At 37.6% G+C, this 72,089-nt stretch overlaps 2 protein-coding genes across 2 annotated transcripts; both read right to left on the reverse strand.

Moving 5' to 3' along the window:
- Nucleotides 1-1,941: 1,941 nt before the first annotated feature.
- On the reverse strand, nt 1,942-39,832 carry LOC306843311 (atos homolog protein A). The gene is made up of 12 exons (XM_079374705.1): nt 39,140-39,832; nt 10,873-11,057; nt 10,306-10,508; nt 10,095-10,220; nt 8,125-9,703; nt 7,852-7,971; nt 6,652-6,740; nt 6,358-6,454; nt 5,937-6,095; nt 5,666-5,734; nt 4,871-5,070; nt 1,942-3,891 (listed from the first exon to the last, which is right to left on the reverse strand). Exons 1-12 carry the CDS (start codon nt 39,249-39,251, stop codon nt 3,738-3,740), a joined length of 3,093 nt encoding a protein of 1,030 aa, XP_079230831.1. The 5' UTR covers nt 39,252-39,832; the 3' UTR covers nt 1,942-3,737.
- Nucleotides 39,833-47,023: 7,191 nt separating this feature from the next.
- LOC306842603 (hepatocyte nuclear factor 6-like) lies at nt 47,024-54,963 on the reverse strand. The gene is made up of 2 exons (XM_079373558.1): nt 53,690-54,963; nt 47,024-49,929 (listed from the first exon to the last, which is right to left on the reverse strand). The coding sequence occupies exons 1-2, from the start codon at nt 54,759-54,761 to the stop codon at nt 49,637-49,639; spliced, it is 1,365 nt and encodes a 454-aa protein (XP_079229684.1). The 5' UTR covers nt 54,762-54,963; the 3' UTR covers nt 47,024-49,636.
- Between the last annotated feature and the right edge of the window lie 17,126 nt (nt 54,964-72,089).

Genomic DNA, 72,089 nt, shown 5'->3' on the forward strand with positions numbered 1-72,089 from the left:
CGTGTTCTGAGTTAACACAATCAGAGCGTAAAACTTATTTTATCACCACCAGAGGCGGGTGGTGATGGCGCAGTGGATAAGACACATGCCTTTGGTGTGAGAGACCCGGGTTCGAATCCACTGTGAGACACCAATGTGTCCCTGAACAAGACACTTAACCCCCTAGTTGCTCCAGAGGCGTGCGACCTCTGACATAGCAATTGTAAGTCGCTTTGGATAAAAGCGTCAGCTAAATGAATAAATGTAAATGTAAATGTAAAAATACGGGATATTTTACGGGAAAATACTAAAATGGGAAGACAGCGGGAAAAGAGCTAAAATACGTGAGAAACCCGGAAAAAACGGGAGGGTTGACAGCTATGAACCAGGCTGACAGAATTTTCATTTTTGGGTGAACTATCTAACCTTTTAAGTACTCCAAGATAAAACAACCTCCAAATGGAGGCAGGAACTAACAACTGAAATTTTCAATGATCAAGGCCTAGAGAGAGTTTACACCTTTTGGGGACAGATGGTAATTTGCATGAAAGACAATGGGAAAGGACAGACCCTCAATCACTTCACTTTTTATAAGAATGAGACCATTGGACCAGTTGCACTGAGACATTTCAAATGATACCAAACATGACTATGAATATCAAATGCATTCATGTATTGTAGAACATGATATCTTGCAATTGACCATTCTGAGTAAACTGGGTGAAGGGGATTATGGGTAAAGGGAAGTAAGTGGGACAAATGTGAAGGAAGCATAATTGAGAAAGAAGCATTCCCGCATATTCTTATAGTGAGATGTGGAAACAGATGTCTGAGTGTTAATACACTGTATTGTATTGTCCATATCTCAGGACATCAAAGTGTCAGAGGTTCTTCCAGCCTTACAGAAGACCTGATCCATCATATCCTGGCAAATAAAAATCAAACAACATGGGTAAGAAATGTAAACTATAATAGGATAACATCAATATACATGCTAGTGAGTATATTTTATTTGTTTATAATGTGGTGACATTTAATAGTAAAAATTCTTATTCTGTTTCAGCGGCAAAGAAAGCAGCAGCAGAAGAACCAAGGGCAACTCTACAGTCACCACTGACATTAACAATTATGATTGTAACAGTTGTAGTAGTAGTTTATGTATTTATGTCAGGAGTAGGTGAAGGAGTAGTAGGAGCAGCAGCTGGAGCAGCAGCTGCAGTAGGCGTTTTATATTCACAGTGGGAAGCAGAAGAAAGAACAGAACTAATAACAGTAGCAGTAACCGGAGTAACAGGAGGCATAGCAGGAATAGCAGCAGCAACGTTGCGATCAATGGTAGGACAACGTTCACTAACAGGAGCAGCAATAGTTGGAGCGATAGCAGGAGCTGCAATAGTTGCAATAGCAAAACCACAATTACAATCGGTTGTAAAAGAAATAAAGCATTTCCTAGGTTCATTGAAACTGTTTGTAGGAGTAACTGTAGTAGTGATAGTAGGAACTCTATTAAAATCGGCAATAAATACAATAACATGGTTAAAAGATCAAATAAAGTGGGCAGTATCCCAAGTAAAAAAAGCAGCACAATGGATTATAGAAGCAGCAAAAAAAGCATTCAATGCATTAGCATCATTTGGAGCATCAGGATTAGCATCAACAGCAGCAGGAGTAATAGCATCAGGATTAGTAGCAGTAGCAGGATTAGCATCAACAACAGCAGGAGTAATAGCATCAGTAGCAGCAGGATTAGCAGCAGTATCAGGATTAGCAGCAGTAGCAGGACTAGTATCTGGATTATTTGGAGGAGTATTGGGACTTGGGTTAGTACTAGCGGCAGGAGCAGCAATTTTTGGATTAATCTGGAGAGGACAATCAAACCAGCCGCAGACACAAGGTGGAGATGTGATGTTACCAGTAGCTGCTCTTTTGCTTTTTCTTTTATTTTGTTTTCTTGTTGCCTCTGTAGGTGTGTTTCGATGTTGCTGTTTATTGTTGTTTCTCTTCCTGTTTCTTCTGTGCTACCGCTCTGAAAGGCACTAATCCTGTTTGTTAACGAGGAGAAGGTGCCCAGAATAAAAGCCTTATTTCTTTTATCCATCTATAATTGTACTCCTTGTAAAGTCATTGTTCTGCAACTAATGTCAGTTCTGTGTAAGTGTTTGAGGAAACCAGAGGTGCATCCCATTTTGTTTGGGTTTGTTTATATAATTGCAAAATATGAACTGTGTTATTGCTCAGCTCTCTCTATAAAGTTGTATATACATTATATCCAACTTTATTCACATACACACTGACATAAAAAGGTATTTAAAAAGAAACGCCCTCTCAATTTCAACTGCTTTTATCTCCAGCAAATTTCTTAACGTGTAACTATATGTTTTAACATAGAAAGTTAAATAACTGAGACAAACTGCAGTATTTAGTAACCACTATGCAAGAGAAGACATGGATGGATACTGTTACTTGCTTGCCTATACTTTGGATTTTGTCAAATTTGGTTTTGCTTCCAATTAGCACCGACACAAAACACAAGTGTGGGTATTGGGCTTGTGTTTTGTAGGGAAGTTAAAGGTCTAAAGGTTTCAGCAACAAATTCTAAAACAATTGAATTTCTGATGAAAACTTTAAAATTAAGAGATTAATAAATCAAATGCAACCAGATAGAAAAGGCAGATACTTAACCAAGCATAAAAAAGTTCTGTCTGCCATATTTTTATTATGTGGATTTTAACTCCAAGTCTTAACATGATAAAACGGGAGATTTGACCTCCATTTCCATTATGTACGCAGTCACTGAAATCTTTCTTCTCAGATTTACTTTATAAACCCATGTTCATGATGTAAGATAATCTATGCATTACCACCAGTGTATTCAAGGCATCCTGGGATATGTCTATTTGGTTGATGGTTTTATAGATTTACATGTAGCCTACACTTGTGGGGACATTCCATATAGACATAATGGTTTTTCTACAAACTGTATTTTCTATTCCCTTTACACCTAAACCTACCCCTCACACAAAACTTTCTGCTATTTTGTGTAAGTAGTCAAAAACAGAGCACAAATATATGCATGTTTAAAGGTAATTTTATAGATATAATATATAATTCTTTTAAGATCTGAATTTGAAAGACAAAAATACATGGTATGATTGAAACATATCTTGCACTACATCATAATGTTTTGCACAACAGGCATCGCATGTGCAGTAAATGAAAGTTCAATTTAAATATTAAATAACTGATGACAAAAAAGTAAATATGTAAACACTAAGCTAGTAAGATATTTGTTTTTCTATTGCAACACTTCCGATTAAAGTGGTTTGGTAACAGTACAAAGAAAAAAAGTCATTGAACAAAACTCATTTTCTTCCAGTTGTGGTGGAAAAACACAGTGCTCTTCAAACATCCTTGCAGTTATTCAGTTACTTGACTTTTGTTTTTAAGAAATGGTCCGTTGATTTTGTTTTTCCTGCATCATATCTGCTCACACCATGCCGGACGTCTAGAAATAAGCCTAAATGAAAACTCCCAACCATCTGTTGTTTTAAACCTAACAATGTTGAAGCACTGAAGAATCATTTGTGTGTATTTTAGGAAAGGGGACATTAATGTGAACAGTCCTTCTGTGCATGTGTATGTGCGCTTTAGTGGGCTTCTCTATTTCTAATTCCCATACAAGCAGATGACAGATTTTGATTTAGTAAGGCCCCTATGCTGGATTAAAATCACAACAGACTTGACTAGACTAGATTAAATTAGCATCTGGGAGAGAAAGGGGGGTCGGCAGGTGACTCTGTGAATGATTTGAGCTCATAGGCAGCACCACTGTCCACTTCCATGGATTTACGAGAGAAAAGGAGCCGGATGTCCCGATGGAGGTAGATCTTTCCAGATTTGGAGCTCTGGAACCTGAGAGACAGATGGAAGAGAGAGACAAAAGGCAAAAAGTTATTAAGGTTCACTAATGCATACAAAACAACTCAGACATATTTTGCTAACACAGATCGCTAATGACAGTTTCCTGGTCTTCCTCAAGGGGGCGTTGGATATTTCATAGGGCATAGGATAGTATTGTGCATGTGCATTGTTGGTGGTTTTTTTTTTTTTGTCTTGTGGGACAGATTATACTATAATGTACATTATACTATATAGTATGATAACATTTGAATGTGTTTATTAAAATAGTGGGTGCCTGGCATTCAATTGGAACTCTTAAAATTCTTATCTAGTAATCACAAAGGATTGTCCATCTTGATCAGAAAGTATTTTATGCTATTTATGCAGCAGTGGTCTAAATAATTATTTAATTCATATTCATTATAAATATTTTTAATTATAATAAAAAATTGAAGACAACATCCAGGCTGCCCTTTCCAGGGACCTTTTCCACACTAATCAAGGAACTTTGCTGCCGTACCATGGGTGCAGCAGGTGCAAATGATATTACGCAGCGCCTGAAAGTAGTTCCCAGCTATATCATAACTAGTTACGTAGCTGGGGACTATTTTCAGGCGCTGCTGCACCCATAGTACGGCAGCAAAGTTCCTTGATTATTAGGCCGGAATGAGAGTATAGTTCCTAGCCATATCGGCCTAGAAAAAATTTTCAGCAACTTTTCATTTTCCGTCAGTCTTAGTACACGATGTAACTACAGAAGAGACAAGTTTTAAATAGGAAAAATATCGAAACTCTCTGGTCATTTTTGAGCGAGATGCTAATGGTCTAAACAGATTCCATGATCTATGCTAAGCTACGCTAACAGTGCAATCGCCAGACCCGGAGATCGGCTGAATGGATTCGAAAACGGTAAAACTCTTGGGGAGTTAGAAAATGAGCCTATTTTCAAAAATACTCAAGTGAGGATTCAGCTTCACGTCATGGTACCGACCTCAGATGGACGAGGTAGCGGAGGGTTCGTCTTTGACTCAGTGGGGACGGCTTTTTGTTGTTCTGTCCGTTGAACTCGCGTTTGACTGGGACTGAGAAGGTTCTCTGCCGCAGGAATGTCTGATGGCTGGCAGGCATTTCTCTCAGATCATACATCACCACAAACATCTTCACCACTGTCTTATTGGGGTTAAATAAGGTCTGACAGACAGAGACAGAAGACAAAACATCCGCTGAGTGTCCAAGCAGAAAACGGAAAACACAAGCACAAATCCAAATTCAGTTAATGTTACAGTCAGTGGGCATTTAATCAGAAACAGATGTTAATTATCTGAGTGGGTGGAACACCATTAAAACAGTTTTATTTTAATATCATCCAAAATCATTCATTAAAAACACTGCATCAGAGTGATTTGTTCATGACTAATGCAAATTGAAGACTTTAAAGGAAGCACAGGTACTGACAACATTTATAACGTCAATTACCATGAAAAAGTCTCTTTTTTTAAGATTTACACAGGCTATGAAAAGCCTACACTCGAAAGGTTAGTAAGTGATTCATTTTTCTTTCTAATCTTGTTTATATGTATAATGTAATTCCTACACATTCACCAGTAGAGGACACATCTGTAAACAATTTTAATGGTTGACATTTTCCTTTGCTCTTGCCATGCAGTCTTGGTTATTACACATACTTGAGAGTAGTTAGTATTCATTTGAAAAAGTGTGTCATGACTATGACACACAATTTGTAAGCAGATGGTTGTGTGCGTTTTTAAAATAATTTGATGCTTACCACTTGAATGGTTCCTGAAGGAGGTACTCGATATCCCCTCTTACCGAGAGACTCCAAGTTTATGACACCCTAAAGAGGAGAATTCAATCAAGATAAAGTATGAGCCTTTTAAATAACATAAAAATTGCTAATAACATTATTGACTCCTTCACAGGTGTTACGTTTCTTTATTTACACAATTGTACTAACCAATGAAAAATGATAGAAACTTCATGAATGTAACATACCCACGACAAGTACACAAAATATCTAACTCAGCTTGGGTCATTACCATGTAGGGGGAAGGTGCGTTATCATCAGAGACGCTGTAGAATGACACGTCAACAGGTAAGGTCATGTGACTGGGGCAGAAAGTTCCGCTGGCGCCAACCTCTGCTGTGAAACCCTCGACTGTGCCCAATGGCTCCAAACGATAATTCAGAACACACTCCTACACACATAACCACAAAAAACATCTATCTATCCATCTATTAATCCTACCAGATTGAAATTATGACTGTCTATGAACAAGTCTAGTTTTAACATTCATTACTGACATGGAAATTTTATAAATTTTTGAGGCATATGTAAATGTATGAGCAGGGTTAAAAAACAACCATTAGACCAATTAAAGAAAGAGGGTGTTGGCTAATTGTTGGCAAAGGATTGTTCACTAATTGTGTGTGCGTGAGTGAAATTATTTGTTCATCTACCTCAAAGTTTCCCAAAAGGCTGAGGCTGGCGGGTGGAGCGCTGGCACTGAGGATCTGATGCTGAGACTCATCACAGTCGTGTGATCTTTTCAAAACCCTGCACACACACACACAAAATTTAGTCAGCCATTTTAGGTAGTCTGAGCTTTAGGGATACCTCTAGTTTATGTGTGCACACAGCAGATGGCAGTGTATGTAGGAAAGCCTCAGTAAAAGAAATGGCACAGTGAAATATGGAACAATGGGACTACAGCAGGTCAGAGGAAATACTAAAGTGAGGAAAGAAAGCCATACCTCTTATTGGCAGCCCATGGCACACCTCTGCAATGAATCAGAGACGTGTCTAAATCAAAATATCCTGTCTGGCTTTTTCTTTGAGGAACCTGAGGGGAAAAAGGAGGAAGCAGATGAACACATTTACATCTTTGTTTTGCAAGCTTGTGACCAAATGCACAATTGCACGTTTTATAAATATCTGTTTATACTGACACAACATACTGTACCCAATTTGCAATTGCATTTAAGTTTCTTTCAATCATTATTTACACTTAATTTACTCTACCTTATCTCTACCTTATTTAACCTCTTTATTTTTTAAATGTATATGCAAGTACTTAAAGCTCCTGTAATCAAGAAAATACTGTGTGTGTGTGTGCGCGCGCAATAATATGGTATCAGATGGTAACACTGTGGCTACTATAAAACAAACAAACAAACAGACCAAGGATCTATTTGTTCTCATATCTATCAAAGACAGATTTAAAAGCCACAAATATTCTCAAATATTTTATGTCAGCTTGGAAATAATCGATATGCTTTAATTTTTACCTATCCTTATCTCTAACCCTAATCATTAACTGCCCGTAAACTCCGTGGGAAATGATTAAAAAAAAGTCGATAAAGTTTTTAATTTCTTTAACCGAAAAAAACTAACCTAATCTGGCTGGATACAGGAATTTTGTACATAAAAAAGCAGTACATAGTACCTTTTTTTTTTTAGACTGGTCATGTCTTGCAGAAAATGCTGATCAAAACAGTTTAGTTGTTTGTAACATTTAATGAAAACCAATAGAAATAGTGAGAATTACATTCGAGTGGATCTCTAGAGAACAAGAGCACCACTCATCTGGAGTAACAGCGCCAAACTCCCACACAGGAGAAGTGCCTGAGTCATACGGTACAAATCAGAATCTTCTGCCATTGGTATGATTTGAAAACACTCATTACTTACTAAGCGCATTACTAAGAGTATTAATGGAAAGTATTAATAAAGAGTTAGAAGAAGTTATTATTGTAAGTCTATGGCCCATAAGACTTCTTTAGCATGTCATTTAGGAGGCATAGAAATTCTGTGGACAGCATTTGAGACAAACACAAAGTGATTCAGATGTGAGGGTAGATGAGTCACAGACACAAAAACTCTGGGGCCCTTTCAGTAAGATGCTGTGCTATAATCTCTGTGTTGGAGAGTGACAGAGAGATCTATAGTCTTACCGGGCTGGAGAGGAGAGGTAGGCCTGTGCAGGGGTGGAAGGCTTTTGTTGCAGTTCCATCTATGGAGTGGCGATTATGTCGCTTTTTCCAGTTACTACATGACTTCAATGGGGAGGGTCTCTGTTAATACAAAGACAGAGAGGAGAAATTCAGCAGTGGGTTTCAAATAAAGGTTTTAAAACACAACAGAAAACAAATGTATTTGTATAAACCCACTTGACCTTACTGCATTTACACATAAAAAACGCATAAGAGAGAGACATATCAACTCACAGTATGATTGCTCTGGGCAGGGGCAGGACTGGAGGTGTTGCAAGTAAGGTTGGCTGGTGTGCTAGAGGGAGAAGCCCAGGACTCCTGGTTCTCATCCTTCGTAGGACAAGTGGACCCATTCCAGACATCCTTTTCTGCTCCTTTCTCATGGTTTGCCTCTTGGGTCTTGAAGGGCTGGAGGTATCCAGTCCGGGTCAGGCCATTCTCCTGAGGAGAGCTTGCATGGCTAGAGTTGCTTTTCAAGGAGGTCCAGGACTCTTTACTGGCATAATGTTGCTTATTAGTTGCCATTAAAGGCTGTGATTTTGTGACGCTGTGGTCTTCAAGTTTTAAACCGGCCACATTTTGTGGTCTAGGGGAACAGTCCCGCTTACTGTGACGAGAGTCAGGAGATCTGCAACATTTTGTTGCTTGAGAAATACGAGGATCTGTGCTTGCCTCACCATTGGGTGCGCTTGAAGGCTTCTCATTGCTTGATGATACAAAGCCATTTGTCTGCGCTCCGTGATTTGTCTCAACCTGTTCAGTTTGAGAGGTCTTCAATTTATAGGTGCCATTCAGGAGACTGTAGGAATGTTGCAGTCGCTCCTGAATCAACCTCGAGATGTCCTGAACTGCATCTGCAATCAGAGAACCCTCAGAAGACTGGTCACTGAGTACCAGGCGCCTACAAGTCGAGAGTTTTGGGGAAGTTTTTGATTCGCGGTCGACTCTGTCCGGCCGTGTTCTGCTTCTAGGGCTCAAGGGGGTGTCAAAGAGAGAAGACCGGCTCCTCTCAGGGATTTCTGGACTGGTTCCATTGTGGTTTTGAGGCTGGGGGACTGGGAAGAGGGGCTCTTTGGATTTCTTCAAGCGCTCCTTATCCTGCGATGAGTTCCAGGTTGTTTTGTGTCCTGGCGGTTCTTGAGAAGTGAAGAGAGCATCAGGGAGATGGGGAGCTGTAGGGTCACATAAATTCAGTCGCTGAGCAATGCGAGCAATGACTTCCTGTCTCTCCTGAAGCAGGGAGCCAATGAGGGGGTTGGTTTCACCTGAGATGGAGCTGGGACTTGGGCTGGGGGTAACTAAAGGGTCGGTAATGGAGAGTGATTTAAAACCACGAATTGGCGACTCCACACTTGAGGTCTTTGGGCTCTCCGCCCCATCAGTACACGAGTTATACACCTCTGTAGGGGGGGTGTCCACACCGCCGTTCAGCCGAGAGTACAGCCACTTGACGGCTTTGCCTGGTGGGAGAGGGGACTCAGGGCGAGGGTGGCATTTATGGGTGTTAAGAGGGCTGTGGGGAGGTGGAGAAGGGCGTAGAGGCCTGGAGAAGAGTGGAGATCCTGGCAGACGGAGGGAACTGCGATTCTCTCCAGGATGGTTCCTACCCTCTCCACGCTCCAGGTTTCTCTTGCCCAAAAAAGCTATACCTGAGTGGATGCTACATTTGAGTACGGGGTATTTGGGCTGGCGAGGCAAAGACTGAACCCGCACTTTAAGAGCGACACTATGGGACACGTTCGGGATAGGGAAAGCATGTTCAGAGGGTGTTTGTGAGAAGTTCCATATCAGTTCTTCATCAGCTGCACTTATTCTGCAAAATACAGCAAAAGGCGTTGTTAAAAAAATCCATTCTTGTGTAAACTGTTGCATTGAATCGAATGGTACAATGTATGTAAGGTATGACTTTCTGTCTTTCTTCCTTTCTCTCTTGACTCCCCTGACTTCCTGTCTCTTCTGAAACATTCCTACAGTCTCCTGAAAGGCACATATAAAATCTTCTGGAAGGTTTTTACAAACTATTTACATGCATTATTGTTCTGTTTACGTTTCGTTAACAAATCTCATGGAATCCCCAACATACAAATTGCTGTGTTCTAAAACACACCTAGTGAGAATCCTACCAAAATGTAATGTAGCTTCACCTTCATAAATGTCATAATTTCTTCCTACCCTTGAAAGTGTTTGTGTCTAGAGTATGTTACCTGTATAGGATGTTTCTCGGTACAAGTCCGTGAGAGGCGCTGAGCCACGCGCTGAGCTGCGAGAAAAACACATAGGAACGCACAGCCAAAAGCAAGGTTTTCTCCTCAACAAATCGATCTCCACTCCTGCAACAAACACCAAGTTTGTTAAAACTCTCTAGACCTGTGTGAAAGAATGTGTATTGGAAGTACTGTGAAGAGCAAATCTTACTGTCTGGGCACTGGCTGTAAAGTCCATCTCTCTAGTAAAAGCGCATCTTGCTTTATTGCTGGATCATTTAGGTCTGTGCAGTCTGTGGTTGGGCCTTCATCGCTATAGCAACAGTCAGGAAGCAGCATCACCTCAATCATAATGGGGATGTGATTGCGCCATAGTAACATGACCTCTGACCTTGCTCTTCTTGCCTGATGACACTGCATTGGGGAAAAAGTTTTGTTGTTTACTACATTACAATGTCTGAACTGTAACTAGTTTTGACAGAGTGCTAGTGACTTTAAAATGCAAAATAGCATAAACAATGCACAAAAACCTGTAAGTCATTAACCTAAATGTGAAATGTACAATTTTTTTGTCATGAGCAAACATTCTGACTGTTTTCAAACAGGTTTCCCTGTCTGTCACTAATAATAAAGAACAGCAAGTTGAAAGGATAATGTTTTCTTAGAGGTATACAGCTGTTGATGACAACATAAGGACATATTTTACATCATTTAACTTACAAATTGTGAAATGTAATTACATTCCCCTCTTTGGGTTAATTAAAAAGGTGTAACCCACCTGTGGTATTTTGTCACTGCATTCATGTTTGGTAAGGACAGGCATAGCAGACTGGGCAGTTGGGCAGTGAACACCCTCTGTCCGCCCCTTTACGGAGCATTCTGGAGTCCGTCCTTCTGTGATCAGGAGTGTCAGGAACATCAGCAACTCCTCAGCATCATACTCAAAGAACTCCTCTGCTGCTTCTAGATAAAAACAGAGGTGAGACATTGATTAAGTTATTGACATGTTGCCATTTACTCATTCAAAAACCTCACAGCATATTACTCAGATAGCTGGTAGTATGAGTATGTCCTCTCAGAGTAACACACTCTCACATCGGGATTATTGGATTATGTTGAAAATCTTTTTTGGTTCTTATAATTTTTTTTTTTTCTTCCTTTCCTAGGGTTGGGACATACTGAGTGGTTTGTCTGTAGTTTACATCACAGTGTGGAAAAACTTGTACTACTTGATAATGCTAGTCAGTTAATGGAGAAACCAACCTATTCTAAAATTGGACAAAAATATGTATGTCCCTGTGAATAAAATGATACATCATCTATAAAGTTTAGCAATTTTTCTAGGTGCACTAGTGACCAGATATCCCTGCTGAAAAAACAAACAAACAATTGACACCTTCACAAAATGTGTAATGGTTTAATGGTTATAATAGCAATTGCATTGGTTTTAATGGAAACTGTAATGGAGTCTGTGGGTCTCTACTGGTAACTGGTCAACTTCTATTGGTGGCTTGTTAAAACCAATAAATCCTAATGGAATATTTCCCAAAACACACCACAAAAAAATTTTTTTTAATGGTTTTAATGGTTAAAAGTTGATGGTTTGTAATGTTTGTAGTGGAAACCATTAGAATTCTTTTGTGATGCTTCTATTGTTTTTTTTCAGCAGGGGTGCCACTTCCTGGGGACATATTCTGCCCAGGATCTCGCGGTACTTTGATGTCATACAACGATCGATCAGCGCAGGACAAATGGCCAAAACCTGATTATTTTAGGCAATTTAGAAATCCTGGGCAGAACGTGTCCTCGGGAAGTGGCACATCTGGTGTATAGATCCTAAATGCTATTGATTAGCCTCAAAACTAATGAACATGGACTAGAAACCCACAAAACTTTAGTTTTGATTTAATGTGGTGTATTTCCAATGGTTACTGAAACATTAGAAGCAGATTTAACTTCTGTTTTCATACAACCAGAATCACATAGCCAGTTTCACAGTTCCAGAGAAGATAACACTGTTTATGCATAGCAAACAATCTTTGCTCTGTTTACCAGCTGTGAAAACTGGGCTAAGCAAACACGCATTCACCAGCATATTCTCCGGGAACAAAACATACCTGATCAACAGCTTAATAAGAAACCAGCTGTCTGGATTTAAATGGAATGTAGAAACGCGTGTTAAATGTGACACACCAGATTCCAAAACACAGCTGGATTTGACACCCACAACCTGTTTGAATACCAACACTATTGTGCATGCACGTGAAAAAATGAAGCTGACAATTCAAATTAAGACTAGTAATAACATTTGCTGTCATAATCATCCCAATGAAAACTTGAGGTGCAGGTGAGTCATGTTTGCTGAGAACCAGATAGAATTGAGATTCATGAGAGTAAGTTTGCGCACAGCTTTGAGCTGCAAACAAAAGCGTCCACATGGCAGTTGATGGGCCTATTGTTCTCATAGCATCAGACACCCAGGACAACAGGGCCAACAGAGAGTATCCTATCCCCCCTGACTGCACAGCTTTCTCTCTCCTTCTCTCTATTATCATCTAAAAGTGTGTTTTTTCATAGTTTGTGAACCAAAACAGTATTCCACAGAAATTACATGAAATCATATCACAGCATTCCACACAAAAAGTGTGTTTTGCCAAGGAAAAGTGATGTGTGTGAAACATTTGCGTGTCTGAGAGAAATAAGAGTGTTACATATCAGTAATGTAAGTACTAATAAAATATGTTTCTGAAATTAATAAAAAAAAAAAAAAAAACATTGGAGATCCGTTGGTTGTTGTGCCACATATGAATATAATTTCTCAAACTAGCAGTTGAAATCCAGTTGTTAAATATCATTCTCATGATGCAGCGTTAAAAGTTCTGATCCAAACTTTTTTTTTCTTTCAACATGAGGCTGAAAAGGCAAAGCATACAGAATGATCCATGGGGTGGGATACACTCAATATAGCTCTGCAAAGAGAAAGAGTGTATTGATGCTCTTAGTTTTTGGTAGGGTTGTGTCAAAACAATACTGATACATTCAAGTCTATTTCTGGAATATTTTCGTTACTCCAATCTGTCAGTGGATTGGAAGCCACATTTTACAACAGGGCTCTTATGGTGACTGGCTTAGCAGTTCCATACTGGTGATACTTTTAGCCAGAACATGTCAGCTGGTGCTCACAAATTGAATACACACTGTGGTTTCTTTGTTGCAAAAATAATACTATGCAAACCAATTACGGCCCAGAAAAACCAACGGGTGGCGACACAGAATAGCTATTGGACTATTAGACCAGGAAAACAACAACATACTGCGAAGATCTGTTCTATGACCCACTTTTGTGGAACTAATATACTCCCTTTCCTACTTTCACAAAAATAAATATAAACAGTTTCTTCTATTTATTTACTGGCATTCATTTATGAAATTAAAAGCACAGTTTACCAAAAGCTACACAAAAAGCCAATAGGACTTTTGCTAAAGGTACCTAAATGGGGAGTTGCTAGACTGAGATAAAGTCTTCTAAAGTCACGTCAGAATGATTTTATTAGGAGATGAGTGCATGAACATCACTACAATGTCATATTGATTACAAATTCCGATTTCTTTAACCCAAAAGTCCAAGTTAGAGGCATGCCATTTCATGAATAATGGTATTTTATTCAGTAATGATGATAAATAGTTGGTGTCAGAGACATTGCATTGTGAACAGTGCTAAAACCTTAAAATCACAGTAGGATTAGAAGTAGGAACTTTAAATTAGCAATTAAAAATCAACTCACATCTGAAATGCTAAATTAAATGTGTATTAAACATAAAAAATAAACAAAAACAACACAAGGTTTTAAGACCTAGCAAAGGAAGGGACATTAAGTTTGCCTTCATTAAGTACCCTTATGGCATCCTCCTCCTCTTGGTTGTCCACATTTCCAGCACAAACACAGCTCTTTCAGTCAATAGGAGGGGCCAGAAAACTTCTGCCCAATCAGCACTTTCCAAGCTCCTGCCAATCACGAAAGCAGCACAGAAGGCGGAGAAAAGCCACGTGCAGTGCTAGCGTCACCCCCAGCGAACAGCTGATAGTTAATCTCGCGTGACTTTGTGAAACAAAGAGCCAGATCTCTGCACAGAGTCGGTGTTGGCAATACCATGACAGCAGATAATGATGTTTGTTCCTGTTTATTCCTGCCATGTTTACATATAAGCTCGTCAGCATTGCATAAACACAATTTTATAAGAGCCTGAAGAATCTCAGCTTTTTAAGTTGTGTAGTGGGATGTGTATTTGTCAGGCCTGTTTTTTACCACACTGGCTAGCTGTTGCAGCATGCATTTCCATATGCATTCTTACCACACATTCTTACAGGGAACTCCTCCCACGTGCTAACTGCAAGAGGAGAAACCACAGACAACAGAGCGAGAAAGAAGGGGGTTGAAACTGCCAGCTGAACGGGAGGAGTAAAAAAGGGGAGAGAAAGACAGAGCCAGAGTATTTCCCTCATGTAGGTTAAAGGTAAAGTTTCAGCAGGGGAGGAAAGACAGAACACTGGGTTCAGACAGGGAGGAGGAACAAATGAGAGGCAGAAAAATACAACACAAAAGAAGAATAAATTACCAGCACCCCACAGATTTCTTTTTAGTTATGAACTGCCTGTACTTATTCTCTCTCATGCAATAAAAAAAGAAGTCTAAAATCAGTCAGATTAATGAGGCTGGAAAACAAAACAAAACTAAAAAAAACAGAAAATAAAACAAAAATAAATTATGACATGAAACCACAGAACAGAACAAAACGGTCTAAAATCAGTCAGATTCATGAGACTGGAAAACAAACAAACAAACAACAAAAAAGAGAAAATAAAACAACAAAACAAAAACCCCACAACATAAAACAACAAAAAAAATATTACAACTTGAAAAGCAAAACAAAACAAAATAATTACAAAAATAATAAAAAAAATATTATAAAACAAAAAGCAAACAAAAAACACAAAAAAATTGCTTGATTACACAAGTAGCTGTTTTCCAAAATAACAACTCGTCTCGTACACATTTGGTGTTATGACATGACACGATTTTTACTCATATCATATACGTGCATGACTATTATTAGAATTGCAACATTCCATCTTTCATTCAACTTGTCAAAATAGAATTCATACAAACCTTTTCCACTGTACACCTCTTGCATTAAGGCTGCAAGTGGAGCATGTACCTCTACATAGTGCCATAAATTGTTGTCTGACACTTTCTGTAACGTAACGTTACATATGAAATAGAAGCATTTGAGTTCAAGTATTTGCGAAAAGCATGTTTCAGACCTTATTCCCAACTGTTGTAATTAACCTAATACCTTTTCTCTGTCTCAGAGAGTATAGGTCACTCCTGAGTAATTCAATGATCCAGACAGTTTTAGACCTGTCCTACCATACACAAACACACATGTTCGTGACCTGGAGGTGTTTTCATGTGTGCTTGCTGCATTTAAGAATTTGCATATTTTTTCCCCTCACATGCCACAGTGTTTGAGTGAGCAGCAGCATGTGTACCAGATTGTTGGGTCTAGGACAGGCCAGGCCAGTGTTCCTTATATAATACAGGGCTATTTCAGGCGCTTGTGCACTAGCATTATTAGAGTATGTATACGTGTGCAAATATGAGAGAATGCAACTGGACACTCACTCACATATGCGTACACACACACACATCACATGAGCACGAGACAACATGTTCCATCTATATATTCAAACAGAAACATAGTATTCTTGTCTATATTTGACATCAACACAGGAATGCCGCATCAAGTTATTTTTGCTGTAAACAAAGCCATCATTTAGTTTTGACCATTTTCCACCCTCACACTGAGAACTGAATTACTGCTTTTACTATACCTTTAAAATACCTATAAATAAATGTCCTCGGTTATCACTGGCTAACTTCTTCATATGTTAAAAAGCTGAACACTAGCGGTAGTAATGCAGCTCTGTCTTTCATTTCAACCAGATGATCCAACAGCAGCTCCACGGATCTCAGGCTGCTTGGTAGACATCTCGGCATGGATGAAAGAACATCACCTGCAGCTCAACCTGGCAAAGACTGAGTTTCTCATCTTCCCTGCCACTCTGAATCTACAGCATTATTTCACCATCCAGCTAGGTTCACCAAAAATGACCCCATCAGAAATCTTGGTGTAATCTTTGATGACCAGCTGACCTTCAAAGACCACATTACAAAAACCGCTTGATCGTACATTGCATAACATTGGAAATATCAGGCCCTTTCTAACGGAGCATGCTGCGCAACTTCTTATCCAGGCCCTTGTCATTTCTAGGCTGCAATGCTCTTTTGGCTGGACTTCGATTATGTGCAATCAAACCTCTACAAATGATGCAGAATGCAGCAGCATGACTGGCCTTCAATGAGCCCAAAAGAGCCCAAACCACACTTCTCTTTTTCTCTTTCGCCAACATTTGACTGCATCCTTAAATAATTATAAAAAACACCAACTTTGCACTCTCTTTACTTAATCCCTCCCTGTCTAGCTTGTACTAATCTGAACAATGTCTGAAACTTCATATTACGAGCACTTCCTGTGTTTATTTACCTTTTTATTATGAATCACTTGTTATATTCCTCAATTTTAAGTCGCTTTGGATAAAGCTGTCTGCTAAATGAATAAATGTAAATGCAAATATACACGTAAAACACCAACTTTTATTCCTTATCACACAAATTTGGACTACTTTTGATACATAACCCACTCCATATGTATGATTTTACTGATTTAGTAAACTTACACGACAGCTCACCTGGTATAGAATTGTACTTGTGCTGAGTGCATGTCCTGTGAAAAATGAGTCACAAACAATAAAAAAAAGACTTGCAGACGCAAGCTAAAATAGCATGTGTGTTTTAGCAAGTGAGCTTTTATCTAATGTTTGCTTTTGTTAACACTATCGGTTATGTTTAGATTTTAGTGTAGGTGGTACGTTACTTTCAAAAGCAACAGAGCATTAACTTTTTAGCACCACTCACTGAATATTTCATTTTCATTTCCATACTAACAAAACATTGCCAGATTCACATTCAACTATTTTGGATAAAACTGAAAGAACCTTTAGTATAACTCACTGGACATTTCACTTTGAAAGTGTCGTGAAATGTGCAAGAAGAAACATGAGATGATTTTGCAGATGTGCCACCATGGGCACGTTTTTCCAATGAGCCAAGGTTGCACTAGAACGCTATAAAAAGTGCAAAATCCATTTTAAATGGATGCCACATTATTGGGAAAATAAAGACCTCCCTACACCTACCCGAGAAACACTTTGTTATTAAATACCCGTGAGGCACTTTATTTCCACTTTTTAAACATTTCCTTAATTTTTACTGAAAATTAACACCTTTCCAATGTCATTTGTGATGGGAAAAGGGAGAAGAACAAGTGGATTCGAACTCGTTTCAATCGGATCATAAGTTACCGCCAAGCACCTTACGCCCTACTCTATTAATTGCCATCTTTTGTCATCTATCCCAACCATCGGTGGGGGGAGGTAATCTAAATAGCCTCTGCTAACAAGGTGGGCTACTTGCACTGTGTAAATAGACACTCCGAATGTAAATATGGGTGGTTATATGTTAATGAATTCATGGTGATGTCAAAATGTTGACCGTTTCTTTAGTTTCAATAAATGGTGTGGCTGGACAGGGGACGAATTTTTGAGTTATGAATGCCACATTTCCACATACACTGTAAAAAAAAAAAAAAAAATGTTCCAAAAAGTTGTTTCAACTTAAAATAATTTGTTACCCCCCGCTGACTTAAAATTTTTAGTCAACTTGAAATTTTATGTTACTCAATGTTAATTTAAGGGACAGCTGGAGTATTTTAGTTGAATAAACTAAAAATTTTAAGTCAGCGGGGGTAACAAATTATTTTAAGTTGAAAGAAATGTTTTTTGTTTTTTTTTTACACTGTAGTACAACAAAGCTTTTTTATTCCAACAGGGCCAAGAGCAATCCTGTTTTCTGTGATATGAGATGAAAGAGGCAAACCGACACAACTACAAACCTCTAATAAGTGAGATAGATTCAGCTCTTCATATCTTACAGAAACACCAGTCTTGACCCACATTTACGGTAAACTCTTCCCGCTTTCTGCATAATAAGATGGCATTGTGGGTGTCTGCCTGGTTTCTCCTGCTGTAGATTAACCCGGCACTGCAGGAGAGAGTTAAGCTGTACATTTATATAACCAGCGGCAGCAGAGGAGAAAAAAGATTTCTGGGAATTTTCTGCTGTACTGAAATTTCTCTTTAACGGCAGCTGGGATCAGAGTGATCGGTGTTCTGTAATTATGATGACGATTTCATGTCCCATCACCCCTTACTGCAATCCTGATGACTGACAAGAGAGCAAGAGGGAGAGAGAAAGAGGCTGTAATGAGATTACAATAAAGTTCTATCTTTATGTCATGAAGTAATAATTAGCTAATATGTGTAATTTGTCAATTACAGGAGACTAAAATCTTTTCCTTCACCTTTGAAGTTGTATTTGCTATACGCAGTCTATAAAGATAAGAAACAGCAGGGAGTGGAGCTCTTCTGTGTAAGTTCCCTCAACAATGCTAGGGTGTTGCTATGCGGTTGCTATAGAGTGTACTGGGGGGCTACAAGTCAAAAGATCTCAACCCCTGTGATTCTATTGTATTCTGGCTAATTACGACTTGGGGCTCTCTTCACCTTTAGCTGTTTAGTATGAAAGCTTGTTTCTTGCATGCGATAAATAAGTTAAAAAATAAAAAGGTAATTACGACTTTTTAGCTCACAATTCTGACGTGAATAAACTTGAGATATAAATTGAATTAGAAAAAAAAAAATTGAGAAGAAAAGCCAGAATTGTGTAAACAAAACGAAAAATTCTCAATTCATATGTAAATTCTGAGAAATGTTGTTAAATGGAGTTGAAATCTGTTAGTTAAACTGATTACACCTTTTCTAAGGTTTTTTGTCAAAAGTAAAAAATGCCAAGTTTGTACAATTGTCATGATATCGTTATTTTATGAAGGAAAGTTTGTTTTCATTCATCGTAGTCTGGCATGTAGGGCTCGTCTATTGGTCCAATGGAGGTTCTCAATAATACGAGGAAGGTTTCTCTGCGTATTGCTTGTCTTTCCTTTTTGCAACACAACAAGATTAAATGCAATATTGGCCTTTTCTGCATTAATAAATGCAGAAATGGAATTTCTTTCACATGTAATAACTCGTTGTTTCATCTGACTCCATAAATGAAAAGGTTTTAATGATATCTGTGCATCATTAAAGTGAACGAATATTTGATTATTCTGTTAAACTCTGATTATATTTTACCCGCTTAGATCAGGAAACTATATCGCTTCGAGTTCCTCACCAGGTCTCCGGCACAATTTCGTCAGTTCCAATGACCCAAAACAGAGGTATTTGGCTAAATATCTGAGATTTGCCGTATTCCCACGTGCACAATCAAAGATATGTAATACTTAGCCCCCTTGGATGCCCCTCAGGAACTTAATTCAATTGTTTACTTTAGTAGAGTCTTCCTTTGACCACCATTTAAAGACGTTAGTCGATCAACTTTACCTTCCTTCAAAATGGCTTTGTTTTGGCCAAGCTCGTGGCTTGTTCCACGTAAACTTATCTAAAGTAACATTAAATTAGAACAGAGGTCATCAACGCATTCAGATCTAGGCTGATCAAACAGCATCTGCTGATTCTAGACAGAAACTTACTCGTCTCCTCATCCAAGCACACTTGAATCAGATATCGGGTATTAGTCGTCACTAATCTCTGACGCAAACTTGTGGAAATATACGAATCCGATAATCTACTTGGGAAAACAAATCTCAGAGTCGGTCAGAATACAATCAAACGTTTACAATTTATTGACCAGGTAATGAAGCAATAATTCAAAATCCAATTCATAAGAATAAAATCATCAGTTGAACATGTCATAACAACAATTCAGAAATAGAGGAATTTGTAGAAATTATTACCTGTCAACAAAACTACACACAGCATTTGTGTGGGAAGTCAATTTACAGACTCCCCGAACTTTTCTGCACCTTTTCCTTATATACCCAGCTAATTCAATATTCTTACCAAATGGTGGCGTTTGTCATGATAATTACAATTTGGTTCCCTGTTGAGGGATTCACACTGTGAGATCAGAATTTGTACTTGAATGGGTTCTTGTTTTACATACAGGAGGTATAGTCTGAATGGGGGATCTGGGGGAGGGAAACACCTTTTTAAGAGACACATCACTTTTCTCATATTTTATAACTTCTTTTAGCTTTTCATTATGGTTGGGAGAATGAGACCATTTTACCAGGCGCACAGAGACACTTTAAATGATATCAAACATGTATAGTTACTTTTTGTGCATACATAACATTGCATAGGTTTTCAGTGTATTTTAGGTGAGGAGGAGGAGGGGGGTGAAGGGGAGATAGTGTGTGTGAAGTGTGAGCTGCACTGTGTGCTGCATCTTCGAAGTTCCTTTTACATATGCAGGAGATAGTTCAAGTGTTAATTTTCAGGAGGGCCTTTTGTTTCATCGAGGGGTTGATCAGACATATTGGCACCAGCCTTACAGGCATATTTTTTGTAACTACTTCTAAGAAATATCTCTTATAAATTACAATTCTATTATAATTCACAGAAATATGTCTTACATTAGAATTGTAAGAACTGAGCACATGCATTTTAAAATATATATATTTTTAAAGATGTTCCCCTTTATTTTACACGTGTTCTGAATGGACTGGAGGGGGGGAGGGGTCTTGAGTTGTGAATGTTACAGTACATCTACATAATACATCAAACTCTTCAAAAAAAGCAAGAAGAATCCTGTTTGCCATGATCTGAGAATATCACACGGTCAGTGCAGGGGAAATCATTTCTTCTACACAATTCTGATGGCGATTTTGTCAGTCAAAGATTTGATTGTAATGACTTGTACCTGCACAAGTATGTATGCAAAAGAGGTTTTATCCGACCACATGCAGTGCTGGTGCAATAGCAGATTACAGATGACTCCAGCATTGTAAATCTGCTTACAGCCTGCACCAGTTTAAACACTACAGTTCCAGGCCGTGTGCACTGATAAGGCTCTGTGGTCAAAGGTGAAGAGCTGAGAGAATAACTTTATATAAAAACTGACCTTGCTCTGCACAAGACCTGCATTGGAGATACACATGGAATACCATCAGGTGATGTATCGGATCTTTATGATATAATAATTATAATAAAGCGGTCAATGCAAAATTAACCAATGTGAGAATTGCAATGTGCTTTTAATTGTCCATTCAACTCCTGGTTTCCTAAAGACTCTGCCAGAAGACAATATAATGAAGTAATACAAAAATAAATAGCTTCATGAATATTACACCAGTTTCTCAGCCCGTGTTTGATGACACAAGGGTACTAAGACAGAAATGTTTGAAAGGTCACGTTAGCAAAATTTCAGCGAAAAAAATGTGGACTCTGCTTCACGTAGAGATCTAAAATGCAAAAATGAAAAAAGTCTCTAATGCTCACCCAAGGCTGCATTTATTCAATCAAATGTATTATTAATTACAGTAAAATGTCATTTATTCCTTTGATGGCAAAGCTGAATTTTCAGCAACCATTATGTCAGTCTTCAGTGTGACGTGATCCTTCATTCTAATATTCTGATTTGATGCTTAAGAAACATTTATTATTATTATCAATGTTGAAAAAAGGTTTTACTGTTTTAACATACAGTATTTCCTCTCATCTAACACCAACATGCCATTGAGACAGATATAAAAAACAAAAAACACGTGACTCTAGGAAACTAGGATCCACACACAGTTGACGCACATGTCCCAGTGACCTAAAAACACCACTCACGTCGCCTAATTAATATAATTGAACCATTTATTGGTTTTATCCAGTGCTGCCTACAGCAAATCTCATTTCTCTCAGCTGTGAGAGGTTTTGCTTTGGTGCTATAGCACTCATAAACACACAACAGAACAAGTACACCACACATTTTCTGCTGCCACACACAGATTCACATGGCAGCTGGTGTATGGCAAGCCGCTTGCCATAGCTGGTCTCTGTGACATCCACAGCCAAGGCCTTTCGTAATACAAGTAGGGCATTCTAAATTGGGGTGACTTATGACTTATCAAAGGGCTGACCCGTGGACACAGGGATCATGACCTTTGCTCTGTCCTGTGTGGGGAGATAGTGTGTCACAAGTAACATGCTTAGGTAATTACATTTAAAAAATGTAATGCATTTAATTATTTTTTATTTGGATACACTACTTGTCAAAAGTTTGGAATATTTGTTTTTTCTTATGCTTTTGAAAGAAGTGCTCCACCAAGGCAATAAAAACTGTATTATTGTGAAGTATTATTACAGTTTAAAATGACTATTTTCTATTGTAATATATTTTAAAAAGTAATTTATTCCTGTGATGCAAAGCTGAATTTTCAGTAGCCCTTACTCCAGTCTTCAGTGTCACATGATCCTTCAGCAATCATTTCGACTTAGTTCTTAATAAACATTATTATTGTTATTATTATTAACAAATAAAACACTGACAATATATTTTCAATATTAATAAACAATATGAATGATTATTAACTGAGCACCAAATCAGAGTGAAGACTGAACTAACGACTGCTGAAAATTAAATTTTGCCATTACAATAATAAATCACATTTTTAAATATATTAAAATCGAAAGCAGTTATTTTAAATTGTAATATTTCACAATAGTATATTTTTATAGTATTTTTAATCAAATAAATGCAGCTTTGGTGAGCATAAGTGACTTCTTTCAAAAAATCTTTATTCCAAATTTTAACCGGTAGTGTATATGAAGTTGCAATGTAACACTCTCCAATACTGGTCCAGTCTAACATTAAACATATACATACATAAATGCATAAAGACGGACAAATAAAAACAAAAACACACACGCACCCAAACATTGCCACATAAACACGCAGAGAGGTGAGAGAATGGTGTTGGCTGGTACAACTGGGTTTTTGGGGGGTTACGAGTCTAAATTTGTCTTGTCAGGACACATTGGTGGGGGTGAAGAGGAGTTCACTGCCTGATTTGGTAACACACACTCTAAAACCTAAAGCTCTATATGAAGAGTCAAGAGTCAAACCACTATACACACATGGCTGAAATGGATCTCAGGCTAGGTAGAGAAGGTACTGTGCTTTTCTTTGGACAGGCAGTACCTTTAAAAAACAAACAACATGAAATAGAATTTGCCATCTATTTTGCTTCCATAAAGTGAGGTAAATGCCTCATTTACATCCTGGGACATTTACATCCATTCGACTGGGAATTACAAAGCTTTAGTCTGGAACACAGTATCACATCAAAACTGTGAGAGTTGAGCATTTGGTCTTTGCTGCACATGGCATCTCCATTCTCTGAGGGATGTTGTCCTTAAAAAGCAGAACAGACCCTTCATAGAGATTTGTCTTTCTAAATGTCTCAGTGATGCAAGTGGTTTTAGTCAATACTGCATCTGTTGACCAGAACAGAGAGGAATCCATCATGTAGAAGGGGGAAAGGCAGGGAGGGGACAGAAGAAGAGGATGATGTCAGTTTAGTGTGAGTGGAGAACAGATGAGCAGTACTGCAGTGTGTGTCACCCATGGGAGACGTTAAAGGACGCTGACACTGATCTGACTGGCACAAAGTGGCATTGCTTTAGACTTCACTGACCTTTAGACATAAAAGAACATTTTAAATGAAGTAATTTGTCTGAAGTCCATTGCTAATAAATGCTCTAGATGTACTGTGACGGGCAGGCAGACGACGGGGGCCTGTTAAGGGTCTGGATGCCAGGGTCTGAAGGGCAATCAGGTTACACAAAAAAAAAAAATTCTCAAAACCCACAGCTATGATGAAACACTATTGCTGCACTTTTCAGCCTTATATAGACATTTTTACTGGAATAGTGAACAATGATGGTATCAGATATAAAATGGCATTAAATAATTATACATATTGATGTGGAATTTATATTGTTGGTACTGAATTGTCCACAGAAAGATTGTACAAAAACATACAAATGTGGGACATGTCCAAAAAAAGCATGGCAGCATCATGGTCCATTTTTGGCTGATCCAGTAGGCAAATCACCAGACAGAAATGGAAATAGAAAGAAAGACAAGATGGTAGACAAACAGGTCAACTTCACTTGCTGATCTAAATGCATCCCTATAATTACCTCCTATAACAGGCCATGAATAGAAGCCGACCACACCATGATGTACTTCACAGCAGTCTGAGAGACAGAGCAGCTTTTTTATAAACCCTATGAGCTGCCTTGCTGTCTACTGCCTACACACGCACCTACCTTCAAAGGACTCATGAACCTCATAAGTGACTGATTTGCAATGCTCTACATGGCCTGTAACTCTGTCACACAAATAGCACACCTCACTTGAAGCGCACAGAAAATGTGACTCCCTACCGATTCCAAAATAATTTTAGCATCTTGCTAAAGCTAACAGCATGATACACTTACCTTCAAATTACAACTCAGTCATCATTCACTCACCCTTACCACCATTTTCTTCTGCAGAAAACACAAATGAAGTTATTCCGAAGCATATTGGTAACCAAACTGTTTTGGTGACCATTGATCTCTATTTTATGGACAAAAACGCTCAAGACATTTCTCAAAATATCTTATGTTCCACCGAATAAAAAAGTCATACAGTTCTGAAACAACATGAGCGTGAATAAATGATAACTAAAATTCCATTTTTGAACTCTCTCTCTTTAATATGTGTGTGCTCAGCCCTTATGAAAATTAGCCATGGTTTTATTGTAGTAAAAGTGTAGTAGCCATGTTTTTTTGGTGTATTGATTACTATTTGTACTACAAATACCATGGTTAAACTATGGTTAGTGTAGCAAAACCATGGTTAATTTGTGGTTACCATGGCTCATAGTAACCATGGTTTTTTTGGTTAAATTTGTAGGAAAACCATGGTTAATTTTCACAAGAGAGTGTTTTTAAGAGAATCATGCTGTTAGCTTAGCAACATGCTAACATAAACCTTTAATCCCTTTAAGTTAAACAACATATCTTTACTTAGATTGAACTATTTTCCTGTCCACCATTTTGGATGCATTTTTCACTGCACTCTTGGGACTGCTGCTTTAGACAATAGGTATCTTAGAAGCTAAAATAAATATGCTCTATGAATTATCCTAAATTACTGCCCAGGCAGGCAGTTCAATAGGTTTTTGGACAGAGCTAGTGTGTGTGTAGCATGGATGTCAATGTGTTGTGATTGTCAGGGCAGTTTTTCCCATGGGCTGCCATCGTGTCTTTGTTCTCCGTTTTAAGTACAAAGAGACTTTATCCATTCAGCCTTCTGCACTCTCTCCACGCCTGCTTTTCACAAATTCACCCTGTACGTCAAATCCTACACAAATATCAGAAGCCTGGTGACTTGGCCTTATTTCTCATGGGAGGTGAAATTTTGTCTTTATTTCTATTTTCGTCTGTTGAACGGTTGCAGTCTGCCACAAAGTTCCTGCCTTGTCCCACTTTTCAGTTGAGAAATCTGTCTTGTTTTTCTGGCAAACACTAAAAAAAAATCACCTCAATATGTGCATAAGGAAGCTTTACCCCTCAGATTTACCTCACCAAACTTTCCTCTCAGAGTTCAGTGAGGGCAGACTACAAACTGACATAGCAACAAGCCTTGTGCTGTGATTGGACAGTGGCTTCCTGCCAAGCGGTGAATACAGTTTCCTGTCTGTGGGCCAGAGTGTCTGTGTGTGAGAAAGCAAACACACACTCTGTTTTGGGAAGATGCAGAGGCTTTGTGTAGATGATTGCAACCCAGCGGTTTCTCAATGTATACTTTGAGCACATGTTTTGGGTGTGGGCTAGACTGAACCGAAGAAAAAGCTCCATAAACTCCTACAAACACATCAAAACACTACGGAAAACACACTAAGATTTATTGTGTACTTATAGTGAGCTGAAATCAATTTGTTCTCTAGCATAGCTATTTAACCTGAGCTTTTAATCATGCTCGCAAACAGTCATCAGGGATATTATGTAATGGTTCTGAGGACCGCACAATTTCATTTACATAATTGAACAATTTTGTGGATCAGAGAACAGCCAGTAACTAACCCAAAGACTTCCACTCAGAGGTAATACAAAGGTAATCTTAAGAATATTACAGGAGTTCACCCAAAATACTAATTGTGTCACCATTTACTCACCCTCGGGCTATTCTATACCCATATGATTTTTGACCTTTCTTCTTTAGAATACAAAAGGAAGTCAATACAAAATGATTATGCTGCTCTGAATTTTCCCTCAGTAAATTTCACAAATAATTACAAAGAAATGGCAAGTAACACATTGAATTAAACATGAAAAAGTGAGGTAGGAAGAATACTATTTTCCTGTAAAACATACTTCAATAATCTTAGTTTTAAATGTGCAAAAATTACAATGTACCATCAAGTGCCAAAAGGACAAAAAAACACCAGAAAATTAGTCAAAGTTGGTCCTTGACAGTAAATTATATAAAGCAGTGTAAACATCACTCAAACCATTTCCTTTTGTGTTCCCCAGAAGAAAGAGATTTATGCCATGAAGGTAAACAAATGATGACAATTTCTTTTTTGGGTGAACTATCCTTTTAAGGGATAGAAAAATGTAAGCACACATAATGGCTTTTTGCCAGGGCTATAATGGTCTCCACAAAAGCAGGAATCTGAAAAACAATCCATGTGATGTGTAACACATGTAAAACACCATCTGACTACATTTGAACTCTATTATATATTACACTGCTTTTATCTGTTTTCAGACATTAACCTTGAGTCAGTGAGGCCAGCTGTGGTGTTCAAAGACGCTTTCGTGAGAACTTGTTCATTCATTCAGAGTTTGAGTGACCCTGTCATGTGAAAAAGAATGAGGGATAGAGCAAAAACGTGAGGTGAGAAAGAGACACGGGAGACAAGCGTCACAGTCTGAGGGCTTGTGTTGGATACCACAATGAATCACATCTTTCATGCGCTGGGTATGTAACAGGATCAATCTACAACACATTTACTGGCAACAACAAAACCCAGACAAAAGAAAAGACACAAAAGCTAGCTGTGGGTATGAGGCAAAGAGTGCCTGGGGAGAATGACACAGACATCATTGTGTGACTGAAAAGTGACTAAACTGTTGAATTCAGTCGAGTCGTTGGGCTTAAGTATCCTAAAGCCAAAAAAGACACTGAAATGCTGAAAGTTTCTAAACAGAATGTAAGTGGTGGTAGCCTGTGACAGCCATGATGATAATAAGCAGTTGCTAAGGTGCTCTAGGTGGTTGCTAGGTGGCTGCATATCCAAAAAACTCTAAAATCACATTCTGCTCCCTAAATATGGTTTAGATCTCAACTTCACAGTTAAAAGGATAGCTCACCAAAAATTTTAATTCCATTTAGTCACCCTCGTGTAATTCTAGAACACATGAATTCTGTTCATATTCAGAAAGCAAATGAAGATATTTTTAATGAAACCTCAGAGATTTCGGTCTCTCCACTGAACGTCCATTACATTCAAAAGTTTCATAAAACATTGTAAAAGTAATCTGTATGAATGTATTAAGTAATCTAAATAGTAATCTAAAACTCAATCCAAGTATTCTTAAGAGAAATTATCACTTCATATGATGAAATTTCATATTGGATTTAATTGACCCTTCACCTTCAGTTTGATTGACAGGTGATCTGACAAATCATAATGCCGAATCGGCCATTTTGTCCGGCAAACAAACCAGACAGGAGAGTAGATTAACAGTGGACTCAAACTTGAAATATGGTTTATATTGAAGTCTTTGAAACAAAATACCTTCTGATGTTTACTCTGATGTTTATTTTGTGCTATAACTAGTAAAGAGTAAGAGATAATTTGTTCACATGCCACTTGAACTGAGGTGCTAGCTACAGCGATCCATCACAACACATTAAAGAGCCACCAAATGGTATTTATTGTTTGAATTTATTAATTAAAAAAAATAGATTTGGAAGCTGAGACTGTTTCATATCAAAAGTCTTGTTTGTCAGCACATTATCAGTGTCCTCTTTGCTCCGCCATGTATTTTTCACTGTGTGAAAACATGATGTGTGGCGTCAGAGCTCCATGGATTGTAGGACATCGCAACAATAACTAAGGGGGGGCGGGTCTTTGCGAAGGGTCAGTTGTATTGGTTATATCATTGGCTATTACTATTACTTTCCCCACCCTATAGAGTGGTGGAACTACGAGTTAGCATTTTCGCACTTCCGGTTCCATCGCCCCAGAGTCGATGGGTTTTTTTGAATGGGATTTTGGTTAAATCCCTTAAATAAGGTCCGTGGTTCACACAAGCTCAAGATAGTTTCACGTTTTACTCTACGACATAAAACACACCAGTTAAACCACACTTGTGATTTTTTTTTAAGCTGTTACGTTTCTTAAAAAAGACAGTTGCTAAATGTGACTATAGGCGCTGTCTGAGACATTCAACGGCATCACGCCGGACAGTTTATCAATTTACAGTATTTTCCAGTTGTAGTATAATTTGTATTACAATTAATTTTAGAATAACCAATGAATAGTTTCCCGCATTTTATATTGTTGTTTGACAATGTTTTTTGTTTTTTTTGCTTTGCCCTGAAATGCGACATGTCTTTGGAGGGAAGATGCTCATTTTATCGCTTACTGATGCGGAGACTCTGGGTTCGTACCGTAAGCTAAACTCATATATAATTATTACATGTAAACACCACATTTGCCGGCTTTACGTGGTTGTGGTACTTTGTTCACTAAAATAAGATTAATCTTACCATATCCAAAAACTCGCTCACTTTGCTGTTATTTAAAAGATTAAATACGCGGCGATACGTTTTTAATTCATATTAATCAATAATGTATTGACTTTTAATGCAACTTTTTTCGAAATGTACAGAAATACGTGCTTTAAATGCTCTTTAGCTAAGATTATTTCATTTATCCAATATACTATTTATTACTAATGTCTCATTTCAGTTTTAGTTTGGCTCTAGTTTTGTATTTATTCCAGTTTATATGAAAAGGTTCATGTAGCGTGGATTAAAATTCATATACAGAGTAAATATGTTTCACTGAACGTTAAAAATAAGTTTGAAAAAGTTGTCGGGAGCGCGGTGGTGGTGATATTGAAGGCAAGCGACCGTGGTGCTGTAGTTCGTTTATAGCCTAAGTTTAGCTTTTCAGTTCTGGCGCTTTTATTTAGGCTTCAAAATTCGTCAAAGTTATACTATTTTGTGAAGATTATCTTGATGGACAAAACGTGTAAGTTTCATGAACTATGATTGAACACAGAGCTTATTTTTTTGCGATAATCCAAAAGCCTATGGAAAAATCCTATTGGCTTTTTGTCAAGGGAACCAGTTTCATGCTAACAGCCCATCTGCATACAAAGTGACGTCATAGTTCCCCCACTCTATAGGAACGCTTGACATGAAACCTCTTCAGAGGGCTTGGAGATCCTGTTTAATGACTAACAAATGCTGATCAGCAGCACCAGCATGAGAAAATCTGAACTGTACAGCAGGGACCCACACGTGAAACCTTGGGAGTTTTGCAGGTCACACATGCCCCAAATCAGAATGAGCTCAAAAAACACACCAAATTCCTGAACTCAACCCTTAAACAGCCTGCAGGACCCATCAGCCACCTGTCTGCTTACACCGAGCTTTACTGCAGATCACACACACCAGCTATGAAAAACAGAAGCCTGTTTCACCAACAGTGACAATGACTATGCCCCTCTAAAATCTGCCCTTAAATCAACATTAAAAAGGAAATCAAAACAAACAATGATCAGTTTTGAAACTTGGTCAAACTGGATTTTAAAAGGTCTTGGCTTTAAAGTCAACATGAAATGGAATTTGACCTATTTTACTTAGGCAACATGATAGAAACAGGATATTCTTTAAATGCAAAAAATTGCAGGGTGGGGGTTTGTTTTATCCACTGGGAACTGACTGGATCATGGAAAGTTTCTACTTTTGAGAACGCTTTTTGTTAAAGCATCTCAAAACATCCCAAATGGCAGTGATTTTTTAAATGTTGTGTTATTTGCTATTATAGCATTCATTAACATTAACTGCTATTAAATTAACGTATAAACTATTTGGCTATTGGTTAACATTAACCAATAGCTCGCTTGGTCTGGGTATTTTAGAGGCACACAACAAACAATATATTATTTTGAAATGCATAAATGAATCATTCACAATAACAGAAACATGTAAATAAGTAAATATGCTCAATTCTGATTTCATGTTGACTTAGAAAGCTGAGTAGTGAAGGACTTCAGGTTAACTAAACCAGTACATCAAATAATTAACAACCTATCTAATATTAAAGCCACAAAGCACTGGGTTAGATATCTAATATGTGCCAAAAACTGAAACTACAATCAAAGCTATTGGCTAAAACATGTCCACATTTATGCTTTGCGTTGAAACATCTTGCCATAACGTGGCATGTTTAAAGAGACCCGCCACGAGGGAGTGTGTGTATATTTTCCACAGCACTTGATCAGCTGATTGGAGTCAGTTTGTGTGTCACTGAGTATTTGAGATGCGGACAGACCAGGCCACCAGTGCAACTGATCCTTGTCGTCAATAGCAACAGAGGAAATGTAAACGCTGTGACTGTGAACAGATCTGCTTTTACGGTGTTTTGCAGCACTGACTATCAGAGGATGATAATTTGTTGGTAATTTGAGAAAGAAGGGACAGATATACCCTCAGGTCCACAGTATGAGAGAAAAACAGCCATAACAGTGAAGCAAAATGTGTGACAGGGATACAGCGGGATCCCAATCTGTGTTCAGTGACAGGACAGGTTTAGAGGTCTATATTTACCACAAAAACCTTATCATAAGCCTCCACTGAATCTCAGGTCAATCTCTGCTCTTTTGTAGCTTGTGTGGACAAAGTATATGGAAAGTAAGTGAGATATTTAGCTTGAGTCTGACATCATTATTTAAAGGGGTCTCATTTAAAACCTTAAAAAAACACTTGGTGTATAATTTTTACTCAACAATTAAACATAATTACACACATCAAACAAATTTTAAGTAGAAAAACTGAAATATTTTCTTGTAAAATGAGCTATTTTTTAAGGTTCATCATAATATGAAAACATACTGTAACTTTAACACCTCAAAACGTCTTTCCAGTCCTAGAAAAATATGAAACACTGTTCATTTTAGCTTTTGATGACTGGCCCATTTACATAAGATGCAGGTTATTGCTGTCTATAAAAAGATATTAGATAATTAGCTAATATCATGATACTGTGTCCATGGTACTTTATTCTTTTCTGAAGAGAACTGAGATTTCTGCTGTAAACATTTCTGCTGGAATTCAGATATGAAATGCTCAGCCACAAGATTCTTTGTCTGAGATTAAAGCTTAATTGATTGATGAAATCATACATTAATGTTACCACAATGAAATAGAATGCTGCTGTAGAGTAAGAGCAAATTAATTGTAACAGCACTTATGTAATGTATTTCAATATGGGTCACCAATCATCAGAGAAATCAAGTGTGAAAAAACAAAATGTTACAGGCTGTTACACAACTTGCCTCTCGCATGCATTTGTCCTTGCCGTCGTGCAAAGATAACACATAATTCCACTTAGCATGCATCCCAGCCCACGAGAAAAAAACAACTGTCTCATCTACTTCGGTTGTCCAGAGTGGCTTTGTGCTTAGAGACATAATTAATAGAAGACAAGGATGAGTCTGTTATTATCTAATCCAGCACATCAAGGCGATGTTTTGAACTCACAAGAGCTCATCACAGATGAATTTCAGGATGACTCAAAGACAACCTCACACTATCTCTTAATATGCTCCCCCCATCTGCTTCACGCCAGCTTATTTCAAATGAGAGCAACAGAGGCGCAGCAGACGGTGGAAAATCTCATCGTAAACCAAAGATGTTTACCAAAAAGCGCTCACTGAGCTGAAAAATTAACATTAAACTCATTCTCTGCACAGCTTTTCAAAATACTGCTTTATTTAAATGCAGATGACATGTTCAGACCACAATGAAGGTTTTTTCAGGTTAATAAAAGGTTGAGAGCTTTTAAGGACCCCTGAAAACCAATGTGAAAAGCGTTTTGTGGCGTTTAATCCATGTCTGTTAGATTTAATACCATCTATATGCTTATGTAGTCCTAAAAGTTAACAAACAGACTTTTAGCAGATATATGCATGCCAAAAGTGCAGTCTTTTTCCAAAATGGACCACAAATATTGATTATCTTGTTTGGTTGTATATAACTTTTTGAGCACCAAATCCTATCTAGATCCTCCTTTTAAATATCCTCATTTTAAATAGCAAGAGTAAGTAACAAATAATAGCTCCGACTGTAATATAAGGTCTAAAAAAAGCCAATTTCTGTTTTATTTGGAAATACATAACCAAAAGAAGGAAAACTGAACTCATAAAAACACTTCTTGGGTTTTTGCCTTAATGTATTGTGTTGTGGTTATTGTAAACCCCACCACAGTTGTTTAATGATACTAAAATCCTGGTCAATACCAATAATTTAAAAGCTACATGTGAATTTAAGCATTGTAATCTCCAGTATGAAGATGTATATTCATCATGAGATTTGCTAAGACTACATTTAACAGTGTCATTAAATTATTAGTGCTTTTAAAGATTAAGTGAGCACTGGATGATGAAAAATGTCAGTTAAAAGTAAAAATAAAAGAAATTAGCACGTGCAATTATATATACATTACTGGCTGATGACCAATGCATATCTCATGCATACATCCCTACATAAAAAAAGTGAATGACAAACAATAGGGCTGGATTTTTCCAACCACCTTATAATATTATACTCATCATGACATGTTATGAGTCATACTATGAGGCATCATGATATAACTGGACTGCAGCAAATACACAAAAATGACCCAACATATCCAACAGAGATTCAGTTTGAGTAATCAGTCTTTTTTTTTTTTTATGTTTATTAACAAAACCTGCATCTTCATTATTTACACTGTGAATGTAGAAATAAATAAAAATAAGTGAATTCTTGGATCTTATATACTGATACAATATTGCATTAAAAGTATATGATCATATCAGCACTGCTAGACAGTTAGCAGCAAGTGTGATGGGTCCAGCGTTTTTCAAAAGTTATGCAATTCATGACAGAACTCAAAAATGCAAACAAGCCATGCAAATGCAAATGAGATTCCCCTTGCTTTATTTGCATAGCTGCCCTTCTGTCCATACAGGACCGACAAGCTGAGTTATTAGCTCACTCGAGGTGCTCAGGTGTGGTCGGGTGGTGTTTACGTATACAGCTTGTACACATTCCAATAATAGAAACGCCCACAGTGAGTGTTTACACCGACAGAGAGAAAAGCTACAGGTCCAGATGGCCCCCTCTCTTCACGCTGGGTTTTCTGTGTGTGCAGCTATTTGAGTTAGAGCACTGGTCTAGAACCAGTTTTGACTTTTCTGCACCTGCCCTTCATGCGGTCAGAGTGAGATGAACCATAGTGGTCGTCACTAAAGATTACAGCCAAACAGGAACTGATGTCATCGCGCCTGCTTGCCCCCCAACTGAAAGAGCAAATGGTCATGTGAGAGAGAGGTTGCATAAGTCTGCTGACTGTTTCCACACTGCAAATGTTGTGGAGAATTAGCAGAAATATGCCTCACTTGGGTCAATCTTACAAAACCTGTTAATCATATTTCACGTAAAATTAAAAGAATGACATGAGGTCGGACATTTATATTTTGCTAAAAGAAAAAGAAGCTTTTAATATATTTTTTTTTTCATGGTGACATTATTTGCATTACGATAACAATTAATTTACTGCAATGCAATGCAAAAAAATCATTTATTGCACTGCCACTAATTTAGGTATTAATATTGCACAGACTACAACAGTCAGGTCCTTGGAAATAACAATTCTATTCATTATCTCCACAGGTTAATTTTATAACTTATTTTTAAAGAATAGTGTTTAATTTGTGTTGAAAACATACATTACCCAGGAAAATTCCAACAATCAGAGTCATGGCGAGCAAATTGTGCTAAAAGACCTTGGCAGAGAATGCCAACTCTCATGCATATATATACATATATACATACATACAGACATACAGTGGTGTGAAAAAGTGTTGGCCCCCTTCCTTATTTTTTTTTTTTTTTTGCATGTTTGTCACACTTTAATGTTTCAGATCATCAAACAAATGTAAATATTAATCAAAGATAACAAGTAAACACAACATGCAGTTTTTGAATGAAGTTTTTTATTATGACGGGAAAACAAAATCCAAACCCACATGGCCCTGTGAAAAACTGCTTGCCCCCTAAACCGAATACATTTACATTTACATTTATTAATTTAGCTGACGCTTTTATCCAAAGCGACTTACAATTGCTATATATGTCAGAGGTCGCACGCCTCTGGAGCAACTAGGGGGTTAAGTGTCTTGCTCAGGGACACATTGGTGTCTCACAGTGGATTCGAACCCGGGTCTCTCACACCAAAGGCATGTGTCTTATCCACTGCACCATAACTGGTTGGGCCACCCTTAGCAGCAATAACTGCAATCAAGCGTTTGCGATAACTTGCAATGAGTCTGTTACAGCGCTGCGGAGGAATTTTGGTCCCCTCATCTTGGCAGAATTGTTGTAATTCAGCCACATTGGAGGGTTTTGAGCATGAACCACCTTTTTAAGGTCATGCCACAGCATCTCAATAGGATTCAGGTCAGGACTTTGACTAGGCCACTCCAAAGTCTTCATTTAGTTTTTCTTCAGCCATTCAGAGGTGGATTTGCTGGTGTGTTTTGGATCATTGTCCTGCTGCAGAACCCAAATTCGCTTCAGCTTGAGGTCACGAACAGATGGCCGGACATTGTCCTTCAGGATTTTTTGGTAGACGGCTGAATTCATGGTTCCATTTATCACAGCAAGTCTTCCAGGTCCTGAAGCAGCAAAACAGCCCCAGAAAACACTTTTTCACACAGGGCCATGTGGGTTTGGATTTTGTTTTCCCTTCATAAAAAAAACCCTTCATTTAAAAACCGCATGTTGTGTTTACTTGTGTTATCTTTGATTAATATTTAAATTTGTTTGATGATCTGAAACATTGAAGTGTGACAAAAATGCAAAAAAAATCAGGAAGGGGGCCAACACTTTTTCACACCACTGTATATATACATATACGCACATATATATATGCATATTTTGCACCAAACTTAAACTATATGGCAAACCTCAATGAAAAACGTTAACATTTTTAATTAGATTATGCCATTCGTAATGTTTCATGGGGGCTCCTCATAAAAGCCATTCAACTACAAAGTCTTGAATGTTTTGGTCCAATTTTCAAATGTTATGTTGTGATTCACCTTGTAGGAAAAAATTATTGAAAAAAAAAAAAAAGAAAGGTAAAAGTGGGCAGCACTGTTGTCTGGTGCAGCCACTGGTGCTGAATTGACATTTTCCAATAACGTCACAATTTAGAACATACTATGATGCTTCTTTTCTTAATGCAAAATAAAATATTTTTTTTTTCCCTTTTAATTTTTGGTTGGAATGTGACCTGGACAAGTTTTCTATATTTAGATGTGTCATCTATCCTTTGGCTTCTAGCGAAACCTGCCTACAAACTTTTCAAACAATGCTACTGTTCTTATGAAGGATTTCAGAACTGGTTGGTGATAAATCACACATCTGGTAAGCCAAAACAAAGCAAATAATCTGATATGAGCAGCAACAATTTTTAATACATTTCATGTAATATTTATTAAAATGCCAGGATTTTTGCTAAATAAATAGTCTAGGTCATGTATTAAGTTCATACATATTTTAATGAACAACTATTATTAACAATATCTATGAAACTATACTTTTTCTTATTGATGTCACACTGAAGCTGTGTGATTTTCATAGTAGTGCACCCTTTAAGCTCACCTTAAAATAATATGAAATCTTTACAAATTACAGCGCTGTAAAACAACAGACCAGCAATAAACTGTCAATTTATAATATTATGGATGTAAAAGTACAAGCCAGTAACGCCTGTGAAGTAATATGTATATGTTAGCGTAGCTCACAATCTTATACAGCTAGTCAGCTAACTGTGTTCTGTAGCATCTGCGCTATGTTACTAAAACTATCTTTTGGATCTAATGTAATTATTTCCCACATCCAAGTTCCAGGTTATAATATGCAAGTCTGAACATTAATCTCTTCATTTTACAGTAACTAGTGAAACTTACCCAAAATAAAGGCTTAAACATCTAAAAAATGCACATTTATAGGGCTCCTGTTTTGGTGAAAGTTTTTAGACAGCTTTCAAAATGGCTGCCAGACAGTGTCAACACATGGAGACTCACATCTCCGTGTGCAATGATGCGATTGACTTGAAATTACAGGAGGTATATAGTAACAAACACATCAATTGGTTAAGACATCAAGTAGGATAATCAATTATTTTTATAATCTGAGCTTAAATATTAAAGTGTGCTTAATGGGTATGTGAGCTTGATAGGTACGTTTACCCTATACACACATCCCTGCACCGCCCAACTCTAGGGAAACTGTGTCATAACCAACAGCTGTTCAAGGCGAGACACTCAAGGCGAGACACTCAAGGCGAGACACTCCAAACTCTCCCAGCTGACAGCAGAAGGCCTGCTCCGACTGGTTATTCCAGAACTCTGACAACAATATGACATCATTTCTCCATGAACATGTTTCCACATGGCCTTCACAACTCAAAGTTCCTGGATCTACAAGCAGCTTTCCACCTCATGCATCATGGATAAAAAAACTTATATATCACATAAACAGAGCAAAAAGAAATCTCAGGATGCTCATCTGAACATTTTATACGATTAAGCTCTCGTATGAGATGGAATACATTTTTTAAGGTTAAGATCCAGCATTATCTCTTTAAAAAAGTGCTTAGAGTATTAAACTAAACTAATAACCCACCCAAGAAATTCTGTCACTCAGATTCATGTTTTTCCGAAATCGGTTTCTGAGACTTTCTCAAAAAAATAAAATCCGCTTTCATAGTAGCAGAATGAATAATCTTCAAAACCAATGTTTCACAAAAGAAACAGTGATATGGATTGGAATTATGCTGTTGTGAGTAAGTGAGTGACAACATTTTTTGGGTCAGCTATGCCTTTAACAATCAAATCAAACTGATCAAAACAACCAAAGATCAGTGTTGAATCAATAATGTGGAACAAAGATAAAAAAAGAAAATGCATTTGTTTACAGGTCAAACAAGTGATGTTTAATGGTGTCAGCTCCAGACGAATTGATTTTCAGCAGCAACAGAGTCCAAAGGAAGCCACATGATCCTGTTACATGTCTGAGTTTATTGCGAGTGTCACCCTAGTGCCAGAAACAAGAGAGAATCTCAGAATCCCTGCTCAAGAACAGCACCTTTAAAAAGAGAGCTCTTTAAAGAGATATTCCAAATAATATGGAATAAGTTTGGTCCATTGTTTGAAGTTCCAGTGTAAAGAGGAAAGAAAGCCAAAGAGCGCTAGTGGAAGTGAACAACCTGCTATTTTCATCAGTGGAACGGTATGTTCCAAATAACAATAGCACAGAAGGGATGTCATATCTACTCCATAACAGTCTTTTGACGGTAATCAACTCTCACTCTAAGAGCCAGACAGACCAAGAGGTCTCTAAACCATGAGGAGACATCCAAATGAAGGAAATGACTCTGAAGCCACCTAAGGAATACAACCAGCTCATTCCAATTTCAAGTTTATTTTTTGTAACAAACTTGTGTTCCAACAAAAATATATCTGGCTAGTCAGGCCTGTTTGTTGGCTTTTGTAAATTGGCAGTGGCAGTAGGGCAAACCACAGTCACAGGGGCCAAATTACATCCATGTCTTCAGCCTGTCCAAACATGGAAGCTTATAAGACTACAGCAGTTAGATAGTCCATCATCTAGACACAGTAGCAATCTTAAAATGTGCAGTTACTTAAACAAAAAGTGTACCCTTTGACGGTGGTATGTGATACATTTCTTACCTTTTTTATCTGAAAGAAGAGGGACAAAGTGTTGACATGCCTGGGGGAGGGAGTGAGGACAGGTAATGTCATGCAAATCTAGGCTGAATGCCTGGTGACTATAGTAACGCTAATCACTTTTTCAGCTGTTCATTCTGGAGTTAATTCTTTCCGAAGAATGAACAAATCAGATGAGTAACTGACAATGTTTTTGCAATGTGTTAAGAGAACTAACCCCCCAAAAAACAAACCCGTACCCAACAAAAACAAGCCTATATCCAACTAAAACATATGTAGCCAAACAAAACACACATATACACAACAAAAAACAAACTAGTGCCCAACATAAACAAATATGTACCTAACAACAAAAAAAGTGAACAAAACAAACCCATACCCCAACAAAGAGCCATACCCATACCCAACCAAAACAAACTGTCCCCGACCAAAACAAACCCATACCCCAACAAAGAGCCATACCCATACCCAACAAAAACAAACCCATTTCCAACAAAAATAAATATGTACCTCCCAAAAACATCAACACGTAACATTAATTACCAAGTATGTAGGATACAATAGCGTTGCAGTAACTGTTATGAATATGGAGCACACTCTTATATACAGAGTGGACAATTCTAAAGAGTGTGAAGGGTCGTGTGTGTGACAACATACGGCGCACACACAGCTGAGGACGCTTTGTTCCCTTCAGAAAGCGACAACCAACGCGTTAAAAGCGACAAAAGACAGTGTTGCAATATATCATCTGAACATTATCAAAGCAAATGCATGAAACAATGAAACAAACACACTGCAGCGCCGTGACGTCACGAGCCACAGACCGATGGCATTCAAACACTCATATAATCACGCATTTTCACTTTTTTTATTATTTTACCTTTGTCAGGTTTCATGTTGGTCACAGACACCGTGATCCCCTCCAGGATGCCTGCGGTCCGTCTTCCGTCTTCAGATCTTTGTTTAGACTTTAAAACTCGTCCCTTAGACATCGATCTGGCATCAATGATCTATACGCGACTGTATGTTAAAGTCCAGCGGTCTGATGAACTAATCCATCAAAACACCACCAGCGTTCAACCTAAATAAGCATGCAATGATCATCTCTCGTCTCGATCTAGCTAAATATCCCAAACCTCCGCTGCCTGTCGCTTCATTGCCGATGCCAAACGAGCTCCAGTGCCAACACACCAGTCTCTCAAGCGCCACAGATCTGCTCAAATTAAAGCCACATGAGACGCATCGGGATCCCCTGGATGACCATCATCACCAACCCTAAAATCAGACCCTACCAAAGAACCACCAACACCATCATCTCCCCTCCGGATAAATGTTACGTTGCGGTGATGAGTCTGACTTCAGCCGACAAGAAGTGGCTCATAGCTCTAAACCCCCTTTTCGACCACTGGATCATAAACCCTCCCCATATAAAAACACTGGAGACGGAAGGACTGACTTAGCTAGCGATGTCAAAGTGTTCGAGCTGTCTAAACGATATCTCTGAGATTAAATGATCAGCAGGGACAAAGCTCATGTTCTCTCTCTCTTTGCTTGTCAAAACAAATGCAGGAGGACAGCCTCTAAGTCATGTGTCCCAACAACAGCTCGTCCCGCCCTCCGGGTACACGTCACTTCCGCGGCACTGGCTTGAACTCAACCCACTTATCTCTTAACACCTTTATCGTGGCCCACTTTTGTTCATGTCTGAAATGTGTTTTAATGCTAAATGTGGCTATTCTGGATTAACCCGTGAAGCATGAAATATATGAAATATAAAATAAAACCGTTATTGAAGTCAGTTTATTGTAAATAATTTAGTGTTGTCAAACGATTAATCGCGATTAATCGCATCCAAAATAAAAGTTTTTGTTTCAATAATATATGTGTGTATACTGTGTATGTATTATGTGTATATAAATACAAACACATGCATGTATATATTTATGAAAAATATGTTTGCATATGTTTTGATACATCAGACTTTTATGGCCCATAGGCCTATAGCCTATAACTATACAGCTAGTGAACATTAATTTACTAGTTTTTGGCTTTTTATTTTTTAGTTTAATATACTTTTTAGTTTTAATATTGCAAGTATAAGCTATTGCAATTTTTCTTGAACTTAAAATCATACATATAGTTTACTATTTCTATATTATTTTTGCACTTTAAGTATGTCTACCCATCCTCTAAACCAGCATTTCAGGTCAGGGAGTCCTTTGATGGATGGCCAGTCCATCACTGAGGCGCTTGCAGATAGAACTGACCATAGGGAACATTCACCTGTTGTTCATGTAGCTAACTTGTAGTATGTGTACGAAAAAAATACCCAAGTCAATACACTGACATATTGTTTTTTTCCCAATGCATATTTAAAATTCAACTATGCAGCATTTAACAAGATTTAAGATAGTGTCAAGTCAGGTGCTTTGCATTGTGGTGGTGTACAGTATTGTATGAAGTGTGTTATATATAGTGCACATTTTGGTGAATGTGAAAGGTCATTTTGGGCATTTCATGCATACCAGTGAGGTGTATAATATCTGGGGGAAACTATCCATCATAATTCGCATTCATCTGAATGGCAGTTGCTTGGTTGGCACATAAGCACTCATTCAAAAACATAAAAAATAGAATGTTTTGATTTCCTGTTGGCTTGAAGATTTAACAGCCACATTTGTTTTCGCATTTTGTTGAATAGCTTAAAGTGCAAAAATAATAACCTATGCATAAATGTTAATGATAAATGTTACATTTGCATAAAGAAAAACTTACAATTATACTTGCAGTATGAAACTACTAGTAGTTCTGACAGTATTCTTAAAAGTGTGCTATATAACTAGTAAACTAACAACTTGTATAGATGCAAACATGTAAAACTAGAATTAGATTAGTGTACTCAAAGTTTACTACTGTTACACCTAAAATATACATACACAGTAAAAAGTGGGCCAATTTACTCAGCCGTTTCTCAGTATTGAAGTAGTAGACGTACAAGAATAGTGCCTTGAAAATTAGAATACTTTCTACATAAAGTACACTTGGAAAATATAGTTGAACTTACTTAATGAAATTAATTTAAAGTAGTGCTGTCAAACAGTTAATTGCGATTAGTGGCATCCAAAATAAAAGTTTTCAGGAGGATGATCGCAGGAGGAAGACGGACGAGGGAGACACGGAGGATCAACGAAGGAGAGGAGCAGGAGGTAAGTACGCTGGCAGGTAGGTATCAGGTGAGTAACAGCGAAAAGCTGAGAGAGTCCACTTCGAATCGTCGAGATCAGACAATGAACTGGCGTTGGGGTGTGTGCTCATGTAGTGTGGAGATGACTGGGTGCTGCTGAGGTGCAGGTGGATGTGATTTAGAACTCGGGTGACAGAGATCGCTGTGATGGGTTGGTGATGGTGATGACGATCTGTGGCACATATAGTTATATTCATATAATTTACATTAAATATATTTAATATATAAACATCACATATTTTTCAGAAATATATACATGCATGTGTGTGTCTTTATAATTACATGATATACACAGCACACACACATATATTATGTAAACAAAAACTTTTATTTTGGATGCGATTAATCGCGATTAATCGTTTGAAAGCACTCATTTAAAGGCTTCTGTCTGTAAGGGAAGCTATTTTACCAGCTTTATAGGCTTAAATAGCAAATTTGTTGTATAAAGTTATTAGTTAAAAGGTTCCTTTTTTTGTATTTTTTATTGCTAAATAATTATATGAGATTAATGGGAAGTCGTGGCCTAATGGTTAGAGAGTCGGACTCGTAATCCAAAGGTTGCGGGTTCGAGTCTCCGGCCGGCAGGAATTGTAGGTGGGGGTAGTGAATGTCCAGCGCTCTCTCCACCCTCAATACCACGACTGAGGTGCCCTTGAGCAAGGCACCGAACCCCCAACTGCTCCCTGGGCGCTGCGGCATAAATAGCTGCCCACTGCTCCGGGTGTATGTTCACGGTGTGTGTGTGTTCACTGCTGTGTGTGTGCACGTTGGATGGGTTAAATGCAGAGCACGAATTCCGAGTATGGGTCACCATACTTGGCTGAATGTCACTTCACACTTCACTTAAATAATAGTATAATATGATATAAGTTTCAATATAACATACATGCAGAGACCACTTTGAGAATAAGTTTTTAGAATCTAAATTATGTAAAAATATTGATTTCTGAAACCAGGAAAAAATATAAAATGCTGAAATATTTATAAGATTCGGCATTATTTTTGAACTATAAGCAAATGTTTGACACTGGCCATGTGATTTTCTTACTTCCACTGAAGCACAAGATGATCTTTGGGTTTTAAATCTTGGTGGACAACATGATAATCAAGTTTTGCCCAAGAACACACAAATTTCAAAATTTAATGCTCATTTATATAATTTTTTTTAAATGCTCTAGTTTGTCTTTCCACTGTTTAGTTAGTAATAATTAGTACAAGTGGAGTTAGACTCAAGTGAATATCAGCTGACTGTTACCATGTTTAATCTCTATTAAATTTCATCTCTCCCAGGGCTTCAGGCCTCATTACAAAACTCTCCACTGTCTTTTCCCTTTATTAGATAATCACTCATAGGTCATGGGTGATTGATGGAATAGAGGTTTCTTGCATAAAAGAACAAATGAATGCTCAGAGGATCGAGCAGACCTTCATTTTTTTGAAGCACAAAACATAAAAGGATATTTGAAGTCTTATGATTTACACACTCTCTCATGTGATTTAATACACTTTCTCTTGTTTTAAAAATATTATCTTAGTAAGAACCCACCAAATATATCAAATATTGATATTTATCATAATTTGTCTTTGGATTTTTAGTCACAACTAACTATGTACAATGACAAACACGAAGAGTACCAAGTGCATTTCAGCCAAAACATGTTGAGATCTAACCTGCTTAGCCAAATAAGGTCAGATTTGCAAAACCTCTCGTGACTGAAGTGTCTTTGCTTGACACACGAGGCACAGGTTCCATATTAACAGTTGTACTTTGCCATCTAGTGGTTTTTATTTAGAATCACAGTTTAGGGTTGTGGACAAAATCAATCCCATTCCACTTTACAGTGTAGCCTACGGTTTTTGTGGTTTATGGGGACTCTCCATAGGCGTAATGGTTTTTATACTGAACAAATTGTGTGTGCTATTGCCCTACACCAACCCTACACCTAAACTTAGCCCTCACAGGAGACTTTGTGCATTTTTAGATTTAAAAAAAAAAAAACACCATTTAGTATGTTTTTTAAGCCTTTTAAATTACTGGGACATAGGCAGTGTCCTCATAAACCACCTTCATATTGTAATACCTCTGTCATACCCATGTAATTATACAAATTTGTGTCCTCATAAACCACATAAACATGCACACACACACACACACACACACACACACACACACACACACACACACACAATTTCGTAACTTTTGCAAAAGGTGACATACAAAAAATGTCAACTCAACGGTGGTTTTAACTTTAACATTTACTTAAAATCCAATGATATGTTTTACATAAAAATGTTGTTTACAATTTTGTTTTAACTTCATTCTTATTCGACCTGCAAAAATGTGAATTTATCATGAATCATCAATAAAGTTATAGCATATTAAATTTTTAACCACAAAACAGTAGTTTTGGTCTTGTTTACCAATACAATATCTAAACATCTTATTAAAACAAGTTTTTTTTTCGACTGCTAGTTGTCTCCATGATATGTTTGTGTATTTGTACAATACTTTTCTTGTTCAGAATGTACAGTAATTCTGTAGTTTTACAATAAATCATGTTTAATGTTTTACCTATCCAGATTCATTTCTAATCTAAAGTATGATGCCACCAAGTGGTTCCTACAAACAAAGGATTTTAAATTTACCATATTCTTTGTATTATTTCTGCAGTGTGCAGTATATTTTACATTTTAAAATCAAAATAATAATGCAAAATAACCATGTATTTACTTTATAGATTAAAAGGCACAACATGTTAGATCATATGTAACATATTACTGTTTGAAATATGTTTGAAATACCACTGTCTTAAATCTTACCACACAATTTATAAAGTAGGCCTATATACTGTGCAGCATTTAACACGATTTAAGATATTAAAGTGTCAAATCACATGCTTTGCCTTGTGGTGTACAGTACTGTGTGTGTGTGTGTGTTATTATGATATATATTGTGCACATTTTTGTGAATGTAAAAGGGCATTTTGGGCATTGCTTGCATTCCACTGAGGTGTGTAATACCTGGGAAAACTGTCCATCAGAATGATCATTTATCTGAATGGCAGTTGCTTGGTTGGCACATAAAAAAAATAGAATGTTTTGATTTCCTGTTGACTTATAGCTACATTTGTTACCACATTTTGTTGAATATAATATAAAGGTTGAATAAAAGACAAGAAAGCCAAGAAGTCTGGTTGTGATGTGCTGGAAAACCCAACCTTTTATTTTCTACATTTTTGTGACTACAGAAATGCTGAAACATTTTAACACTGAAAAAAGCATGGTGACATCATTACTTGCGCCTTTTTTTTTTTTTCTTTTTTTTTCTTGCGTAGCAAACACAGAAGATGATATTGCACGGCATAGAGAACAGTAGCTAACAGGAAAGAAGAAAGAAAAGAAAAAAACAATTTGAAAGATCAGAATTGAAAATGAAAAGCATGACGCATTACAACCTGAGAGTAATACCTACTGCATTCCTCCACTGAAACAGACACAACATACAGAGAAAACAGGCCAAGAGAAAAAGAGAAGAAAAAGAAAAGTGTAAAAACAGAACCAGCTTGAATCAAGATGCACTGTTTGAAATGGAAACAAGCACTACGTTTGTGAAAGAACATGTCAGCAAGTTTATTTTTCAGTTTATCAAAACCTTCTTCCTTCTTTATAATAATCATCGCTGGAAGTAGTCCCTCTTGGACCTACAAAAAAATAAATATTAAAAAAATGAAAAACATGATTTTGTTTTCCAGCTGATTGTCTTAGGCGCTCTCAGTATTATACGGCACACAGAGCCAAGCCTTTCTATCAAATAGGAACTCCTTTTCCACGACAACCAACTGGGATAGGAATTAATGATTAGAGCAATCCCAACATTCACATACATCGAGCTATCTAAGCTAGACACTACATTAGAGGGGTGGGTCGGGACGGAGCATAGGGTTTGGGAAGAGAAGGGGTGAGAATTCTGATGCAGAGAGCTGCTGTGACGCTGTGGGCCAACACTTCTGGGTCTTTCACTGAGGTGTAGGAAGGATTCTGGGCAGAGAGGCTCTTGACTCACAGTAGGGCTTGATTTATGCCAGTCTTTGCTGTCGTACAAAACAAATCCTAAACGCTGCACCTGGATCATCTATCTGACATCCCTTATGTGACATAGGAATCCCACGGCCAGCAAACCTAATGCAACAAATGAAACGACTCTGATTGTACAGCATAGCGAGATAAAAAGCTCTGCTGTCATGGGCCTTCTCTTTAATCCTGCTAAGGGACATCATTCTGCAACATTCTTGTCGTGGTGTTTCCAAGCAGACACACAAAGCACCCGATCTGAGCCAATAATGTCTGAGCCATTAGCAGCATCAAACAGAAAGGGAATCAGTTTGCTGAAATAATACAGGTTCAAACAATACAGTGATTTTGAAGCAGGGGCTCCAGATTCAACATGTTGGCCTTATCCATGCGCTGCACATTCTGACAAAACAACATATAAGTGGCAAAACTGTCATTATATGTTATGATAGCACATGGTGATTTTTGGAGTAATTTAGAATTCCATAGTCGTTAATCTGAACTATGGCAGACGGGAAGTGTTTAAAACTTGAACTTTGAAAACAATTTGGCAATTCTGTTTGTTGCCGCTAATGGACCAGAAATGAAACCGTCCGCCCTCCCCATACATGCACACACCAATACCTGTTTTCTTTACAGATTTATTAGACTTTGCTCATTGTCAGTACACACGTTTGAAAACCAAAATTGACATATCAGATGGATCTAGGCAGCAGTGCCACGTCAATTAAAAACCAACCCAGTGACGTGGCCCTGCCCACGGCAGACCTGCTGCCCCGCCCATGCTCCACCCACTCAGTGTCCGACACCGCAAAGTAAGCAGGACTTGTAGCCCTCTGTTCCAAAAGCCACAGATTGTACTGTTTAGCAGTATATGCCCACAATAAGTTGAACTAAGCTCGTCTACATTGTCCCTCTATGCCTTCTATTGATTCATACCCGTGCAGACAGCAAAAGACCTCACAAACGCCAGTGCTTATGCAAAAATTACACTACTTTCTTTCGTTCCCCCCCCTCCCCCCCTTCCCACTTTTTGGTTTGGTTAGAAAATCTTTGGATGTGCAGCAATACCCATAAAACAATGTTTTGAAATACAAAGAACAAAATCATTCTGGACATTTAAATAACATAAAAAAGATCAAATAAAAAACATCATACACTGCTTTTCTTCGCAGGTCTCTGTAGGACCGTTCGGATCTCTGGCAGTGTGTTAGTACAAGGGCCAAAGTGCCATCTAACATACAAACACAGAGGCATGGAAATTCATCGATATATCTACACTTCAGACATAAGGCTGTAAAATAAAATGAATGTCCACTTTTTTGTTTTGCTTTTTGTTTGTTTTGTTGTTTTTTTTCCCAAAAAACATACTATGTACAAATCTATATTTTCTACAAATACATAAATTAAAACATAGGTTAAGCGATACAAAAATGCAATTAAATAAACGTAAATCACAACACAGTAGTAGAAGAAAGTGAACGAATAGACACAGAATCACAGCAGTTGGTTTTACCCTGTAAAAAAGAATAGTCAAACATCTTTAGAGTATCAGAATAACACAAGGCTTTAATAAAAAATAAGCTTCTTTTCCTTCCTGTGAGTTTCAGTCTGCTATCACCGAAACTCGCCTTTGGTGACCGAAACAGAGCACTTTAGCCAAAACCGTCAAAATAAATACTCATAAAGCTTTTTTCCCGAAGTCACATCAACGATTACCAAACTAGTTCAGTTCTGCCTTAATCACATAAACTCTCTATACAACAGAACTGTGAAAATTTATTACTATGAGGTATTCAGATATTGGTAAAGACGTGCACGGCCTAATCGGTGGACGCACCCATGGGCGACGTGGCGAGGGGTCGGGGCAAGCGGCAGATTTGGCAGGGCCTTTCAAAGGGAGGTGGCAGGAGCTTTGGTTTGTCAGCAAGAGTTGGAGAAAGCAAGAGAAATTCCTTTGGTATGTTTTCATTGCATGGTTGCACTGGCAAAAGCACCACGGTGAGAGAGAAGAAATATTCCATTTTTTTTTCTTCATCAGTGGCCTTTCCACAGGCTGAGGTATTCCGAGAGTTAAAAGGTGGGTGTCGAGAGGTCAACGGCGGTTTAACACTTTGGTTCAAGCAAGGCACTCGTCCTGTGAGTTTAACACATGTCTGCCGAGGGCGCTGTTACATGAGCACGGATGAGTGGTAGAGAGCATTAGAGCGAAGGAGAGGAGGAAAAAGGGGGGAAGGAGTGGAAACACACCATCTATCCATCCACCTTATCATTCATTTAGGCCGTGCAAAGAGAACAAATCTTTGGTATTCTTTGGTATCATTACGTTGATAGAAATCACGAATGGAAACGGACTGAGGTAGCATCTTTGGTTCACACTATAAATATCAGCAGGTCTTAACATGTTTTTTGTCTTTTTTTTTCTTCTTTTCTACATGAGGAAGCAGCGCTCTTTTATATATGCTTCGATGTTGTAATAGTCGTAAATACCAAATATATTTTTAAAGCTAAAACACACCACAAGAGACAACAAGGCCAGATATCTTGTGAGTTTGAATGAGTCTAGTATATGAAGCGAATGCATCACCCTGCTTCAGTCTCCATAATGCTTTCTTCCTAGTTGTGAAATGCATAGAATGCGCTCCCTCTCTCTTACTGGGGTATTGGGTTCGGGCCCGAATGGGGACTCTGCGGTGATGTTGATGGTCGATGCCGTGAAAATGATGCATTAGACAATGAAATAGCCTTCTATCAAGAGCTTAATGGGAAATGAACCCAATGAATCTAATATGACGGCGCATGGCTTATGGGTTTGTGAAAGCATGCTGACAGCCACCATTCAATCGAACATTTTTTTCTGCACGTTATCATTCTGAGGATGAGAAAGTTGGCCGTATGCAATGAAAGTTTGAAATGAAATGTCACACTGAATTTCCTCCTGCTTCCTCTAATGACAATTAACACACGTGTGCATTTGCCCCAGACAAAGCTACTAATGATAAACGAGAAGTCTCTTCAGCCTCATTAAATGAGAGTCTGCAAAACTCTGAAAAATAAGTTGTGTTTGACTGATGGATGTGGGTATGAAACAGTGACAGGTGCTGGTTTGTGTAAGTTTATCTTTGGTTTTCAGCAACTGGCATTGAAACATTTCAAATACAGGTAAAAAAGGCAGGTTAAAGCTAGCAAAAATCTCCCTGAAATAATCACAAGAAAGGACTGAGGCAGGAATGGGGTGCGGGCACAGCTGTGTCCTCACAGAGACATGTTTGACTAGTGTAAAGGGCTACAGAAACCATAGTCCATAATACATTTACTGAGTCACCTGATTTGGATCACAGAGGTCTTGTTAAGAAGAATACATATAGTTTGGTCTGATTTAAAAAACAAAACAAAACAAAACAAAATACATGTGTTTCTTTGGTTCTACCATCTGTGATTGATAAGTAGTGAAGATGGCAAGTTCACATGTATTTTTTTAGGTTTCTATGTAACTTTTCCAACAATTAGGAAGAAAGCACTATCCTGAGGGTGACATTCAGGCAACCTTTGTCAAGATTCTACACCACCTGATTATATTTGGCATCCCTGGCAACATCTGGGATGCCTATAGAGGTGAATGCTTGACGTCAGGCTTGTGTGTCAAGCCCCTTAGTGACGTCGCAACATCTGGAATCTGACATCAGAGTGAATAACAATCACTCCACTTTTGAGGAAATGACCAATCATTGATGAGAAAAAGTCTTTGAAAGCAACCGATCACATGAGAAAGAAAGACGCCAGTTAGGGGAGTGTGTTGAGATGAGGAACGGCCAGTGATTGGAGTGTAACTTCTTTTTTTTTTCTTTTTTTTGCAGAATGTCAGACATAAACGAAGAAAGTCCTAAATGGGGGTCAAAGCAGTCTTTGGTGTTTTTCTTTGGATATTATAAATATCGGTACTGTACAAGTTTTAAGGGCAAACGCTGTCTCAAATTGTCTCTTGTTAAGTTTCTTTGTTTAAAGCTTTTCCACCGAAGTTTTTTTTTCTTTCTTTTTTTCCCATAAGCAGCTACTACTCCATCATGCTTTGGTACAAGTGCTGGAGGAGGAGGAGTTGGCCGAGTTGGAGCTGCCGTCGTCCAGCCACTTATCGAGGCTCCGTCGACGCGCGTTCATGAAGAAGTTGCTGACGGTGGTGAGCTCCAGGCCCAGCTGCTGAGAGATGGTGATTTGTAACTCTTTGGACGGGCGCTTGTTCTCTTTGAATATTGCATGTAAAGTCCGACGCTGGACATCAGTGAAGACCAGCCGGGGCTTCTTGGAGATGCTCCCCCGCTCGCATTTACCGTGCTCCTGCTCCTTTCTCTTGCACGCTGAAAGAACAAAAGGTTGACATGAAACAGTCAGACATAAATGCCTAATATGTAAAAGAAACAGACTTATCTGTCATGATACGGTATGAGTTTTTGGTAACACTTTATTTACAGTGTCCTTGCTACATGCACTTACTGTATTAAGAGTAAATTATGCATAATTGCATGCAACTGAACCTAAACCAAGTTCTATTCCTAACCCTACAGTACATGCTGTCAATTAATATTACTCTGTACTTAAATGTGTAATTACAATGTAACAAGGACAACAAAATAAAGTGGAATGGAGTTTTACTGAATGAATCTCAAACAAATCAGTCAAAAACATGAAATAGACAAACCAAAACAGAAACACTGATGCTTTTCGGAGGGTGTGTATTGTAATTTTCACTAGAGCCTATGTTCACTATATGAATGAAGTCTCTGGAGCTGTCCATGGTGCTTAAATGCAACCACATGTATTGCAGATACACTATCACAACCAATATGATCACTTACTGCCAGCCAATGAATAAAAAACATTTGTTTAACGACACTAAGCAGTCAATTTAAATAAAAAGGCCTATGTTTTCTGTCTTTGTGCGAGTAAAATCCTAGTGGGCGACATACATTTAATTATTTAGAAAACCACAAGGGGGCGCTAAAAGACGGTGCGAAACCGTTTGAAGGCTGTTAACAAGCACACACACACACACACACACGCACGATTCGTTAACAGGCAATATTTTCAAAACTCATATCATTAATATGTAAAGCACAGTTCTGCATCTAAGTTCTATCGCTCATTCAATAGCACATTGCCGTTTTACATGCAATATAGCACACAATAAAAACGTATTTTAATATTTATCATTCATATGCAACCTATTAAGCGTATTTTTTTAATATTATTTAAATATTTATAATTGAATTCAAATTTGAATTAAATTATAAATATCCTAAGAGTTTGTATCCTATGGTGTATAGTTTTTTTTATAGTGTAAATAGATATGTAACTTGAATAAAGCTTTAATGTACATGCTAGTCCAATCGTGTAAAAGAAGAACGAAACTGTGCACAGGGTTTGAAACTTTGGGTAAATATTAACAAAAAGCAAATGAACTCGCTATCATGTGTCATAAATCAAAACTGTGCCCATGCACAAGGCCACTGTGATGAGACCCATGCAGATTCCCAGGGAAATAACTGCGAACCTCTTTATCCTTCTGCACATTTGATCATCACATATAGGTACTGTTTGTCTGCGAATCATTAGACAGGCGCCAGATAAGCGCGCACACGAGGCCAGGGCTCGCCCATGGTCACTCATTTCACAGTGGCTCCATGCAACAACAAAACAGAACCTAATCTTACGGTCAGGCCAAAAAAGACATTAGTATTATTTAGGCTACCATATAATTACCTATGCAATATTATAATATATAATAACAGAAAATACATTTGGATATGCTGAATAGGCTATAGAATATGAATAGATAGCCAATGAAAATTTCGTTTCGTTTCATTCCTATTTAGATGTACATCAACTACTGGTCTGTTACGCATTTTATGATTTAATAATAATGTATTATTAATATAGTTATTGATTTAATGCTTGTTATGAAGTTTAGCAAAGCCGCATTTGGGTTCAGATACAATCATTTCAGATACAATAATTTCTTCCCAAAATAATATCAATCGCAAAACTATGAACAATTATCGACAAATAGCTTAAAGAATGTCGTTTTGTTCAAATTAAAAGGTTATTTTAATTTATGACCTTTTTATAAAATTACGCAAATACTAATTATTTAGGTAGCCTATAATAAAAACACTGAATTTCATTTTTTTTGTGTGCGTGTATTTCTTCTAGTTTTCTTTTTCTATTAAAATTAGACTAGGCCAACTTTTTAACAAACAACATATTAAGTCCTCCTCATAAGCAACCATATGCTGAAATATAAAGAGCAGAGACAGAATTCAGTTGAAAATACAAGCGCGCATTGCAAATTCACAGCATAAAAAGTGTGTGTAAAAGGTGTAAATGAGCAGTGAAAGACTGCTGAATGGTCTACTGTCTTACATTACTAAGGAAAAGGAGAAGGGAACTGAATTTGAATAATCAATATACCAATTCTATATATACCTCTCACAGGCCGATCACATACCCTCAGCCATGTGTACTCAATCAATAATATACACTGTGTCTGAAACCTTCACTAATTTTAATATAATTTAACGGAATAAGAAAATAATCTCACTAAACAAAAAGAAACTAAATCTAACTGTCATGTAATTAGAATTGCAGCAGTTTATAATAATAATAATTATTATTATTATTATAAAGATCCAAATATTTTCTGGATTTAGTTTTTTTTTTTTTTTTTTGCTTATGTCGACCAAAAGAAAAACGAATAGACAATCCGAAAAAAAAACATTATGTGAATGTAAACATATTCCATTTGATCCTGTTCTATACAGAAAAAATTGGAAATAAAATGGTATGATATAAATTCATATTTTGACCTTTAGAATAATACAAAAACGTGGAGCAAAAATCCATAACAGAGCAAGGCCGAATCAAACAAAACCAAACAAACATCAGTCCAGCTTCAGTATACATATATGATTGCATAATACCCTGACATTGATAATAATAATAAAAATGAAACTTCGATACAGGAAAAAGAAATCGAGCGTAAAGAGTAAACTACTTTGCGTGGACAAGACTACAGCCTAATGCACGCAAAGAGAGCGTAAATGTAAAATCGACATAAATATTTCTTTCTCATTTAAATGATTTTTGCCATGAAAAATATTTTCAGGAAAGAACATTTGTTTCAAAGTATTTTCCCCCTCAGGTGCATAAATAAATTACTGATAGTTGTAATGACATTTATGATGAACTGGTGCAAAAAAGAGAGACCCTCGCATCTGAGATGCTTTCTTTTTTCCCCACTGCTGGCTTTGACCGGATCAGTGGCCCCCAAAGCCGCCCGCCAATTGATTCTAATTATCGTGAGGCAAATTAATGGAGCCTCAATCAGTTAATTAAGAAAACCTTGTCACGGGAGCTGGACAATAGATGAAGAGATCCAACCAGGAGAAGACTGAAGAAGAAAAACATGACCCTTTCTTACAAACCCAAACACACACTGCGACACTTATTCAGCGCCCATTTCTGTAGTCCGCGCACATCGACCACGGTAACATATTTACGCGCACTAGTTCAAAAACAAAATATATCCACGAGACATGTGACCGTGTTTCACCACAGCATTATAAAATGTAGATAAAATCAGAAAATAAAATGTAGATCAGTGGTCATAAACGTATCGCAAAAACAAGTGGACATTGGGACACTGCATCCATTTTCACATAGACACAATGGCCACCGAGGCTTCGAGATATTTTTGATCAAACTATTTCTGTTGGCTCCTTGTAACTTTGTCTGAAGATGACAAATTGCTCATCAAATAGCCCAAAACAAACAAGCAAAACAAAACAAATCCATTGCGCTGGATCACTTTACCTAGGCGGTCAATATTATACATCGAGAACGCAACCTCAAGTTTGAAGGTATCAGTGTAAATCAAAGCAGCCCAAAGAGCACAGAATAAAATCTCACAACCAAAACAAAAAGTAAGCTAAGTCGGAAACCTCCAAAAAGCGCAACAAAAACGATGAATGCTGATCTCTCGTGAAATGCATTTGGAGGAAATGAAATGAGAGTGATATACTGAGGAGAAGAGAAGAAGAGTATTACCTATTGTTCTCTCACCTGCGAGCCTGAGCGCGGACATTCTCTGGAACTCAGGCTCCTGCAACCATTTCCACATCCTGCGGAAGGTTTCCCGGCCAGACTTGAGCTTGCTCCAGGGCTTAGGATTCCGGAGCAGGTCCGAAAGCGTCCCTTGCGAGCGGCACAGCACCCTCTGGGCAAAGATAGCCTGCGGGATGCTGTATCTTTTCAGTTCCGTGGTGATCCTTTGGGCCACTTCTTTGGTATTGACCTCTTCCATCTGTCCCGAGCTGCTGCCGTTGTTGAGCTGCGATCCGGGCGCGGAGGAGAGGTTCTGCTCCCTAGTGGAGCCCAGCACCTGACCGTGGCCCTGGGCGTTGAGATGGGCGTGCGGGTGATGGTGGATGCCGTTGATCGGCACCATGCTCGCCGAAGACGCGCTCATGTGCTGCTCCCCATGTCGAGCCAACATCGCGGGGTGGTGTGCCTCGAATCCGTTAGGTGTGAGCATCTTCTCGGCGGGCATGGTGGCCCCGGGGTGCGCGTAGGGCGGCAGCCCCTGCTGGGAGTTGTGAATGCCGCTCAGTCCGGATCCAGACAGGGGCGATAGGCTCTGTCCCATGCTGGCCACGTCCTTGTGGTAGGGAGAGTAGAGGTTGTTCATCGGGGCCAGACCCCTATCGTCCCTCATCAAGGTGAAGCTCCCGCTGACGTTCCCCGTGATCCTTTGGTGCGGGTGATGGTGGTGGTGGTGATGGTGATGATGGTGGTGCGGGAATTTGTCGGAGACGGTGGAGATGGGCGGTAAGGGCTGCAGCGGGGTGAGGGTGGTGTAGGTGCTGCTCATACTCATCCCGTGGGGAGCCTCGCACGCCATGCTCATGGCCGGGTGCAGGTGCGTGGCGAGCCCGGGGTGCTCCGGGGGCCGGTGGTGATGATAGTCGCCGCTGTCCAGGATTGATGCCATGCCCATGGAGCGCGCATGGGCTGACAGACCGCTCCGATGGCTCCTGTGATGAGCGCTGTCTCCGGTCATGAAATCCACCGCGTTGGGTTCATGGCTCACTCCGTGCAGATCGCCAATGTTTTCCATCGACAGCTGGGCGTTCATTATACGTGCAAGCGTGTGGACAAATCATCTATCTGATATAGCGGAGCAGTGTCCACAGAAGTGCTCTCATTGGAAAAGTTCTGTTGTTATCTTAAATATTTTTTCGTTGCGTTCCTTCCTGATTTTTTTTCTTCCTTTTTTCTATGTTTTATAAAGTTTTGTAATTTTTTTGAAATGTTAAGGCCCCCGTCCCTTCAGCAGTGCATGGTGTCAGTGTGCTCGCGTCCCTCGCCATCTCTTGCCATGTCTGCTGTTGTTTCGCGCACTGCTCTGTGCTGCTGCTGCAGATCTGCTTTGCCGCGCGTGCGCGCTGATCTTGGCTCCTTTGACGTCACTTATTAAGGAAGTTGCAGCCCATTGCTATTAAACAGGAATGCCTCCTTCTGGATGTATAGCATGACCAACCTCACACAACTGGTATACCGAAAATAGCAATGATAATAATAAAAATGAAGGAATCGAATGGAATAAAATGTTATTCTGATGATGCTTTATTACAACAAGAGGATGACCGTATGAAGTCTCATTATACGCGTGAATTATTCATGAATAAATGCAATTAGTTTTGCAGAACCTCCTTGATGCGATAGGTGTAGAAAACTTCCGGGTTCACCTGGGGGCTTCTGCTTGCATTAATTTGCATACATTAGTTCCTGCTCCAAACTTCAGAGAAATGTTTATATGCATGCACATATGAATGCAGATATTCTCAATATAATGCATATAGGCTACAAATCGTCATCACATTCAGTTGAAATAAGAAAGATCTGATACAGAATAAATAAATATATATTTTAATTTTAAAAAATGACTCAAGTATACAGATTGCTGAATGTAAGTCAACCTGTACCATGCAGAGCTGTAGTGTTTTTTGGGATCAAGGACAGACGGATTGGTAATAGGCAGAGAAAGGCAGGACAGATGTTTCTATTGTTGTGCTATTAAGAGTAACGAACCAAGCCATCAGGAGTGTGTCCCGCTTCCGCGGCCTGCAGTATAATGACACAGCACATTACGTTTCATGGGTGAACTTCATTCTGCACACAAATGAATAGGCAAAAGCCATTTATGTACCAAATCAGTGTTACAAAAATACGTTTGTTTTTCTTGGATGTGCAGTTAAAGATTTTACTGACGAGTTGAAAAAAGTGTCAATCCGACTTTACATAATAGGCTACAGTTAACAAATTCAATCTATACAAAATTAATGTATATTGTGTAAAAGATAGGAGGCAGATCAAAATCTATAACATAATTCATCCATGCTGAATTTGTACACAGAAGTTTTTAAAATAACAAAAAGAACCAATGTTTATTTATTTATTTATTTATTTTTTGGCAGGACAAAAATGACCAAGGCAGTTACAAGATCCCCCACCACATCCCCCATACATACATTAAAGAGATATAACTTTGTACGACTTCACATTGTTTATAGTTCAAAATCGACTCCAAAAAGTCAGTTTCATGTCCAGTCAAGCGAGAGAACGGGATAACTGGACTGTTAGGAGCCCGGCGAAAGCGTCCAAGCCCGGGTGGGGTGACAGCTTGCAGTGGTCAGTCCTGGGGCCCCCGCTCGTGCGCATAGGGGACATGTCAAAGGTGACGCTTCAAGACTCCTGAAGCTAACAGCTGCGGGGGAGGGAGAGAGATTAACTTTTTCAGACTTTTCCTGGTTTCTTAGGGACCTGCTTAGTGACAAAACACACATACATCTGTCAGGGTCAAGAACAATGCCATCCGGATTAACGAGTTAAGAAGAACAGAAACAAATGAGCAAATGACAAATTAGAAGTCAACTCGGATCACTTGTGAGGATTTGACAAGTGGTTAACGAAACAAGAGATGAATAAAAATAATACTATTAATGACAATAATAATACCAGCAACAATAGTGCTATTATTAGCCTATTGTTGTAGTTGTTAACTGCTGAAGGCAATCGCAATTAAAATCTTCAGAAGTGAAATTGTCAGCTGAAATATTACAAGAAATAACACAAACACATGCAAAAATTTATAGAGGTAACTACATCTGGCTCACGATATCATTTATTTTCACATAAACAAAAATGGCAAGCCATACACTGCAGGTCACAGACTTTGCATTATCACCATCGACCATTAATTTGATGAAAAAGATCGTATTCAAGCACGAAATTTAGCAGCCAGCCACATCTGCGCACATTCTCATAGTGGTCGATATTTTTCATTCGCACTCGTGTCTCCGTGACGTGCGCAGCGGTGTGTGTGTGTGTGTGTGGGGTGATTGAGGCCTAGGCGTCTCTCCTTGCCTATGAACCAGAGTTTGTATATCTTTTAGCAGTGGTGGACAGATTAGTTTAGTAAACATTAGAAAAAGCAACGCGTATAAATGTACCTCAGAAATCAATGTCACAAAAAGGCGCGTGGGAACATGTAAACTACAATAATATCAATTTACAAATATCAAATTCTATTTTCTTAGAACTGTTTTACCTAGAATTATATGTGAAACTGATAACGTGTGACGACTTTACAGTTAAAGTAATTCATTAAACGCATAAAAGTAAAATGAATAAAAAAGTAGACCTATATTCATAGCAATCTGCAAAATAAAATGAAAAGAATTACATTAAAACTCATTGAAATTCTCATAAGTTTCGTTTTCACTGCAATCTACTCTCACTGAAGCATAAAAAGGCAGAAAAAGAGACTGAAAAGTCGGTGCCAATGAAGCAAATATTGATTATAAAAAATGGTCCGTTTAACATTTCTTAGTGGGGTATTTGCACTCACTCACAAAGAATATTCAATTATTTAAAGACTTTTGCCCCTGTATTTGACCTCAAATCGTTAATTAGAGCCCCTTTACTTGAAACATGAATCAAAGGCAAACCTCAGCACTAATGGCACTATATGAAACACACAGAAGCACAGATCAATAATTAACACGACGGGTTGATGGGAATTTAGAAATAAACACAATTACAGTTTGTTTTCAACGACATTTCAGTAATAACCCAGCGATTTCAATGTTTACCCAAATAACATGGTTCGATAAAAAGAAGACGAAGAAAAAAAAATATATTTTTAAAACATCCTATTCTGTAAAATGCGAAGCCTACTATTTTATAGTATTTTGAAAATATCTCTTAAATACTGTTTTATCCAATTTTCAATTATGTAGACATACATCTGTAAAAGCTGCTTTGGTTAAAAATGCAACTGTTTAAACAAATCTAAATAAAATAGCCTATTATTTATTATTATTATTAGGTTATTATGATTATTTTTGTCCAAATAATATTATCTCTGTTCCAGAATTCTGGATCTTCAACGTTTATGATATATTACTATACAGATAGGCTATTGTTTTATGCCGTAATGGATTTGTTTAGTTATAAATGCACTTCATTACATTAAAAGTCGAATTAAAAGGAAACGAATTAACGTAGGCCTACTTTATGATCTCCGAGGCAAACCTCAGAAAAAGGCCTCAGAGATTGTTTAAGAATGATAGATTATTGTTATCTGTAAGACTCGCCGGTCTCAGGGCGTTCTGCGCAGGGGATGATCGAAATATGCAGCAATCGATTCTGGATTACATTTGAGGATCAGTTTCTTTCAGTTGAAAGTAGAGTGAAAAGATACAACTACAGCAACACTTAGGATGGAATAAGTAACTGAAAGTGTTAATTGATTGTTTTAAGAAGATCAGTTGGATATCATTTAAAACTAGTGTGCCCACCAAAGCAGAAACAAATTCGGTTTTTATTTAAGATTTCCTCCCAATTTCTGCACGCGTGGAATCAATAAATCGATTAAAATGTTTATCCTATTTATAATTGCTAAGCCCAGGACAACAGGAAGTCGAGATGTTGCCTATAACAAATTATCAGTTGGCACACTTTTTATAGAACGCCATGAATAATAATAGTTTTTAAAAATTATATTTTCATTAGCTACCTATAAATATAACAGCTATGAAAGTCGGTTTGCTTTTAAAAAGCCGAATAAAACATAACGCTATTGAATTTCTCATTGCCCTGTCTTAAGGACTCAATTTGGACTGATTTTATTTATTTTTTTACCCGTAAATAACAGAAAAAATAGATTAAGTTATTGTAAAGATGACTGACTGCTGTAAACATGTTAAAACCATGCATTAACCGATTAATTCAAAGCAGACAAAACCCCCATATGCACTTGTTTGAACATTTCTACAATAAATGTATAATTTCTTACAACGACTAGTTATCGTTCATGATTATATTAGAACTGAATTTGAGTCCACTTTCCAGCTTATGCAACAAGTTTCTATCTGTATGCGTCAATATCTGCAGGTTTACTTTGGGGTTTAACATTTGCGAAAACAAAACCTGTGTCGTCAATGTACAATTCATACATAATGTTTCAATGTTTAAAATTCTAAATATGCAAAAACTAGTCTAATTAGCTTTCATTTAAAAAATAATAAAATACAGATTAAATACACGCACGTGTGTGTGTGTGTGTGTTTTAAAGAGCGCGAGAGCACGTGTGGTAACAGTAGCAGCACAGACATTATGATAATTTAATGTCATAAGATTTATAGAAGAGGATAGATTGCAGAAAGGGCTGATTCGCCTTGCAAGCTCGTAATATATTTTGTTCGACAATATGTGGCAAAAATACTGTTAAATGAGTTTATTGGATTTGGGAAGCATACCTGAGATGGAAGATCAGCAACGATGATCATTCTGCATGGAGCAAACAATCTGTCATGCAGTGTCTCAACATTTCAATATACTTAGCCTACTTAACATTTCACACTATTTCTCTCTCTTCCCCCTCTCTCTCGTTTTACTAGTAGTTTCAAGTAACTCTAAATGACTTTCTGAAACTTACAGTAATGTCAGAAGTACCATGATAGTGTAAAATGGGCGGGCAAAGACAGCCCTGGATCCAATCAGACAGCCTAAACACACGAGCCTTCACTTGATAATTAATTATCATAATTAATGATCATGCTTCATGCTGTTTTGATCTAATTATAACGGGGCAGTGAAATATAAACCTATTAAAGTGCCTCATATGAAAGCACAGATATGTGCCCCACATTGCGGACACACCCAACTCTACAGTAACACAATTCAATGCATGAATGATTGTACTGTCATTATTTTCATTCAAGTTTATGGGAATCATAGCATGGCATATGTTTTACAGCACTGGGGCAATTTGACAGTGTATAAAAGTGACCCCTGACTTTAACCTTGTTTTCAAGTTGAGTAAACTCCGCAGGACGCCAAATGTCCCTGCATCCAGTAAAACAACATATACACTCATCATGCAGCGAAACTTTGCTTTCTCACTCTTTCTCTCTCTATCTCTCTCTCTCTCTACACACACACACACACACCTTCCCATGCTTACCGACACGATGCGATCTTTACAATAGGATTTCAGTCCCAACGCCAAAGATATTATCATTGCCAAACCATGCACAGACATGTACCTGTACGTTTTGTGTGTTATCCACAGTTTGTCATTGAAAGCAATCATTTGTTTTAGTGCATAATATGTTCAGTGCGCTCCGCAGGCACGGCGCGTCCTGCATCCATCCGACGGGTCCCTTCCAGCAGGATAATCGCTTTTCCACCGTTTCCATGATCGAATCACAGCATCCACGGGCAAAAACTCCGTTTCGGTCGGTGTTGTTTGCTTGTCTCTCGGCTCTTGATTCTGCCTTATCCGTGCATTTAAAGACGCGCGTGCATTTGAATAGCCGCGCGAGCAGTTATGGATCCCGCGCGGGCTGAAAGGGAATCAGTATGCAAATTATTTCAGTAACAATCGAAATGTTCGATCTGTGATCTGCGCACTCGCCTCTCACTCGCTCTCTCTCTCTTTCACATTCATAGCCCTCTTAAAGCACATTTCTCTAAACATAACAGTGTGTGTTTTTAAATAAACATTTTAAATATTAGCTGCACTAAAAACAACAACAGCAACAAAAATCTGTCCATTATTTCAAATTAAATGCTGGTTGAAATGACTCGTTCTGCTTTAGTGTGTTTCAAATCTATTTAAATATTTTAAGACATCATTGAATCATATATGTATTATTTAACGTTTTATAAGGTGAATAGTACAGCAAAGACTCAAGAATAGATTATTGTAAAACAGCGCACGTTCACGAACAAGAACAACAAAGCAATAAATGTAGCCTCGTTCAAAATGATACAATATCACAAATAACATCATTCTGTTTTTGGTATTTTCTGTTACAATCCACTCATTTGTTAAGAGAGCCATAAAACAAATAAGTAATAAAATAAATTTTTCAACTGCACAGCAAAATATTATTCGCATAAACCATATAACAGGTTTTGCGGATTATTTCTGATGTCCTTTGTAAAAATCATTTTCAAAATTTGATTAGATAACCCCTATATTTCAGAAGTCATCTGCCCTACATAATCAATACAGTATGAATAATGTCTATCTGTTCAATAAAGAATAAGCATGTATACATTTAATATATACATTCTAAATTTGCTGAATGCATTGAAAACATGCTGCAATCTAAACTGTGTAATGCCCCTGGCCATAATCTATAATATGTATAATACATTTATAATATTGTAATAAATTTTATTTTTTTATGTTTTTGTTTTTTTGGTGTGACTGGATGGCATTTGGGGACTGAAATGACTACAGTAAACTCAGAATAACAAACACACACAGAAACAAACCCAACATTGAACTATGACATGCATTTGAGCTTCATCTTGGAGTTGCAGGCCATCTGCCATTGAGATGGGTTTGAGGATGATGGGTCAAGGGTCACTAGCAGGGTTCAAATGGCAACCAATGGTCACTCCATTGGACCAGAGTCCTCAGTTCTGCCTAATTTAATGCTGTTGGTCATCTTAAAAACAAAACATGCTTGTTTTACTGAATCATTCATATGAACACACTACATATTAACCACTAACACGACTTTGCAAGGACTGAGAATTGCTAAGGCAGCATCCAAATTTGGCTTTAGGGTAAATTTATAGCCCACACACACTGAGCAATGTTTGAATTATTCAGATTTGGTCACAGAACTGATACCGCTGCTGTTTCTGAACCACAGTGTGGTTTCCGAGCAGACCAGAGCTTGTTGATAAATCAGGCTTTGGCCATGATAATCTTTCATCATTAATATTTAATTAACAGGAGGCAGCTTGGTGCCTGAGCTGTACAGAGACTTAATTTAGCAGCTCCGTCCAGCCGTACAGACAGTGGCACTGTTCAAGAACTTTTACATAAATGCCTGAAATATATTATTAATTATATAGATAGATAGATAGATAGATAGATAGATAGATAGATAGATAGATAGATAGATAGATAGATAGATAGATAGATATTTATTGATCTGCTAACTGCTAAGGGTCACTATAGTGTGGACAATATTTTCGGTAACATTGGGAGGGTTGTTTTGAAAAGCACGGACTCAGGAGATTGAATATGGTGCTCAGATGCACACAGTGTCTGTTGGAAAGAGATTAAAGGGCTTTCAAAGCCATCTGACTGCCATTTATAGACATATTGACACACACAGAGTATAGATCTCTGTTTAGAATAACCTTCATTAGTGAAGACGCTATCTCAGCCACTGCTGTGAGCTATGTGTAATGTGTCAGAAGTATAGCACACACACATACTTAATCATGCTCTTAATCATACCTATATGGACAAATCTGTTTGATTTTCTGCATTTCCTGTCAATCAAACATATTTCCTGGATTAATTGCAACAGTTACATTGTAATAATAAAGTGACAAAAATGCCTAAATGCTCTATTTTCCTAAAGAAAAATACCCCAGTATCTCACACGTTGCCTCTAGAAATCTTATAATCTTATTCTAACATTAATCTGTGCTCAGATTTGTCAGGATATCTAAGTTTGCAATTAAAAGTCAAATTATAAACTCACAAAAAATGGACAAGAGGAATAATTTATTATTTTTGAAAAGTGAATAAGGACATTTTTCATTCCCTCTCACAGCAGAGCACTCGGAAACCACAGAGCATTCCTGTGAGCCGAAAGTGTTTAGAAAATCATCTTTCCAAACAATTACCTACAAAGCCCTGGAGATAAATTATCACACGGTCACTCGCCTGCATGCAGAATCTTTACTGCCGTGAAAACGAGACTCTGATGGATCTGTCATCGGCAGCACACATCCTCAAATTTATGTGAGTGTTCTGCTCTGCCCACAGGTGTCTCTGAGCAAACCCTGTTAAATGCTGCTATCACAGCATTCATTGTTTTCCATTGTTCAACTAATCTGTGTGGTGGTTAAAGCATTACTAAAACAACTAGTGGCAGATAAACACACCGAAGACTGCATGAAGTAAAAGTTTCTCACTCACAGGGGGGCAACTGCTTTTGTGAGCTGCCAAGTCTGAGAAATACTCCATCAAAAAAAAAAAATAGAGATTCCATTAGCAATCTTATATACATTTTTTGGGGTATTGTGACTATATGCATACAACAGGTTTAGGAGCACACTACACTATACAACTCTTATTTGAAAAATGAATGAATGAATGAATGAATGAATGAATTAAAAAGGTGTTCATATATGACTAATAAATCATTTACAAATGCATTATAAATCATTAAAAGGGTGATTTTAATACAAAACAGTGAACCATTTTTAACTCAGATGTTACAAATGATTAATAAATGCAGTTATTCATACTTATTTCACTCAGAACCAGATTATTTATTTATTTCATCATGCGGCAAAAATACACTATTATAGCGAGAATGAAGGGTGTTGTAGTTATGGTTTTCTCATTTATATCTCATGACTCGTGTCACTTTTCTCATGATGTTTCTTACCAGAAGCTAATCTGTATCTTACCCATGATACTCTGCAGAAGTTCACGATGCCTATTATTACAAATTTATATATTTTTTTAATCAAGATATAACCATTTACTAATGAGTTATAAACATTAATAATCTGTGAAAGTGAATCTTAATGTAAAGTGAACACATGTGAACCATTTATTAATGAGTTATAAACATTAATAATCCGTGAAAGTGAATCTTAATGTAAAGTGAACACCTGTGAACCATTTATTAATGAGTTATAAACATTAATAACCTGTGAAAGTGAATCTTAATGTAAAGTGAACACCTGTGAACCATTTATTAATGAGTTATAAACATTAATAACCTGTGAAAGTGAATCTTAATGTAAAGTGAACACTTGTGAACCATTTATTAATGAGTTATAAACATTAATAACCTGTGAAAGTGAATCTTAATGTAAAGTGACCAAATGTGAACCATTTATTAATGAGTTATAAACATTAATAACCTGTGAAAGTAAACCTAAATGTAAAGTGAACACCTGTGAACCATTTATTAATGAGTTATAAACATTAATAACATGTGAAAGTGAATCTTAATGTAAAGTGAACACCTGTGAACCATTTATTAATGAGTTATAAACATTAATAACCTGAGAAAGTAAACCTAAATGTAAAGTGAACACTTGTGAACCATTTATTAATGAGTTATAAACATTAATAACCTGTGAAAGTGAATCTTAATGTAAAGTGAACACCTGTGAACCATTTATTAATGAGTTATAAACATTAATAACCTGTGAAAGTGAATCTTAATGTAAAGTGACCAAATGTGAACCATTTATTAATGAGTTATAAACATTAATAACATGTGAAAGTGAATCTTAATGTAAAGTGAACACCTGTGAACCATTTATTAATGAGTTATAAACATTAATAACCTGAGAAAGTAAACCTAAATGTAAAGTGAACACTTGTGAACCATTTATTAATGAGTTATAAACATTAATAACCTGTGAAAGTGAATCTTAATGTAAAGTGAACACCTGTGAACCATTTATTAATGAGTTATAAACATTAATAACATGTGAAAGTGAATCTTAATGTAAAGTGACCAAATGTTAACCATTTATTAATGAGTTATAAACATTAATAACCTGTGAAAGTAAACCTAAATGTAAAGTGAACACTTGTGAACCATTTATTAATGGGATAAACATTAATAACCTGTGAAAGTGAATCTTAATGTAAAGTGAACACCTGTGAACCATTTATTAATGAGTTATAAACATTAATAACATGTGAAAGTGAATCTTAATGTAAAGTGAACACCTGTGAACCATTTATTAATGAGTTATAAACATTAATAACCTGAGAAAGTAAACCTAAATGTAAAGTGAACACTTGTGAACCATTTATTAATGAGTTATAAACATTAATAACCTGTGAAAGTGAATCTTAATGTAAAGTGAACACCTGTGAACCATTTATTAATGAGTTATAAACATTAATAACCTGTGAAAGTGAATCTTAATGTAAAGTGACAAAATGTGAACCATTTATTAATGAGTTATAAACATTAATAACCTGTGAAAGTGAACCTAAATGTAAAGTGAACACTTGTGAACCATTTATTAATGAGTTATAAACATTAATAACCTGAGAAAGTAAACCTAAATGTAAAGTGAACACTTGTGAACCATTTATTAATGAGTTATAAACATTAATAACCTGTGAAAGTGAATCTTAATGTAAAGTGAACACCTGTGAACCATTTATTAATGAGTTATAAACATTAATAACCTGTGAAAGTAAACCTAAATGTAAAGTGAACACTTGTGAACCATTTATTAATGGGATAAACATTAATAACCTGTGAAAGTGCACGTTAAAGTAAAGTGGACACTTGTGAACCATTTATTAATGGGATAAACATTAATAACCTGTGAAAGTGCACGTTAAAGTAAAGTGGACACTTGTGAACCATTTATTAATGGGATAAACATTAATAACCTATGAAAGTGCACGTTAAAGTAAAGTGGACACACTAATTACTTATTTGTTCATTAAATATTTGTCAAAAATATTTTAGGTCAAGTATTCCACCAAATTATAAGGTATTGCATTAAAACTATTATTTTGATTCATGCATTTATAAATGCTTATCAATGATTTATAATTCATTTGTAAATGAGTTATTAGTTATTTATGAACATCTTTATAAACCTTTTACAAAGGGAACCTTAATGTAAACTAATTGTAATTATGCAACTAAAACTGTTAATATAATATATGTCTGCACTACATGATGACACCTTTGTTGAGGAATGAACTGAAATTTAAGTCATCATTCATTGAAAATCTTCCTCTCAGCCAAAGTTCTCAAATTAAATACGACACTTAGGGAGCTAGGTTCTTGTGTATCTTGTAACCAAAAAGTAATCAGTGTCAAACTTGATGTCTAACTACACCATACTTTATCTAAGAGTTGCATTAAAGATGAGGACATTCTGTAAACAACACGGAATGTGTTGCCAACTTTTGGACAATTGATTAGTGCAAAAAAAGAAGAAAGATAAAGGAGCATGTGCCATCTGGGAGTACAGAGAAAACTGTTCGAAAAATCTTGTTTGATAAAAACTTGTGTGCCAAAGGCTATATCCTTCGAAGGCTGCATTCGAAGACCGTCACAGTGTCACGACAAAGACTGTCACATTTCAAAGGTTCCTTAAAATGTGGTCTTGAAATATGTCCTTCATTTCCCGGGCCACAAAGGATGCAACTATTGGATCCTTCACAGCCCAGACGATCCCAAGACTCATTGCGCGTCAATGATGACAGGAAATGGAGCATTATACTTAGGTACTGGGTTTCAACTTATTAGAAAATCTATACTAATGTAAAAAAACAACAACAATACTTTAAAGCATTTCAGATGTTAACTTCCGAAGTCCACATCCTTTGAAAGATGCAGCCTCTGAATTGGAATACAGCCAAAGACTTTCGAAGTTCCAAGATGAAACACTCATATTACTATGGATGGGAGAAAATATGGAAGTAAAAGTTCTGCCTTCTAAGTAAAACAGCCAGTCTGCAATTGCCACCACAAATGCCATAGAAGCTGTGATTGCCATCTGGTTGCCAGCCAAAGTCCTGAAATGCGTGCTATTTGAGCATAAGAAAGAACATTTATTGGTCAGATTCTGTAGCTGTTTTGAAATATGTTATTTATATATGAGCATGGCACTCTAAAAATATGAAATACACTTTTGGGTTTCAGAATGCCTTAGTATTTATTTTGTTGATTTGCAATGCTATGAATTGTGGAGGAATTTGGGAGATGAAAAGAAACACATAATGATTCTCAAAATAAATATTAAACAAACACAACAGAAGGATTTTTAGGCTATTCCCAATTAGCACGTTCTAACTAAATGATTAATACTTTGACAAATTTGGTCCACAGCTACATACATCCTCCTGCCCCTGTTAAAGATGAACAGATATGTTCAAAATCTGACTATTTAGCTGCTGAACTGATGCAGACTTCTTGTTGAAGCAGGTTGATGGGTCCGGAAGGTTAATGCAAGGTAATGTATAGTTCTGCCCCCACGCCTCTCAATTAGGGCTGCTGCATCCATTTCTCACCACAGAAATACATTGGAAAATGTGAGGTGCTGTTAAGCTCCGGCGGCTCATCATTACACAGCCTAACTGTCTGCTGAAGCCATATGCTAAAAATCTATGTTGTAAAGTGGATGAATATTTACTTACTGCAATTTTAGTCTGTTCCTCAAATGAGGATTGAAGGTGACGAGTTGCATGAAGGTTCTTCAAAATTTCTCCTTTTGTTTCATTGAAAAATAGCATCATACAGGTTTGGAATGACATGAGGGTAAGTAAAGTAGCTAAATTCATTTTTGGATGTACTTTTCTTGCTCTTTGTTAATTTTTGCTTCTGCATTCAATGTTTGACAAATTATGATGTGATGTATTCTCAGATGTAAAATCATCATCACAGATTCAACGTTATGTTTCATTTTATAATACACTATAGAATAGTGTGTAGAGAGTTAAATGATACTGCAAGTACTGCATTCCTGTGAGACAGAGAGATGTATGTCGCTCTTTGAGACTGAGGCGTACATGCACAGCTTGTGTGTCTTTGTGCCACAGAGATGTTATTTTTCCCAGAAGGGATGATAAAGCCGATCAATACACGCATACCAACCTGCAGGCATTCAGTCTAGAGTCCACTGAAATATCGAGGTGGACCAGCATGTCTGGATCAACGCTGTAACAGAGGCAGCTCTGTAAAACATTCCAATGAAGAAAAATCACAAAAACTTTACATTCAACAAAAATTGTCATGTAGCAGAAATCATTTATTAAGCCATTTTTATAATGCCAAAGTTTGTCCCTAAACCAATAAGCAACAACGTGCAAGATCGTTTTCTGACTTGCAGTTATGACTGAATTAAAATGACTGTTGCGGATCTGTGTTGTTTTGTATGTTGAAGGATTCTGATTCAAGCTTTAGCTTTTGCTCTTAATTTTCAGTATGGTCAGACTGCAACATTTTATTTCAGGTCATTTTTTTGTTTTGTTTTTCTCGAAGCATACCTGGTGCTCAGAAGCCTTTGGGCTGTTATTTTGAAGAACATTCACTACATATGTAATAGATCCAATCATTCCAATTTAATGTTTCTTAAGTACTGTGAATCCAAGGTATTTTTGTTTAGAAGTCTGGGATGAGTGAGTTTTGAATAGCTTTTGTTTGAGATGAGTTTGGTATAAGGTTGGGATAAATTTGAGGGGATGGAAGTTGGGATGATTTCTGTTTTTGAGATTAATTTTGAGTTTGAGGTAAATGAGGTAAAACTGTACATGTGTTTGGAGAATGGATGGAGTTTGAGGTTTGTTTTGGATATATTTGAGCTGGGTTTGGCGCAGGGTATTTGAGATAGGATTTTTTGGATAGCCTTGGGATACGTTCAGTATAAGTTTGTTTTGAGTTTGCGATTGACTGATTTTTCTTAATATAGTTCTTTGGATGTGTTCAGAATGAGTGTGGGTTGGGTTTGGCGTTATACTTTAACAATATTGTTTGTAAATGAAGCTCAGAATGGATGAGAAAAGATATCCATCTGTCGAGAAACTGTATTAATCACCAGAATGACCAATCTGTGGCATTTCTTTACTAACCCATTTGTTTGTTTGTTAGTGCAGCATCATTTATTGTGGCCCTGATGCAGCTACACCAGGAACAACAAATACATCTCTCACAAAAAGCCATGTATCTCCCTTTGTGATTATCCATCATGATGCCATGGCCAATAAAAAGGCAAAACACACACTGAAATGCTGAACGGGTGGAAGTGGCCCATCTATTTCCTGCTGTCCCTGCGGTGCTCTGTCTTCCTGCCAGCAGAGCGCTTCCTTCCGATTACACAATTACACATCTAACAGCACTCAAGAGCCACATCTCCAAAAATGCTAATCTCTGAAAGTTCTAGAGCAATTCAGTTCTTCACAGCAAGTCTTCACATCCCAAGTCTTGGGATAGCCTGCTATCTCCATCAGAGGAAAAGTTGGAATTGCAAATTTTGAAAACTAAAAACTAAAACACTAAAAACGAAATGGTAACAATGTTAACTGTGTCCAAATAGGTTCCCTAAACAATTTCCCCTTTTCTTTTGTTTGGAGAAAAGGTCCCAAACTCATGCTCTGAATGTGGCAAAGTTAGTTTTATTCTAGCTTCATGCATTGTTTTGTTTTTTAATCAACACTTGAATGTGGGTCAGTTCCATTAAAAAAGCAACATTTTGAACAAAAAGTTCAAAAATTGCTCTTTTGTCAAGGACTCCATTAGGAAAGGATAAAACAACACTATCTCACGACCAATTCGTACGTATTTTACAAGGTGGCTAATTCGTACGAATTCGTATGACCTCACTTGTACGATTTTGTTTGATTTGTCTAAACCCCAGTGACGGGTAGGTTTAGGGGTGGGGTTAGGTGTAGGTCATTCGTACAAATTCATAAGAATTGGCAACTCGTAAAATACGTACGATTTAGCAAAAATCGTATAAATTTGTACGAGTGAGGTCACCTCGTAAAATATGCATGACTTGCCGTGAGATCGGGCTGCATAGAGCAATGATCAAAATATAGATGGAGTAGATCACCTCCATCAACCCCTCCAAAACCTTGCAGAGTCCTATACCACTTCCTGGGTTGTTGTTTCATTAGGTGATTTTAGGTAGTTTTGATTTATATGCTGTTTAATGTTTGATGATCACATTATTTTGCATATGCATATCCTTACATACAAGACTGCTTATTTTGATAAGATTGCATTTGATCCAGAGATTTAGTACTCTTTCAGAAGATGTGTAATAGTGCCTCCTACTATATTACAAAGAAAACACAAAAATCCAGACAATTCTGTCAGTGGTAGCAAGCGTTGTCTCGTTAATGACGGAAAATTCTGTCAGTGGTGAAGAAATAGTTAACATGTTAGAATGCTTAAATATACAGAGCAAGGTTTTCATAGTGTCACAGAATCAGAGTGATTACATTCTTCTGGAAGAAGCACATATGCGTCTTACCATAGGCTAGCGAACATTACAGCACTGAAGACCATCATCCTGCACACAGTGATCGACATGTTTTGCAGTCGTGTTGGTGCACACACTACAGAGCTGCAGAATGGGTCCGTCAATCCTGGACCTGTCATACTAGTCAACAACTCAAAACATCACACGGTGACAAGCTTGAGTCCTGTAGTGTGTGGTTGTATTTAGTTGCCTTCACATTAAACAGCGAAAGAAGAAAGCATATTTACATTGAAAAATATTCACGCCGCCTTTAAAAACACTGTGCATCATAGTGGACAATATATTGTTTTGTTCAAGAGCCTGGGGACTGTCCAATTAAAGGCAATTCTGTGTGTTTGTGTGTTGAGGAGCAGGTTCCCATCTCTTCTCTTCTCCTCTACCACCTCTGTAGTGATAAGCTCTTATCAGTGTAGTGTGACGTTGAAATCAGGGTTGTGACCTCTTTGCTCCACCTCCCTGAGAGCGAGCTGAGAGTGTTAACATGTCCATACTGTTCTCATGTATCCTCAGCTCCAACTGTGGGGAAATTCTTGACTGAAGCCAGGAGACCTTTCTGTGCGAAGTTTGCATGTGTGTATGAGCCCTGTGATGGACTGACCATCCATTCAGAGTGTCCCCTGCCTGTGGCCCAAGATGCTGGAATAAGCTCCAAGCCTCTGCAACCCTTCAAATAAACAAATAAATAAAAAGGGCACTAGATTTGTCCTTTTTTCCTCTCACAAAATTCATTATTGTTTATAAAAGTAATTTATAAGAGTCAAGGGAAAAAGGTGAAGGTATAGAAGGTCAGCATTAGAAAACAAGCTTGAGTGAAAAGAATCAGGCCTATATGACTGACTCTTTCTGGTCCTCACATAGTGAAATTAAATCATTGCTGTGTTCAGAGATGCTCAAGGGCCATGCTACAGTAATCTGCTGCATTTACAGTGACCCAGAGAGAAATGAGAAGACATTATGTGCAATCAGAGAGCTAGAAAAAGACAGGGGAAACAGAGAGCACGCGCATATGAGAGAGAGAAATATACCTGCTCAGAGGTACCCAAGAGATGCAAGTCTTTTACTAAATCTCTCTACACAAAATGTCCTTTTTATTACACTTCACAATCCTATAATAACCATTAGAACACACATACACCACAATATTAGAAAAGCCCTAAAATACGAAAAAGCAAAATGAAACATAAATAAATTGAATTGGATATGTATGTATATACTATTAGTGTATTTTTATGTATATGTTTGCCTATATGTGTGTAAGTGTTTGTGTAGTGATAAAATGACTTTTGCCCTTATGATAGCATCTTTAAAATGGACAGCTGGTCACCCTGCTACCCAATGACCTCCGGGATCAAGGTCACTGACCAGACCATAAGACCGGACTGGACACGCAAACGCACACACTCTGACCAATGGCAGTGTGACCACGAACAGTTGTAGTGTGCTGCTAAATTTGAGCTGAAAATCAGTCATTTGTAATTTAAAACAGAATGTTTTCAAATCAAAAGTTTTTGTTGGTTGTGTACAAAAATTGCATAACTGATGCGCTATTGCAATCAATCTATCTATCTATCTATCTATCTATCTATCTATCTATCTATCTATCTATCTATCTATCTATCTATCTATCTATCTATCTATCTATCTATTAGATAGATAGATAGACCAAGATGGCGGCGCGAACACATCGCGAGGCTCAGCGTCTCACCAGTTTTTGCAATTTTGCAGTATTTTTCCTGCTCATCTCGGGTCTGTTCTCACTGAACAGCTTTGCCTTAACATCATACACCCGACAGGAGCTTTTGGATATCGGTCTGCACTTTTCCAACAATCTTATAACCAATCATCGACTCATCCCGGAGATCTCCAGAAC

Source organism: Barbus barbus (genome assembly GCF_936440315.1).
Source record: "Barbus barbus genome assembly, chromosome: 23".
Taxonomy (NCBI): Eukaryota; Metazoa; Chordata; class Actinopteri; order Cypriniformes; family Cyprinidae; genus Barbus; species Barbus barbus.

Excerpts from the sequence above, each read along its gene's own strand:
- LOC306843311 (XM_079374705.1), bottom strand. The coding sequence starts at position 39,251 with ATGTCTAAGGGACGAGTTTTAAAGTCTAAACAAAGATCTGAAGACGGA. Across the intron at positions 11,058-39,139 it reads CAACATGAAACCTGACAAAG|AAGCAGCAGAGGAGTTCTTT; the intron begins GTAAAATAATAA and ends GTTTTTATCTAG. Across the intron at positions 6,455-6,651 it reads CCATGGGCTGCCAATAAGAG|GGTTTTGAAAAGATCACACG; the intron begins GTATGGCTTTCT and ends GTGTGTGTGCAG.
- LOC306842603 (XM_079373558.1), bottom strand. The coding sequence starts at position 54,761 with ATGAACGCCCAGCTGTCGATGGAAAACATTGGCGATCTGCACGGAGTG. Across the intron at positions 49,930-53,689 it reads GTCCGCGCTCAGGCTCGCAG|CGTGCAAGAGAAAGGAGCAG; the intron begins GTGAGAGAACAA and ends TTGTTCTTTCAG.